The following is a 61,417-nucleotide window of genomic DNA, read 5'->3' on the forward strand; positions in this document are numbered from 1 at the left end:
ATTAAGGATTGTAATGGAGCGAACCGAGGAAACGCAAACCCCCGCAGTAAAGTTATGATAAATTATTCGTATATTATTTTCCTTCTTATTGTTGCGTAAAGACAGATCACAATCTAGAACATCAACCTTCCTTGTATAAAATAACGTAGGCAACGAATGAATTTCAATATTTTCCCTTGTTGTAGTGATCTAAAAGTTTATACAGGCCGAAAATAATATGAATCTTGAGTAAATAGACCCAATAATTCAACATCGTGTCTCTAGGGTTCATATTTTACACACTCAAGATTCGTAAAATGTTTCTATGCTGTGGGGGTTCTACAGCTTACTACAATGGATGCCATGTTTTCAGCTGTTCAAAGAATAAAATTGACCTAAATCAACATATCTTGACTGCATCATACTTAGATCGATACTTCGCTATTGATGTGCATAAATAACTAGTTTTACTCTTAAAAATAGACTTTTCATTGCTTTCAATTTGCATACAGTATTACATGTATTATCACCAGGGAAAGGATTTATATGTAAATACATATTTACTTATAAAGCTAATATAATTTATATTTTGCATTATCTTTATGTTTCACAATGTGTAGGGTTGAAAAATCCTACTTTTATTTTCCATATTTTTCCATATTTTAGAGTTTAGTACATATTTTCGTTAATTTCCATATATTTTCCATATTTCATATAAAACAGTCCATATTATATTAGGTTTAACAATAAAACAAAACAAAATTCCATTAACTTTTAAAAATACATTTCAACAATAGAGATTTAAACACATGTTCAGTAATCCCTTTAACATCAGAGTTATTTGAAAATTAGCAGTCCTATCAACAATGGGAAAGTAAGTTACAAAACTGTATTAATTTAATTTAAAATTTTTAACAGACTTCAGTTGTGCAGCTCAACAGTTAAATGCCAGTCAGAGTACACATAGGTTCAGTTTTGTAAATCATACTATAAAGACGGTAAATATGCCAAAAGTACGTCATTCAGTCAATTTAAAATCAAAACTAACAAGTTACATTTCAGAATTTAAAGAAGATGGTTTATCAACTGACAATAAAATATTATTTTGTAATTTGTGTCAGTGTGCAGTATCATCTACACAAAAGTTCCTGGTGCAACAACACATTACAACTAGTAAACATCAGGCCAACAAACAACTAAATTCCAAGCAGAGACAATTGTTTTTAACACAACCAACAACATCGAATGTAAGATCTGAGTTTAACATCGACCTGTGCCGTTCTCTCATCTCTGCTGATATTCCTCTCTACAAACTAAAGAATAAGGTCTTCAGGGAATTCCTTGAAAAATATACTCAACATACAATCCCGGATGAGTCAACACTTAGGAAGACGTATGCTCCATCCATCTACGATGAGACAATACAGAAGATAAGAGATGAAATTAAAGATAGTTCAATTTGGGTTTCCATTGATGAGACTCCCGACAAAGAAGGTAGACTTGTTGGTAATGTAGTTATCGGTTTGTTAAGTGAACAATATTCTGAACGAATTCTTTTACATTGTGATGTTCTAGAAAAGTGCAATAACAAAACTATAGTTAAACTGTTCAACGAAGCTATGGGTATCCTGTGGCCAAAGGGTATTATGTACGATAATGTGTTATTCTTTATTAGCGATGCTGCCCCTTATATGGTCAAAGCTGGACAAGCATTATCTGTTGTATATCCTAAATTGACTCATTTTACTTGTGTGGCGCATGCATTTCATCGTGTGGCAGAAGTGGTCAGAGACAATTTCCCTAAAGTAGATTTGTTGATTTCATCAGTGAAAAAAGTATTTCTCAAAGCTCCCAGTAGAGTTAACGTGTTGAAAGAAATGTACCCTGAAATTCCATTGCCACCAAAGCCAATTTTAACTAGATGGGGTACATGGCTAGAAGCAGTTGAATATTATGCCGAACATATAGACTCTATTAACAATGTTCTCCTTGCATTGGACTCTGAAGATGCAGTCTCAATTGATACTGCGAAAACAGTTACCTGTGACATAAGTGTGAAGAATGACTTAGCTCACATTCAGCATACATTTTCATGCATCATAAAAACGCTCAAAAGTCTCCAAAATAGGCACCTTTCACTATCTGAAAGTTTTGAAATTATAAATAGTACTGTGGAACAACTGAATCGTGGTAGAGGTAAAGTTGCAGATGCAGTAAGAGCTAAGGTGGACACTGTACTTTCAAAAAACCCTGGATATGAAGAACTACAAAAGGTTGTTGCTGTGATGAGTGGTGAATCAACAGTGAAGATTAACTTGGACTTATCCCCAGCAGACATTGTGAAATTGAATTATGTACCAGTTACTTCTTGTGACGTCGAACGCTCTTTTAGTCAGTATAAATCTATCCTCAGAGACAATAGAAGAAGATTCACTTTTCAGCACTTGAAAGAAATGTTTGTAACCTATTGTTATGGTAACAGACAATAAAAATTGTGTTTTGTTGAAACTACATTGGAAGATAAGGTACGTCCATTATATTTTTTGTTTAGTTTGATTAAAATGTACCAATATTTAACGTACATAGTCATTTTTTTATAATTTTAAGTCCATATTTAATTCCATATTTTGGTAAAAATCCATATTTAATTCCATATTTTGGTAAAAATAACTACATATATATTTACATATTTCATATATTTTTAGTCCATATAAATCCGTTCCCTGATTATCACATTTCTATATTGCTTTTCTTGTTTCATTGATCAAGAGATGAAGGCATTTTCAAGTTCCGTTGTCTTAATAGAAAATAGAATATGTTATACTACGCAAGGTAAAACTTTGAATATCTAAATACTAGTCTGCCTGCTCTACAAATGTAACTTGATATATTATATTCACTAACATTCTCAACAAATAGTTTTTTTTACAGAAATATTTGTTACCATATTATCACTTTATCACATTTTTCTAATTTATAAACTGAAAGGTGTACTTGAATTAAATACGACTTTTTCTGCACTACCTACGACCTACATCTTACTTACTTACTTACAAATAGCTTTTAAGGAACCCGCAGGTTCATTGCCGCCCTCACATAAGCCCACCATCGCGATCGGTCTCTATCCTGTGGTCGTGCCAGAGAATCAGTCCCATTCCGACCTACATCTATTGAAATAAAATATGAAACAATGTAAACAAAACTTTTAAATTGCTTGCGGTTTTTTCCGGCTGTAAAGCGAATGTCATGTAATCTATGGCGAATGCTCGACCTCATCTCACCAAATACCATCTCGCTATCACCAACCCCATTGACGCTAAATAACCGAGTAAGCCTAGTTGATACAGCGTCGTTAAATAACCCCCAAAGAAGATGAAAAAACCTCAAGTCAGTCGTGCTTGAATATCCCTCTCTCTCACACAACCAATCGTACATCAGTATAAGGATTCATGCATCCTTCATTAACATTATTATGAATGTGCTTTATTATAACAAGATACTCAGAGAAAAGGAATGTGTTCGTTCATTCATTCACAGTTCTCTGCCAAGGGCAGGTCTTTCACTGCAAACCCAGCATTCTCCAATCTTTGCTTTTTTGTCTTCCTCTTGGTCTTCACATAATATGATCCATGTATCTTAATACTGTCTACCATCTGATATCTTTTTCCGCCCCGAAGTTTTCTTCCGTTCACCATTTCTTCCAGTGAGGAATAAGTTATTGCTTTCAAATAAAAATGGTGATAGCAAAAGATAATTTATTTTCAATAAAAAAAGCAAATAGAAGCTGAGTTTTCGGTGTTACATTAATTTAGATTGTTTTATTGCTTAAATTTTCTATAAAATCTAGTGAAATGGCGAAAATAGGCGATGGGGAATTTGAAATTCCTCTAAAGATGAATTAATTAAGGTTATGGGCTTCATTTTATATATGTTCACATATTTATTATTTTGGTAAATGATCAGCACATCACCACGACTTCGTAGCAATGCCATATTGCATTTTTGATCCAGGGAATACAGTCGTATTTTACTAATACACTCATCCCTACCGCTACATAGTAACTCCGTATTTTATTTTCTCTGTACCATTTCGTTATTATTTTGTCCCTCATTCATTGGCGGGCTTAAGTCACGTGACCTGCAACTTCTCCTCCCTTACGCTTCAGTAGTAAATTGCCGAGCTCATAACTTATAACGAGACAGCGGATTTTCGGTCCCTCACAGCGACAAGACGTCATGTCCCTTGGCTTACGGAGGGAGCGTAGCATTGAGTACAATGACCTCCCTGCAATTTACGTACACTTAACGTTCAGTATCGGGACTGAAAATCCGTTGTCTGATTATGACATATTGTTTGCGTCGCGAGAAATCGATAGGTAAGCCAGCGAATAGGGATTATAAAGAATGGACACTTCGCGTCGGTACCTTTGATGTAGCCGGACTGATTTCAATGATCTTTAAGTCAGCTAGAGCGTGAGATTCTGCTTTTTCCCTAGAGTTGGCGCTGACATCGCACCAGCTAGCAGTCGACACAGCGGAAATATAACACATATAATTAATACATTTGGTACATTATATACTCAAATAAAATAAATTTGATCCATAAAATAATAAATCCGTCATTAACTGTAATGGCTAGACTCTAGAGTTCCTTTATAATGAGAGTTGAGACGTTGACCCCAACAACAATTAAAATGTGTAATGATTTGATAGCACTGAAAATGGAAAAACAAAACTCTTATGAGAAGTAAAACAATATACCTATATTATATTATATACAAATATTAAACGAATTTGATACATAATTTTATAATGTATTATATTATTTTACAATAAAATTTATTATATCTGAAATATAAAAATTATTATTACAACTAGTTCGTCACTGAGAAATAAGGAAAAGCTGTTAACTTGAATTTATTAGAAGCAAAGCGTTACTGGATTATGGAATAAGGTAGGCGATGTTTGAATTCTGTGTCTCAACTCTATTCTCAATTATCTTAGCCTATGCTCGATTACACTAACCTCTAGCGCTTGAAAGTGGAACTAAACGCTGGCGCACAGAGAAACAAAACACAGGAAAATTCGCTCAGTGTCCATTCTTTATAATCCCTATTCGCTGGGTAAGCATAGCATGGTTTCTGTTACAATGTTGATAACTTCAACATGAGGCCGAGGTCATGACTTCATGACGTATTCGGCCTAGTGATTACTCCGTCACTGCTTGTGGCGTAATAGTTAATTGTGAAATAGACCGTTAATACCTCTGTTAATTTGTGAAGGTATTTACAACAGGCATATAATATTATATGAAAAAGTGATGGTATAAATTCATTCCTAAAACGTACAGAGATGTAACACTTAACTATAAACATCTAGAAGATAACATACAGTAAGAGTCATAACGAGAAATAATATTGTGTACCAATTAGGGATTTTACTGCTAAACATTTTTTGTTGTGTTAATAAGGAACTACAAGAGCTGTTTTTGTTATGTAACTATTTAACATGCAGCATCTCAGGCAAATTCTTGTTTACAAAATAATATAAATTATATAGCCTAGATACAAACAAGGAATAATAAACAGATGGACGAAATATAGGCCTACAGAAGAGTTATATGAGAAAGAGAATCATCCAGACGACTTAGCTATAGAAGACGAAGCAGCCGTGTTTGAAGTCAAAAAAAGATTTTATATTTTAAGGGAAGAAGTTGAACTAGCGCTTAGGGAAATGAAGAATGGGAAAGCAACAGGAATTGATGGAATCCCAATGAATTAGTGAAATGCTTGGGTGAAGACGAGAAGTAAATTCTAGCATTATGCAACGAAATATATGAGAAAGGTGAATGGCCTGAAGATTTTACCGAGTGAGTGTTGCTTCCAATACCGAAGAAAAATAATGCCAAGAAATGTAACAAGTTCAGTACTATTAGCCTGATATCATACTCGGCGAAAATTCTCTTATGAATACTGAATTGACGTTTATATTCTAAGATGGAAAAACAGTTGTAAGAAGAGCAGTTTGGTTTCAGGAAGGGAAAAGGCAATTGAAGAGTACTGGGGAAAAACAAAGTCACAATTCTCATAAGGATGCTGTAATGATAATAATAATAATAATAATAATAATAATAATAATAATAATAATAATAATAATAATAATAATAATAATCCGTGGCGCCACATCCCTTGAAGAACCGAGATAGACCAGCCGGCTGATAGCCTCACGTTCACATGCTGAAGCAGAGGTGGACGATCATCTAACCAGAATGGAGGTATCGTGTGGTTAGCACGATGATCCTCCCAGCCGTGATGTAATCATCTAATTCAGTATATTACTGCAAAACTTTGGTGTTTTTCTTATCAAAACTGGTAAAGGAGAACGTTGTTACCTCTGTTTACACTCCGGCACTGCACATTAAATACTCTGGTAAGGGAAAGGATACCCAACCCTCTTTCACTCCTTTCATTTGAATGATGAGCTTTTTGCGTTCTGTTGGTATATTCGGAAGGGAAGTTTTGCCGATGTAGGCCTATGTTTTAGAACAACGAATTTTCATATATGACAAATTTGTTACGAAGAAATTGTGCAAAAAGTGCCCTTTTATATCTCCAGAGGCAACAGTTCCAGCATTTATTATAAAGTATACGAATAAATTACGTCTGTAATATTATAACGTGTAAGTCGCGAGATTTTACTGACGTGTTGAATTACCACTATACTTGTTTTTTTGAAAGATGGGACATGACAGTTAAGCGGCCGAGCTTGGAACTACAGTGCTATGTTGCCAATATGGACTACCATGCTGCTAGCTGATGGAAGCTAGCAATTGTCGTTAAGATGGCTGGCGTTAAAACATTCATTGACAATTGACACGAAGGCAAGAAAACAATACAAAAATCGACAGAGAATCAAACACTAAACGTACCAATCCTAACATTATGTGCACAATAAATGTCGCCAAGAGAGCTATTAAGCACTCACCATGTGGGAATGGTAAGTTTGGCAACTCAACCGTTGTTACCATAGCAACAGGCCTACCACGCTATGTGACATTCAGTTGTTTTTCCGATCGCAACGCTCCTGTCATGTCCCATCTTTCAAAAAAACAAGTATAAGTGGGCTGTTACTTGCCCATCCGCTTTTCTAACGGCGTCACAGTAAGCGAAATCTATTTCCAGGCGTACACCCGTTATTTAGATGGCAATGTATTAGGGTTTTCAGTCTTGTGATCTACCGAATGACTTCAAGTCTCCCTTTACGTATTACCTTGACGTGAACCGCATCCTCGGCCATAAATGAACTTGTCTCATAAACATGAAACATGTTTATAACATACTATAATAAGAGACATTAAATTATATACTCTTTTCGAGTTAAGCACGTTGTCGCATATTACATGATGGTGCTATCTTTGACTCGTGACAGGTGATGCAATATCACTGTAATAACATGAATACCACTTTCCACAAGGAAGTTTTTCGAGCATATAATTTACATAAATTAAATGTTCTAACGGATTTTCTGTCTTACAGAACGTTAGTTCTATCCACTTATCACAAAATATCAGCGTTTAAAATATAACTCTTGCTGTCTTGAACATATTGTGGAAGAAAGCCGGACATCACTGAAAATAAGAGAATAAATTGTTAGATGCTTCGAGAACTTGATAAAATATTCAAGTGATATTTTACTAACCTAGTTTAGAGATATATGAGTCAGAGTGCATGCGTAAGAGAATCTAGACATTGTTGTTTAGTCAACTGTCCGAAGACAGGTCTGAACCTCACAAGCGAGCCAAGAAGGCACCACTTATGAGGCAACTAGGCCAGGAGATAATAGGTAGGGTGGCCAGTTCCTTTCCCCCTGCATTGCATACATCGCCGACTAGCTACATATTACACTTATCAGACTTCAGATGCATGCAAATAATTTGTTCTTCCTCTGACACATATCGTCAAGTGAGATGTACTGCCTGATAATAGATGTACATATCAGCCAGAACCTCAATCAGAGGACAATCTAGGTAAATAGACCAAAAAGTTTGGAATGCAATATTTTACTTTGACAATCAAGTAGTCCTAAATAAAGTCCCACAGCTAATGAATTCTGATTTGTAGGACGAAAAAGGTCTTGCCTATTTCAACCATACCACATTTAATCATCAGATCACTTCACAGATTGCTTTTATTATTTTCTTTATTGCAGGGCGGGGGGGGGGGAGGAAATCACTGTAATGTTGTTTTCTGCCTTGTAATAAAAACAGAGTAATTTATAAAGCCATCTGTGAATTAATTTTATGATTATATATATAGCGAAGTGCTTTTGTGTGGAATGCAGCATTTCTTAAAACCTCGTATTTTGCTTTTTTAAATAGTATTATTACTTATGGTATATTCATTTGTGGGGAAATTGTCAGAAAATTGATCAAGTACTTCTTTTGCAAAAAAAAAAAAAAAAAAAGCAATACGCATTTTGACTGATTCTGATTTTGATGCTCACTGCAGACCTTTGCTTATTTCTGAAAGAATTTTAACTGTTGTGAATTTGTATAGGTACTTTCCATTGTTTGATTAAAATTAAGTCAAATTTAAACAGTTGTCATCCACATAGCGAGATTCATAATTATGGTACAAGACATAATTACAACCTTGTGACCCCTAGGATTAGATTAGCCAAGTCTAAACAATGGTTTACATCAATTGCATTGTGTATGTTTAATAAACTTGCTTATAGTGCACATAATGTTAATTGTAATAGATTTAGGTGTGTTATTCGTGACTGGCTAATCAAAAACCTTTTTTATGATATAAATGAATTTATGGAAACTAGTGCTGATATAGTATTTTAGTTTGTTTGTTTATCTTGTTTTTCTTTTGACTTTATCTATGTATCTGTGATACCACGACTGTTTTTTTTATCAATAAATCAATATAGGGGCAGAAACATGGACATTATGACGAAGTGAAGAGAAGCGAATAGAAGCATATGAAATGTGGATATGAAGGATGGAGCGTGTGAAGTAGACAGACAAAATAAGAAACGAAGCTGTGTTGAAAAGAGTGGATGAAGAAAAAAGGACGCTGAAACTCATCAGAAAGAGGAAAAGGAATTGGCTGGATCACTGGTTGAGAATAAACTGCCTACTGAAAGATGCACTGGAAGGAATGGTGAACGGGAGAAGAGTTCATGGCAGAAGAAGATATCAGATGATAGAGACATTAAGATATGAGCCGTTCAGAGCAAAAGTGGTGTAAGTCAAAAATGGGTAATGCGGGTTAAAGTAAACATTCTGTAAAATACAGCGCAAAGTAGCAATTAATATTCAATTTATTTAAACTATTAGTAGTCGGTGGATAACACGAAGGACATATTAACTGCTACTTTGCCCTATATTTTATAGAAGTTTTACTTTAAACCTCATCACCCAATTTTGACTTACACCACTTTTGCTCTGAACGGCTCATATATGGTTGTATGAGAAGACAAAGAGGAAGGCAGAAAATAGGAAAGATTGTAGAATGCTGGCTTTGCAGCGAAAGATCTGCCCTTGGGCAGAACACTATGGGTGAATATGGTATGGCTAAAATAAGCAATGATTTTTAGTCCAGCTACTTAGAATTGTAACCTTATGTATCAACTCTGAGTGTACAGGGAGTCTAGAAAGAGTGTGACTAAAAATCTTCTAAAGAAATCATGTAGGATATCTGGTCGAAATACACTTTAAAAAATTTGTGTACGGATAAATGTTGTAAATAAAATGTGGTCTACAAAATGTAGCTGCAAATGCATTCCGTAAAACACAAAAATAAATACGTTATAAAACAGAGCATACAATTTTACATTCATATTTGTGTGTACTTGAGTAAAGCTTTCCATTCGTCGATAGCGTTGTCGTTTTAAATCGAAAATTAACGAGATCATGGCCTGTACATGCCACACTATCAGTAACACCAGGACGAAAATACTTTCGCGCGCATTACGTATGGTAGTACCTTTGATGTCTTATCAGGCACGTAGAATCAGGATTTTTATTTTCGGCTTGAGTAAGTCTCTCTCAAGTAGTGCTGAATTTTTTTCTATGTAGGAAATAATTCATACTTCTTAAACAGGCGACTCCGTCAGTCAATATACAGAGTGTCTCTAAAGTGCTTCAACAAACTTTGGGAGATGACGGTCCTAGCATTTTTCAGGACTTTGTTTTTAGAGCAAAATACGACAGTGAAACCGGTTTGAAAATCCGACAATTGTGATCGTCATTCCCTCCTTTACGATATCTAAATACGCCATTGCACTTTATTATTATTATATTTTCGTATAATAGTAGTTACTTACTGTCCTCCAGCGATTTCGTTTAACATTCTTCTAACGAAGGGGTGGCATAATTCCCCATCCACTATATGAGAGTGAATCAACGCCCCAGTAAGCACAGCGAAAATGACGATGAACAAGAGTTTTGAGCGGGGTACGATGCCTTGTGCTAAGCCTCGTTTCATTAACTCTTGAACGCCAGCCGTCACCATCATCATCAAGATCGTCAGATTCGGGTGGAACCAGAAAGCAACCCCGGCGACGAATCCGGCGACCAAGGCGTGTGACTCAGAGTCACAAAGTCGATACCGGAACAGGAGACAACTGACAGCCTGTGGAACAAAACGGCTTAGCATGTTGGACCTCCACATCAAGTTACAGACTGCAAAGTTCACTTAATTTATCGTATCATCTCGCTTTAATATTAACATTTGCCGTTACTGTAGACCTGCATAATATGAAAATATTTTTGGCAAAATATGAAATATGTTTTAGCAAAGTATAAAAATATGACATGTACAGGTTGAACCAAAAGTAATGCCATTAATTTCAGAGGATTATTTTTTTAGATATTTGAAATTAAAATGTTTAATCCAATTTTGGTCGTTTTTGCTTTCTTTCCGAGATAAAAATTGTTTTATATGAAACATTCCATAGCGTGTTTTGGGAAAACAATTGATTTAATTCCCAATATGCTCACTCAACGTAGAGAGTAATGTATTATGATAATAAGTGATTGAATGTTTTAGTTTAGTCCTTCAAATATGCAAAAATTTGATCCGAACAAATGTAACTTTACGTTCTGAAAATGAATTTTAAAATGTTATATTTGTTCGGAACAAATTTATGTACATTTAAAGGACAAAACTAAAATTCTTTCTATAATTTATTATCATAATACACTGCTCTCTTAAATTGACTGAGCATATTGGGAATTAAATTAATGGCTTTCCCGAAACACGCTATGAAATGTTTCGTATAAAACAATATTTATCTCGGAAAGAAAGCAACAACGAGCAAAATTATATTAAACTTTTTTGTTTGAAATCTCTCAAAGAATAACACCCTGAAATTAATGATTTTACTTACTGTTCACTCTGTATATTTCAATGTTAAAACATTTTCGTTGCTAAACCATTTTGAGCAGGTTTACATCATTATTTATAAATACGTCTTTAGACATTAATAGTTCTGCTCCTATTCCATACGTTAGCAAATGAAATACAATAAATCCACACAATTAAACAGTTTTTCAGCATCATTAAACTCTTACCTGAATGAAAGAACTAGGTAACTCGGTTTTTTACGCTGAAAAAAAAAAAAACAAAAAAAAAGTTCTTACATTGGTAAAATGATGGCTCTGTATGTCAGAACTTTTCAAACAGCCCTAGTAGTGATCTAGAAAAAATAAACCTAACGGAAATCAAAGCACCTCCAGATAAGAATAAGTATTATTGCGACTCTGCTCACAGGAATATTCTAAGCTTAGCAAAATAAAACGTTTTTGTGGGTTAAACTCTAGATCAATTATATACCCAGATTGCTCGGCCTTATAGGCTTTGACGGTAACAACTTTTGTCAGGTTTACTATGCTGCAATCTAGTTGTTACATAAGGAGTCACGTCATAACTCCCATTGGAATTGCATTAGCGACTATATTGCAATCTCGTGTTTGTTTACGGCGGACGGGTGGCGATCCTGGCGGTTGTTCTCTTCAAAGTGCTACCGATTTTAACTTAGGGATGACCAATCTGTTATATATGTGATCAGGGGTTAAACGACTATGTAAGATGAAATTAAATTAACCTAGAAATTGTCTTTTACAAGTACAAGATCGAAAAAATAAAACAATTAACTTACATAACAATACTTACGTGATAAAGTGCAACATAACTACCAAAGAACACTCCCAGCGAGACATTTTTCAATGAGCAGAGCTGCTTGAACACGTCTGCTGGGCTCCGAAACACTTTTCTGAACATAGACTGTAAAGGCCTCAGCATTCCTACTGCTAATCCGAAAGCCAGGTACTTTCTAGCGTCCTGCAGTAAGAAGTCACATGGGTAAATTTTAATCTTTGACATAAGAGAAGAGAGGAAGAGAAGGCCTGATGGCCTTAACTCAACTAGAATAAATAAATAGATAAATAAATAGATAAATAAATAAATAAATGAGTAAATAAATAAATCGTATTTACAATAAATTATGTTTACTACAGCAGTGATAAATAATTTATTTAACGATGCTGTATCAACTATTAGGTTATATGGCGTTGGTAGAACTGGCGATAGCGAGATGATATTTGGCGATATGAGACCCAAGATTCCTTACAGGACTATCTGACATTCGTCTTGAAGTTATGGAAAACCTCATGAAAACTGAACTGGTAATCAGTCTAAGTCGGATTCGAACCTACGACGACCTTGTATAAACTAGAGACCATTAGGATTCGGAACAAGCTAGCTCGGCAGATTGTTATTCCTAATTAGACAATGTCGTACCTTTGCAGCGTGTTTCCAACAAGATTCTTCATGGTAACACTCTCTCTTGGTCTTGGTATTATCATTGCCGTCCTTTGGTTTCTGCACAGCCGGTGGGGAGAAAAACCTATCAGAATGTAACATTTATTTCATTTTATTCATCATTGTTACATATAAATTAAACACATATTGAGTCCTTTATATTTGATTTATTTATAAAAGTTGTTGTGTGTTGTTCTACTTATTATTTCTGCTTATATTTCTCCTTAACAATAGTAATTAGCTGCTGTTTTTGATACCTATTGCGTTTTCTGCCTTATTTCCTGTTTTATCAGTCAGAGACCTACGTTGTTTCCTGAGACAATGTATTATATTCGTCTGTAGTATTAATTAAGATATTGGTCTGAGAGGCATATCTGCAATGCGGGGGAATTTGTAGGTCGAGGAATAATAATTGGCCAGTAACTTCGCCTGATCAGGTTTTTTGACGTAAAAATACGTCTTTCTCCTCACTAGATATGGGGGAGGGGAGTGGTAACTTGGGAATCAACCGCCACTTAAAAATGCAACTCCCTCTCTGTCTTTCCATTGTGCTTGTTCTCATTGTCTTCCCCTTGTTCTCCTTGTATTCATCTTGTTCTCGCACCAACACGCAGTTCTACGTAAACATATGCAGAATAGTAAAGCTATCCAGAATTCTATTTTTTAAAGTACTGTAATTACACCACGTCTCTAAAAAAATGTTAATGTTTATATAGGTAGTGATTCAGTTAATTTTTTTTATTTCAGTAGCTTATTTTACGACGCTTTATCAACATCTTAGGTTATTTAGCGTCTGAATAAGGTGAAGATGGTAATGCCGGTGAAATGAGTCCGAGGTCCAGCACCGAAAGTTACCCAGCATTTGCTCATATTGGGTTGAGGGAAAACTCCGGAAAAACCTCAACCAGGTAACTTGCCCCGACCGAGAATCAAACCCTGATTTCGCGGCCAGACGCGCTAACCGTTACTCCACAGGTGTGGACGATTCAGTTTATCTTCATATGATTGTACACAGGATCTTGGAGGCAATATGTTTTAATTTTTTCAAAATAAGATAGATCATGGTATTTCCATGTTTAGCATGAATTTGTTTTCTTATTTATTATAAAAACGGCTACAAGATTCAACTTGGAGCATAGACGAAAGATTGCGGCATGGATGGAGTGTGTCAGTCCTCCACAGTGGTTCGCAAGAAAATATGAAGCCTAATTCAACAGTGATCCACCACATCGATTAACCATTTACTGCATTTATTACAAGTTTGTCGAAACCGGCTCAGTTGCTGACAATTACAAAGTAAGAAACGATCGACCACGTACAGACAGATCTCTTGAAAACAGAGTTGCTGTACAAGAGGCTTTCTTACGTAGTCCAAGCAAATCAACAAGACGATACTATTTCAGAATCCGGTCCCTTCAGATCAACTGTATGGAAAATCTTGAGAAAGGATCTTGGGATGCGGTCACATCATATGTAACGAAGATGAATTAGTAGAGGAGGACCAATGCAATGGCCAGCACGTTCGCCAGATCCCACTTCCTGCAATTTTTGTTTGTGGGGTATGCTGAAAAACCGCGTATATATAACCAAGCCACGTAATGTTGACGATTTGAGAGAGAGAATAACGAATGTAGGCCTAATTGCAGCAATTCCACAACAAATTGTGCATCCAAGATCTGCATACCATATGGGAAAGCTTTCTTACATGTGTTGAACACGATGGTGAACAAGAGGAGAAATCCTGAAGTTAGTGTACATAGGTGTAAATCACTAGACATATAAGTTGATATTTTTTTTTTAGAGACACGCTATATTATAATCTCTACTTTTATGTTCCTTCCGAAGAGTATAGTTTTACCAGATATCTATCATTACAGATGACTGCTTGATTGCGCACCATTGGCTTCGTCCCATTATTTTAAATTGTTCTGCTGTTACGTTCAATTTTCGGATTTTTATCTTGCTAAATTTTTCGTAATTCCTCTAAATGTAATAATATGAACGGAATGAGACAGATGGTCTTCAGGCTAGGAGCTCACTTAGACGTTATAGGCCCTAAGAACATTGAAAAAACACAAACTCGTGTACTTTTCAGCTTACTTCTCGTACTACTTTATTCAGTGCTCCGACCAAGGGTTCTGGAGAATTGCCCTTGGTTAAGATAGGTCCCCTCTTTTCCTACAATGGAGCCAAAATGTAGCTCCCTGACGTTGCATTCTTTGCAACTGTGACAGAGTACAAGCACCGAAAGCTCGCAACAGACATTATTTGAATGCATAGAAGAGCTGAACCATGGTATAAATACACATACCTGTGAGAATGTCTTATTGTTACTAGTTAAATATGCTGATTTGGATATGAATATTCATTCAAGTACGTTGTCAATCAGAAACATATTACACAGCTGAGTAATATAACCGGGAACATTCTTCAAATAGGAAATTACTACATGTCTATGATCACAGAACCACAATGATTTTGATTACGATGATTATTAATGGAAATGTGGTGGAATTACAACCTGTCTGAACATTGCATCATTCACAGGAGCATTTGTTGTATGTTGGGCCGCGACAACACAATCTCGAGATTTTCGAGTTGATGTGATATGATATGATATGATATGATATGATATGATATGATATGATATGATATGATATGATATGATATGATATATTTATTTATCAGTCAACTTTACAATTCACAGTTATGGTGGATCTTCACATTTCTGTTTTTCGATCCACCGTCCCTTTAATACATACAACTCTTTTCTATTAAACTATTCTTTGCCGAGTATTTCTTGATTACTTTCTAATGTTCTGTTATAACTGAATTGCTCTATGTCCTTCCCTCTCTATCCTCTTCTATTCTCTCCCTCCTACCTAGGCTGTCTCCCTCCATTTCTCGCTCACCTATTAAATATTGCATATTCCTTCCTTAATAATTTGCATTATTTATTTATTTTCTTCTCTACCCTCAAATCCTACCTACTCTTAATCATTATTTTCCAGCTATTTTCTCCTACATTACTTGCTGACTTTTCCGTTTACTCTATTTTACAACACTTACATCACTTTTTTTTCCTATCCTCTGTTTATTTATGTATTGATCCCTTTCTCTTCGCTTCACTCCTAAAGTTCTTATTTTATTATCTCTTTCCATATATTTATTTCTATAATACTCCTACAGTTATAGTACCCTTGATACTACTCCCAACCCATAACATTGAAAAACATGAAATATCTAATTCACTTAATTACACTTGCAATTTCTCTCTCATTCCACTTCTCATTTGTTCAGATTTTTTTTTCACTTTAATTCTCTTGTATTCACTGTGTGATAGTCTTATCTTATTACACTATTACACTATCTTCTTACACTTAACACTTTCTTCTCTGTTCCTTTTCTTACACTTTTGCCACTCCTAACTTTCTTGCACTCACTTTTTAGCACTCTTCTTCTTCGCTAATAACCTCTCCAAAGCCCTATCTATTCTGTCCTCACAATCACTAATACCTGGTAGTCGCTTCGTTCCTTCACCCGTTATCATGTCTTCTCTTGCATTTCCTCCATTAGTCTTGTCTATGCTCCTGACCTTAGACACTTCCAGCTTTTCCCTAATTCTTCGTCCGCAGTATTTTCGAGGTGACACTGAGCATGCGTAACAGATACCAACTTAAATACTTAAGGTATGACTCGACACTTGCAATGGACAAAAATAGTAAATTTTGTCATTTTTTTTAATTTGATGTCATTCTGTACTCTAATTCTTTAGGTTCACGATGGGGTTTGTTTCATGCAAATCTGATAAATCTGTTTTCGAAAAATAAGCGTTTTAGTGTAACGTTGCAGATTTAAAGAGTTCGAGTAGGCCAAAACTTCATCCCTTATTCCCTGGAATATTGATTTTATGATACATTGCTAAATTTAAACAATGATACCTGTAAAACTATTCAATCTATTTATGTGATTATTTTTTTAAATTAAACCTTATTTATCAGATTAGGTCATGAAAATATCAGAACATAATCTTAACTTTTTATAAAACTAATAAGTTAGTATTAATAATAACAATGCACAACCTTAACAATAAGTAATAAGTATAGTAATTGTTTACACTTGAAATAGTCTCACATGTGATATTTCACTACAGATCCTGCAGTAACCTACGTCCAGCAATTTAAAAAAAAAGGATGTATAGCGGTGTGATATTTTGGTATTAATGATATAACGCGAAATGTGTTAAAAACTTAATTTGATGCATGGGAAATGCACGTCTCTTAATGGAAGTCCAAAATGAAGTGAAATATACCCGCGAATTTTCGCGAAATTGATAGAAATACACGAAATTACTTAATAATTCTGATATTTTCAACAAAAACACATTTTAAAGAGAATTCTCACGAAAAATGACTCTTTCTTCTAATTGAAACGTCAAAATTCTTATCGTTATACATGAATATTTCTACTCAGTACACATTTGATCGTTCAGCATTACATTACATCTGGCAACGATGTACGCATAGTTTCAGGGACTACTTCTGCAAGTAGACAACGGTCATTTCTCTCTCCACAACAACTGTCTTCGTGAGATCAAGAAGATAGTGCCGTCACCACACCGACAATCCTATCCACCACCTCGACAATTCCATCCACCACTCCAACAATCCCATCCACCACCCCGACAATCCCATCCACCACCCGACAATCCCATCCACCACCCGAAAATCCCATCCACCACCTCGACAATCCCTTCCACCACCCGACAATCCCATCCACCAACCCGACAATCCCATCCACCAACCCGACAATCCCATCCACCACTCCGACAATCCCATCCACCACCCGACAATCCCATCCACCAACCCGACAATCCCATCCACCAACCCGACAACTATCACTACCGACAAAATTACAAAAACCACTACATTCAGCACAATCAAAATAATCATCATCACCATCACCACAACAACAACGTCACCACCATATCACCACTGAATTTGAAGCATTGATAGTTATTGCTCTTGTCAAGTACAGTAACTTACCAGTAAGTGATTCCCCTGGTTACTTCTCTGTTACAACGCATTAAGTACATTGCCGCAGCACTCAGGATCATGAAAGAAATGCACTTCTTTGGTTTGGTGAGCTCCAGCTTCCCTGCCCGTATCAGACAGCGGACAGAATATTCCATAACCTGGAATTTGTGTAGATACTAGCAACAACCTCATAGAACACCAAATGAAACTATCAAGTAATTAAATAATTAAAACGCTATCATTTGGTTCAGAGAGAATCCATTTTTGGTGCAAGAATAATTCGTTTAACATGTTTCTCAATTGTAATTTTATTTAAATAATTAAAATATGATCATTTTGGTCTAGGGAGCATATAGATCGTTGCAAAGATAATTCCTTTAACATGTTTATTGCTATTGTATTCAAATAATTAAAATACGATTATTTTGTTCCGGGGAGCGTAAATTTTTATGCAAGGATAGTTCCTTACTTGTATTGTATTGCATTGTATGATTATTTTGGTCCAGGAGAGTACCTTTTGGTGAAAGGATAATTCTTTCAACATGTTTCTTAATTGAATTGTATCCAGATAATTAAAATACGATCATTTAGTCCAGGGACAATTCGTTTTTGAAACAAGGATAATTTGTTTAACACGTTTCTAAATTAGACTTGAATATATTCTTTAATAAATCACTCTAAACCAATGCGAATATAGCGTGGATTGTGTACGAAGATAATTTTCTGTGTTGGCTCCATTATGAATTATTATTTACTTAAATAAAAACAAATGAAAACATCATTTTAAGAAATACACGAAGCAAATATGTCGGTAATTAAAAATGTGTATCTTATGGAATAATAATCAGGCTACTTAATATGTGCCGCTGTATATTTGAAAATTACTCAATAGGCCCATCTCGCTTTTATTTGATCATGAAATAAACGCATCGCAAATCAGCTATCAGTCGTGAGAATCGTGTGGGAGAATATCGAAGTTTCAATCAATCTTTACATAATCTGTACTAATAATAAATCTGTAGCCGAAATTTTTCTGGTAATTTTCGATTTTCCAAAAATAATTGGTCCTAACATATATAATTAACCACCCTGAAACCGAAAATCGCTTTTTTGACATTTTTGTTTGTATGTCTGTCTGTCTGTCTGTCTGTCTGTCTGTCTGTATGTTTGTTACCTTTTCACGCGATAATGGCTGAACGGATTTCGATGAAAATTGGAATATAAACTAAGTTCGTTGTAACTTAGATTTTAGGCTATATGGCATTCAAAATACATTATTTAAAAGGGTGGTTATAAGGGGGCCTGAATTAAATAAATCGAAATATCTCGCTTATTATTGATTTTTGTGAAAAATGTTATATAACAAAAGTTTCTTTACAAATAATTTGCAATAAGTTTTATTCCTTGAAAAAGTTTGATAGGACTGATATTTAATGAGATAAATGAGTTTTAAAATTAAAATAACTGCCATCTAAGGCCGTGTAATGAATAAAAAAACAAATGACTTCGTCTATAAGGGGCCTTGGACAGCAACAATCGAAAGCTATGAAAGATAGCCTACAGAGAATGTTTCTGTGGAGCACGTGGTGTGATTCCCAAGTTCTTTGAAAGCTTCAGGAAGACTTTTGAAATACCACAGACACTTACTGCTGACATCATAACTTCAGTTTTGAAACACTCTTGCCAAATTCTGAGTCGTCATATTCACTCTGTTTAATTTTTTTTTTTCTTCACTTTATAATTCATATATGTTTATTTTAATTTTCTTCTACAAAATTTATGTAAACATTTAATATTGTAAAATTCATGTAGGAGAGTATACTGAGTCCTTCTGGGCTACCTCCAATGGGAGGCAGTTATTATCTTATCTTATCTTATGAAGTAATATCGGAAGCTAAATTAACCGATTTGTATAATTAATTATTATTTCACCATTGGAAAGTGTAGTTTCTCTAGATGGACATAATGCTATAATGTTATTACAGTAACTTCTGATATAACATAATATAATATAATATAATATAATATAATATAATATAATATAATATAATATAATATAATATAATATAATATAATATAATATAATATAATATAATATAATATAATATAATATAATATAATATAATATAATATAATATAATATAATATGATATGATATAATATAATATAATATAATATAATATAATATAATATAATATAATATAATATAATATAATATTATATAATTTAAGTTATTTGAAGGGTTCACAACCATAGTGGGCCAAACGCCATTTACTGAATACGTAGAAAACAAGGGTTAAAATTAAGTTATTACCATAATTCAATGGAAACCTATAACAAGTAAAATAAAATATACACATTAAATCTAAATGATGTCAATCTTCATAAAACTATGGGTGCATGTAATAAAAATTAAGAAACAGGTTAAAGGAATTGTCATTGCACCAAATGAGTGTCTCTGGACCAAAATGATCGCATTTTAATTATTTGGATGCAATTTAAATTAAGTAACATATTAAACGATTTATCCTTTTATCAAACACGAATGTTCCCTGGATCAAACGTCCTATTTTAATTATGTAATTACTTTATATGTATTTCTAACGGGTGCAGCGGAGCGCACGGGTACGGCTAGTAGAGAATAAGAAATTGGAAGAAAAAGTTAAATCATAAGCATAAAATCGGGGTAAGTTATATAAGAGTGGTAAAAAGTAAAATAGCATTGTGTGTAAAAGTGAACCAATTGTTTAGGCGATAGCCTTGAAAACAGAAAAGCTGAAGGGCTGCCATGAACGGATTATGTGGAACTTGTATAAGTTTTGATGAGAATATAACTTATCATTGATACAGCTTCGTTAAATAACAACCGATTAAAAATATTCTACACTAATGACTGCAACTGGAGATGAATACTTACAAAAGTGAAGAATGCCAACGAGTATAACTCTCTCTTCTTCAATCCTATTTGGTAAAGTGGAATAAAGATCGCTAAAACAGCAGGTAAGAATACCACTGTGAAGTGGTGAAATTTTCCAAACAGTTTCCTGCGTGAAACACATAAGAAAATACAGTAAAAAATCACGACACAGGAACAATCACTGTAAACGGTACAATAAATTCAAACGAGAAAAGGATACTGGGCATGTTATCTTGAAGACTGTGAAAGTCGGTAAAATGAGTTTATTTGCGAACTATTTTCCTTCATTACAAATATAATAACAATTTTCTAAGAAAAATAATGAAGCGACTGTAGTATTTGTAGACAGAAAAGACTTTTGACGCAATGGATTGGAATAAACTTATGGCGATCTAGAAGAAAATTAATGTAGATTGAAAAGAGAGAATGCTATTCAGTAATCTTTATATGAAACGAGTCAAAGTAGGAGGATAGAAGAAGAAAATAAATGTCAAAGAGAAGTAGAATAGAAAGAGGAGTACGTCAAGGATGCCCTTTATCACCTACACCGTTCAACATCTACTTGGAGGATTTAGTGAAGAACTGGTTTCAGAAGAAGGGAGGCGTGATACTAGAAGGAAAAAGAATAAAATGCGTAAGATTTTCTGATGATATGACGTTGTTAGCAGAAGAGGAGACGATACTAAGGGATATATTATTGGAGATACAGAACAGCTATGAACAGGGTGTGGGAAGAAGATAAACGCAAACAAGACGAAGACCTTGGTTATCGGAAGAAAAATAAAGAAGGTAAACGTGCGAATTCGAAATGAGGCAGTAGAACAAGTGGACAGCTTCAAATACTGTAGAATCCCGATTATCCGTCAGTCTATTAACCGATTGATGGATTATCCGTCTGTCTTTCTCTTGCTTTTTTTTCTACAGAAATATGTGAAGTACTGTATATTGTATTAGCACGTTATTTTTCTAGAGAGCGTTATTGCAAGCCTTTTTCATTACACAATATGGTCTACTGTTCGAGTTGTCGTACTGTATAACTTCTACTTAAAATGTCTTCTACGAGTGCCAAAAGAAATATTGTTATGCTAAGTATCGAAAAAAAATAATTGAGTGGTTTGGAGAAAGAGAAACTGTAGCTCATCTCGCATCAGAATAGGAGATTGGAGTGTATAAAGTATGTAAATCTACAACACGAGACCTTCACTATTCATATATTTCCAAAGTCAGCCATTACAAGGAGTTTCCTTAGCCTTCAAAAACCCGTCGTTGACAACCAGATTTAAATCAGTCAACTTCTGATCCACTACCAAGCGTGTTAAATACAAGACTATGGAGAAAATTAGAAAAGTGTAAATATTATAATTTATGAAAATCTTTTATGGTACGGATTATCCGATTTTTTCGATTAACCGTTGAGCCCATCCCTTTCATTACCACGGATAATAGAGGTTCTACTGTACTTGGGGTGTACTATAAAACAGTAACATGAGCTTCTGCCAGGAAGTCGAAAGAAGATAGCAATGCCAAAGGAAACTTTGCGGACCTTTGGAAAAATAACTAAGGAAGAGACTAGTGAAGTGCTTTCTGTGGACTGTGGCATTGTATGGGACAGAAACATGGACATTACGATCAAGAGAATAGAAACGACTAGAAGCTTTTGAAATATGAAAGTGGAGAAGAATAGAGAATGTAAAATGTACAGACAGAATAAGGAATGAAGCTCCGCTAGAAGTGTGAGTGAAGAAAGAATAAAATGCTGAAACTGGAGAGGAAGAGAAGAAGGAATTGGTTGGGTCACAGGCTAAGAAGAAACTGTCTACTGAAGGATGCAGAAGAAAATATCAGATGCTAGACGACATTAAGATACATGGATCGTATGCGGAGACTAAGAGGAAGGTGGAAAAATAGAAAAGATTGAAGAATGCTGGGTTTGCAGTGAAAAACCTATCATTGAGTAGATAACTATGAAGAATTACGTAAATTAGCTGTTTGTTTGTCCCACCTACGATGATGTGAATTATGCTCAGGAAGAGTAGCCTTTTTTATTTGAATTTATGTAGCCTACATATGTTGGTTTAAATCAGACCCTGTATAATCCCTGTACAATTTGTTTAAAGCTGAGTCATGTGCAATGAAATACGAGAAAATAAAGACAAACATTAAGCATCCTTAAAATTTATATAAGAATTGTTTGTGTAAAAATTAAATTTAATTACTCAATTAAGTGCAGTACAAATTATTTGAGACATTTAACAAGTTAAATTTGTGTTATAAAACAAAGCGTCGTGATCATCGTTATACAACTGCTGGAAATGTATTTTGTTGCATAATATTAGCTGTTTCACAAGTATTAGCTTATCGCTACGCAAGCTAAAATTATCAATACAGCCCTCGACCTGTCGTAACAGGTGGACGTTATCGACTAGTGTGACTAGTTTCAGAAGAACTGGACGCAGTGTGTTGACATTTCCTTATTAATTAGTAGCGTTGTTAGGAAGTCCCTGCAAATAAATCATACAACCTATTTTAAAAATAAACTTCCACTAAAATGATCATATTTATTTTATTATTTTTAAAAACTAATATACAGGAGGAAAGGGCCATAAGTTGAGGGGTGATAGTATGGGCTATTCTAAAGGAAAGACTTTATATAAACACATGTCTTCTTCTCAATGGTTTCCGAGAAACAGCTATTTGAGTCACGCTTGAGTCACAGTCTAGTATGTACAGCCACGAAGCTCAATACGTAGGGGATATGCATCCATAGATAGTTGCTAACCACTAGGATCGCTACTATCGCTTCATTACAGACAATGCGAAATAGTACTGGCACAGTCTATTGTTCCTAGTACCCTCAATAACTCAAGCTTCGTGACTGTATATACTAGACTGTGCTTGACTCTCCTTTACTTCCACCGCAAAATCACTCACATTGATGCAGACGCAACCGAAGGAACAATTGGCCACTTGCATGTGCTCATGTGTCACCAGAATTGGTGGACTATGTTCCTTTGGCAACACGCTCTAGTATGTAGCCTATTTTCAAGACGGTGTCCATGCACATTACAGCCGACAATGAAATCTATAATGGGCGTTGGATCGGTTGTGGTGTTGTCATTTCTTGGCCATCAAGGTCACCTGACCTTACTCCATTATTAATTGCTTGTTGTGTTGGCTGAAGAGCGAAATCTACAAAGCGCAAAGTGGAAAGAAGGGAGCAATTGCTTGCCAACGTTTTAAATGCTTGTGATCACATTAAGGAATGTCCGAACCAGCTAAAATTAGCAATACTGCATGACTACACGAGCTGCAAAGTGCATGTTATGTAAAGAGAAATGGCTAACATACAGCTTATGATCTGTTAAGCTACTATCAACTGCACTGTTCCCGTTCCTCATGGTTTCGATTTGTTTTCTCCAAAATTGTTGAAATTAACACATACGTTTATATAATATTTTTTCTTCAGAATACGTGAAAACAATAATCTAATATTAATAAAAATTTACATAGTATAAGTTACTTGGTACAATTAAAAATAATGTAAATAGTAATAGCATAATTAAGTAGAAGAAATGTGAATCACTATAATGTAAGGATCATCAGTTTCTTCTTCTTGTTTAGTCAACTGTTCGAAGACAGATCTGAACCCCACAAATGATACCAACATAGCACTACTTATGAAGCAACTAGGCCAGGAGATAATGGGGTAGGGTGGCTAGTTCCTTTCCCCACTCCACTGCATACGTCGCCGACTAGCTACATATTCCACTAGTCAGACTTCAGATGTATACGGTACAAACAATATTGTCTTTCTCTACACATACCGTCAAGTGAGATGTACTGCCTGATAATAATAGATGTACATATCAGCCAAAACCTCAACTAGAGATAATCAGTATCTTAGAACTTCTTATTCTTTGTTGTTGTAGCGTCATTCTCCTGCGAGCTGTCTTATTGACATTTCTTGGCACGGCTAATTATACTAGTGAAGTAACTACTCAATCAGTACATCCACACTTTAAAAATTAAACCGATTAACACGATTCTTTTTTAGCGATTCAATCAGACATTACGAATCGTTCACGGTTTGTGCAGAAATCATCCCAGTCTATGATTCCAAGTATTCTTTTGAATTGTAAACGATTCTTCACGTTGCAATCGCGGGTAGAATAAAAGCATAATTATGGCTAATGTTGGGATTTTAAAGACAGATTGTGATATTGGGTGTTATTGGTACCGTAATTCAAATTCAATTCAGTATATATTATTGAATTAATAGTTCAGTACGCGTTTAGACATAAATTCAGATATACAGTGCGTTCGCTTCCCCCTGCGGCTGGGCGATGAACAGCAAGCACGCGGAGCAGCAATAATATAGCCTACCAACGTGCTGCCAACCGTGCTTAAGAATCACTCAACAGCTGTCCATTTTGCAGGCAGCTGACCTAATTGCGTTCTGTTTCAACAATCAGTTTGCTTTACTGAAAAGCTTAAAAAAAACGCCTGGAAAACAATATAGGAACAGAAATTTTGACAATTACTGAAGAAGAACTTCAGCGTGTGAATGGAAATTTTATCAGAAGATGTCAAGAATGCATCAATGCAGATGGACACCATTTTCAGCATCTTTTGTAACAAGGTTAGTACTCAAGTGATAACAATAAATGAGTAGGATTGATATACGTCGCTAACTAATGCTCCGCGCTTGGTGGCCTGCTGCAGGGGGAAGTGAACGCACTGTATATTCAGTTTATAACCAAATAACAAAAACGTTTGTAATGAGCATCGATAGTTTTGATTATTACTATCGACAGGACTATCGACAGTAGGAACAACAGTCGATAGTACTATCGATACTATCACAGTCTACTATATACAGTCACGAAGCTTGAGTTTTGAGGGTGCTAGAAACAATAGACTGTGACGGTACTATTTTGCATTGCCTGTAATGAGGCGATATTAGCGATCCTAGTGGTGAGCAACTATCTAATGTTTGCATATTTACTACGTATTGAGCTTCGCGACTGTATATACTAGACTGTGATACTATCGTAAGTGACTATCGCCCATCTCTATTGGGATGTGAGCCTGATGAAGACTTGTGATCGTTTATTTTTAACAATGTGTGTTAAATTAAATATGACGTTTACAGTAATCACACACAATTAATATACTTCATAGGTTATAATAAATGGCCGAGAAAGCACAATTAACACCATGTATCACAAAGACGCTAATTCTTTATAGGTCGAAAAAAATGTTTATAAAAGTTGGGTCAGGGGATTACAGCAAAAAAAAAAAGTATAGAAAATATAGAAAATTGGTATTAACAAACTTGGACTTGAGATTAATAAGTCACCAGAACACATTACACAAAAACGAAATCCACAAAATGAGGAAGCTCCACAGCGTTCTCGTCCGTTAGACGGAGAGTGAATTCTCCTCGGGTAGGAAAAAGCCTGTCTATATAAGGACCGTAGAGAGAAGATAATGAAGTTTAACTCGCTAGCAGAAAATGTGCAGTAATTAAATTAGTGGTAATATAAAATGATTGCACCTATCAATCATTCGTAATGCAAGCGAACATATCTATTCTATATTGTCTTACTCCGTATACAGTCTTAGAAAAAAGTTTTGTCGCACAGATACTTTGTTCCAGAAAGGAGGCAGTGCGCATGATCAGATGTACAACGAAACAAAACTAATTTCACTACCTCAACTAGTCCTTCTCTTGTGAATCAGGTCTCTCGTCCTCTGATCATGCGCACTACCTTCTTTCTGGAACAATGTATCAGTGCGACAAAACTTTTTTCTAAGACTGTACGGCCATGAGGAAAATTTTCGTATTTTTTATGTTTTATGAATGAAGATTACACGACCTAATTCTGAAATTCGGAATTATGACACCATCATATTACCGACTTACTTGAAAAAACAGCCGATGATCCCAGCGAGTGGCGCCATGCAAGACAAAACTAATACCATGCGCATGTAATTTTTTGCACTATTCTGCACATATTTCCTGTCAGCTTTCCGTGCATTGAATATCAACTGCAACTGGAACAAAATTTTTTTTTTATTTATTTATTTTATTTTCTCAACATACGGTGTAAGCCTATAAAGAGAAATAAATGTAACAGCCTACTATAAAAATCGATTTAGAAACTTTGACGGAAAATACACCTACATGCTTTCAGCAGCCCTCTTACTGAAAAAAAAAAATCGAGAGTCTGTACCGGAAGTAGTGTTCCTCAAAGGATGGAAAGCCTATGGTAGCGCTGTTCACACGATAACATTTGTAGATCCGCCATCGTAATTAGTAAAGAATGAGACATGACCCTAGTATTCTAGCGTAGGGAATGACAATTTAACGTGAATTGAAAATAGGAAGTAAAGCACGTCTTACACGATTGAAGTAATTATTTCTTGAAGTAATAATAACAGGAGGGTAAATTTGTTCGTTAAGGGGAAGAGCCTAGAGTAAATCTCTTTTCTGATATTATTTTAAGTAGAGTCTCTATTTTCCTAACAAAGTTTCATATCAATGTATGAAGCCTTTTAAATACAACACTTTCACTTTTGCTCTTTATGGTACAGCTACAGACATAAAAATAAAAAATACTGTATTATAAAGAAAATTATATATCTACTCTCAGGAGTATCAAAGAACCACAAATCTTGTCTTAAATGAAAGCTAAAAGACTGGGTAATCAATTTTGTTTGATGTTTTATAGAAACTTTTATTTTGCATTTTTATGAACAGAAAAAAATTGCACGTCTATTTTTAAATTATTCTGTAATTTGAAATTTGACAATTTCATCTTATAGAATTATTCATGCACTCAATTTTTTTTTTCATACGATACGTTATGACTCGACTATAACCCAAGGATGTAATTACATTTGTACCTTAATGTAGTAACGCTATATTAATGAATTACCCAAGTTTATTACCTTTTTTTTCTTGTTTATATGAATAATATTTCCTTTCAAAATATTAGACCCTTTTTTCTTAGCTAAAATTAGAAGATGCGTTATTGTTAAAATACCAGTTTCAAAGTCCTGGTTTTTCTTCAAAGTTATTGATTTTAGAGCCCACATTTATTAGACATTTTTCTTGTTTTTATGAATACTGCCTTTCAAAATAAAAAAAAAAAAAAAAACATTTTTTTCTTGTGTATGTGCTACATACAGATAAACGCAAGCACTGTACTTGCAAAACGTCGGGTGAATTAAATCTCAGAGCATGGTTGAAGAATCTCTAAACGTTAATTCACACTCCAATCACTGGAGGTACATACATAAACCTGGAATTTTATAACTAGACTCGGAACTTCATGCACTAAAAATCTTAAAAATATGGATGCAACTATGCAGTAAAAACTGTTGAAATAATGCGCTAAAATTGAAAAATATGCAGTGAAAAGTACACTTTATACGTTTGTTTAGTTTAATAATATGATATAAATGAATATAATTTAAAGTAGGCCCTAATAATTTTCATCAAGCCATAAACATTTTTATTAAATCTATTTTTTTCTCTAAATGTATTAATTATTAGATACATACTTGAATGGGTACATTTTTAACTTTCAACTTTCTTTTTAACTTTCTTTGCCTTTCACGTAATTATTATAACAGTAATTAACCAACGATTTCTACATACATACATACATACATACATACATACATACATACATACATACATACATACATACATACATACATACATACATACATACATACATACATGCATACACAAATACATATACATTTATTTATATACATAAAAAAGATACATTAAAAAACTATTACGAGTATATACATAAAACATTAGTTTTGTTTCTATGAAATCAGAGCGCACTAGCAGCATTGTCGTCGCAGAAATTTCATGACCTCAACAATATATTTTTGATTCTACGATGAAGCGTACTTTCGCCCTGGCTTCTGAAACATTACAAGGAAAAATGTCATTGCAGCGTCAAGACTAAAAGAATTGGGCCGTATTCATAGACATTCTTAGCGCGGGCTTCCGGTGGATGATCAGCGAACTAACGTTTTTCGTATTCATAAACCAGTGTTAGCATATGATATGATATGACATGAATCCTGTACAAGTAACCAGTCGATAGCCGGGGCTAGTTTAGCACGCTCGTAGCGCGGGCTAGCGAAATGTCTATGAATAGCACTCTTAAAGCCGGTAAGATGTCTGATTACTATTGGAGCGGAAGGAATAAGGGACAATTGTCGAGAAATCAAAGACTTGCCGATGGTTAATGAGGAAAGCGCTTCAATAATACAAAGTTTGTCTCATGTTAAAGTGGAAAACGTTCCAAATTATACATTTGGGAGAAATATACATTGTCGTCGCACCAATTTCGTGTCCTCAACAGTAATTAATTATTGGTTTTATTTCTCACATCATCATCATCATCATCATCATCATCCTTGCATGTATTGGGTCTAGTGGCCCGTTACGGTCTCTTGCCAACGCTTGAACGGTCTACCCAAGAATCTCTTGCCCATAGGATGGTAATTTAAAATTTGGCGTGGAATTCTAGAACGAGGCATTCTGATGACATGTGATCTCCAGTTTTGTCTTTATTTCTGTAGGTATTCCATAATCGGTTCAATCTGCAATTCTTTCATAATGTCAAAATTTCTAATGTGATCCATTCTTGTGTATCCCGCTTTACGACGGATAAATCTCATTACTGCCGCCGTTAATCTTTGTGAATCAATATTACGTGTCGTAATATTTCTCACATAATTCTCATGTTTCTTGGAAATTATTCTCATTTTTATCGCAGAGAAATTTTTGAACTTAGATAATAAGCTAGACAAAACAAGGAAATATGTTAATATATTATGCATTTAAATATGCAAAATAAAAATATATATGCATTTAAAAGATAAAACCCTCGAAATATACATTTATGTATGCAAAATAAAGTTGGCTTCATTCGATCGTAGAAACCATAATCGGCAAATATCCACTTTTGTTTTTTTCGATATGCCAAATCAATAAAAACAAGCAACTGCATGAAGTTCTGCAGTCTATTTATAACGAACTAAATACAGAATTTTCAAAACAAAAAATTGAAGAACGTTAGAATGGCAACACAATATCTACAACTCTAATTTTTCAACACATGTTCTGCAATATGGAGTTCAGAGACACTGTATTGTTTGCCTAGCAATCAAGCCTCCAAAGGTTGACCTATCTCACCATGTTATAACGATTCATTTCTTATTCATAATTTAAAATTACTTACCATAAATAACGACGCTGCAAATCGTACGGATCCAATTGTACATGATTTAGCTATTCCTAGCATCCCCACAAGACAATTCGGTGTCCAAGGATGGTAGAAATCATTGCAGTCGAAACCCGCTAACAGTTTATCCATGCTTACAAACTTACTATGAACTACCGCCATTTTATTCACCCAGTCAGAGCAAAGTTCACCACTCGACTGTCCTATACGCTATACGTGAAGACAGCCTTCGCTTTCCTACAATACATACGCTCACCTTGAGCGGATGTAGTGACCAAGTTAAATTGCTTGTTATCAGTTGACGTCGCTCTATTCCTATTGCCTTACGTGACATCAAAAGAAGTATTTCTTTACTCAGGTTTCTACGAATTTCAATAGTAGAAAATTAATTAAAAATTATCAACTGATTCAGTACCTACAATATAACCATAGGCGGAGAGAGAACAGTTTCCTTGGGGGGCGAGGGGGGAAGGCAAAGCAAAACTATAGAATCCCGATATAATGAGATTATGGGGGATATCATTTATCTCCTACTCCCGTTATAGCTTGACTCTGGTATTATCGCCGCGCTCTCATGGTTAACATCCGGCAGGTCTTTGAGCGGCCTCTTGCATAACATTCAGCAGGTCTTTGAAATTTAATTGCATTATTGTTTTCAATTTCTTATGTCGCCGCTCCAATCACTGGCCTCAATTTCAATATTGCAATATTGCTTCCATTATTAAATGACACCTACTTGTTAATGTTAATGTTATGTTTTATTTAACGACGCTCGCAACTGCAGAGGTTATATCAGCGTCGCCGGATGTGCCGGAATTTTGTCCCGCAGGAATTCTTTTACATGCCAGTAAATCTACTGACATGAGCCTGTCGCATTTAAGCACACTTAAATGCCATTGACCTGGCCCGGAATCGAACCCGCAACCTTGGGCATAGAAGGCCAGCGCTATACCAACTCGCCAACCAGGTCGACACCTACTTGTCTAATCCACGTGGACTAAAACCGAGGTTGCAATGTCTTGTGCTGAATACGAATATTAAGGCATCTGATTAAAAATTATTATTAAGGAGTTATTATTAAGAGTTAAGAATGTCAACGTACTCGTTATGAAATAATAATAATAATAATAATAATAATAATAATAATAATAATAATAATAATAATAATAATAATAATAGCCATTTAACAATATAACAAACTAGTGCTTATTCTTATCGAGGAAGTAGACGTGACAACGTGACGTTTAGAGTGAAACCTACAAAGCAACAATCGGTCGGCAAAATTATGTTTTAAAAGAACACCACACGTTATTGTATGATGCCGACATGTTAATCATGAGAGCGCGGCGATAATACAGTATATCGGAATATGATCACTTAATAAAGGTATTGTAAAATAAAGTAAAATTGTAACTGCCCCGAAGGCTTACACTGCAGCCTGAGGGTTATTGTGCTTACACTCCTATTCTGTGAATGACTGGGTAGCCGAACGGCCGCGCTCCTGCACAAGTACAGCACGCCGCACCGTGAACTTAACCCGAGCTATTGTATGGATGATGATATGTGAATTAATGATGGCGAAATGAGTCCGTGGTCCAACACCGAAAATTATCCGGCAATTATGCTTCAATTGGTTGAGGAAAAACCCCAACCAAATAACTTGTCCCAACCAGGATTTAAATCTTGGCCAGCTCGTTTCATGGCCAGACGTGCTAACCATTACTCCACAGCGGTGGACCAATTTCACATTTCCTTAACTGTTTATTTAAAGAAGCAAGATATCATATGAAATGTAAATTCTAATTATTTGATTTAATGTCGTCTTTAAGTTTACACATTATACCGGAATCACTTTTTTGTACTGCAGTATGTTATTCATATTTCTTCAAGTGGCTGCTTGAACACATCAGTGCAGGTTTTTACAAGAAACATTACAGTGCTTACATTCCTCAAATGAGGTGTAGAAATTCTTATACATTCATAAATTTAAAATAAATATACTGTATAGTCCAAACACATGGTCTGAAGATATTAATTCGTCAATTTAAGCACAGAAACTTAATCATAAACAAAAGCAAGAAAAATCTTTTGTATTCAATATTTTCTAACGTTAATATAAAAAAAGAGTTCGGCCAGGTTTGGGGGAGAGTGCCCCCCCCCCCATAACTCCGCCTATGAATATAAACTCTTGGTACATGAGGTTAACTTTTGAAACGGTACTGTTCAGTAAGTATTTATTTGTTAATGGTACCTACGTGTTCATCATTTATTTGTTGGATTTTCCCATATAAATCACTGATGTGTGGCATGTAGCAAGTATATAAGTATAGAGAAAACGTATTCACATTTCACTGCTTTTTAATATTTCCTGTTCCTTTTTATCGGTGTAAATCAAGCATATTTTTTCTTACTTATCAATATTATAAAATATCGGTGTGACAAAATCACCGATAAAAGTCATAGATATTTAATTGTCACAGATACTTGAAAATATCGTTTAAGCTCACCTCTATTAGAGATGGCCGATATTTCACAAACCGATATTTTGCCATAGGTATTTGGTTGTCATTTATAAACCTGTGACTGATGACGCGAAATATCTGTGATAAAATATCGCTCTCGAAATTTGCTCCGTAATAGTGTATTGAATATTCAATACTCTGTGACTGATATTTCTATCACTTGTGATCGAAGAGTAGGGTAAATTAGGGTCTGTTGGACAGTCGGGCATGTTGGACACTTTGTACTTTAACGTGTTACCTCTCCACTTGTGGGCACCACATTCTGCTAGAAGTCAATGACGGAAGTAGCCCCACTCGTGGCTACTTCCGTCATTGACTTCTAGCAGAATGTGGTGCCCACAAGTGGAGAGGTAACACGTTAAAGTACAAAGTGTCCAACATGCCCGACTGTCCAACAGACCCTAATTTACCCTATTATTCAGTACTCTTATCTCTTAGGACAGCGAGTCTGTAACGTTCTCACAACTTTCTCCTCTATGTCGTGGGTTTGCGCATGCGCATGATACAATAACAGCAATGGGGGGGGGTGATATTTGATTAAAGATTTTTTCGTATTGTTGGACATCCTTTGTAACTTATAATGCAATGACAGTATTTATTACAGAAACTACAGTCAATCACAATATGCAAAACTTTTTTGAGCACTATAACAATCAATACACTTAACTCCCAAATGGTTAAAGTTTGAGTGATGTTTTTTCCTTCAAGTCAAGTTGCTTAACATAATACCATATTGGTTTATCGTATCACTAAAACTTAATTAAAAAAAATACGAATAACTTATGTTACTGGTACTTGAAATATTGAACTACCGATATTACTGCGTCGTAGTATCGTGGTACAAGGCATCACACCTGGACTGGCGTTACGGAATGAAGGGTTCGAGCTCTCGCGGGGAAGGAAACTTCTCCTGAAACTTTCTCCAGTGTATGGGACCGGTGCCCTCTCAGCATTGTGATGAATTTGAGTAGCTACGATAAGTAGCTAAGTCTGGTTTCGAAAACCAGCTATACCGGCTGTGGGGATCATCGTGTTGATCACACGTTACATCCGTACTGGTTGGATGGTCGTTTATCTCTGCTGAACCATGTGGACGTGAGGCCAGTAGTCGGCTGATCGGCCTTGCCCTTTTTGGACTGTTGGGTCATGGATGGGACTATAATTTTATAAACAAATATATCAGCAATAGGACATTAATTTAATAATTCAATGTATCTATCGATATTCTACACAGTTGAAAGGCATTACATAATAAATTTCATAGCCTATTGACTGATATTATACAATATAAGAACTTTTAAGAACGGATTTTTAAGTGAATAACTCAAAAAATAATATCTTGTGAAGATTACATTGTGTGGCAAGTGTATATCACCTACATATATGCTAAAATAAGTATGTATATAAAAATTAAGTCTCTAGCTTTTAAAATATGAAACAAATGCAATTTCAGATAGTGCCCTCTTGAAAGAATTATACGCAAAATTAATCCCAGACGCGCAATTCAGTACCTATTTATTGACATTGAAGTTAGTATTAGAATAGTTGTATTTTATATCCATATCTACGTTAGTCATTTAATATTAATTTTTAAATGCGGAACATGAATAACATTTTGTAAATAGCTGAAAACATATTTTTATAAAAATATAAAATGTTATCCAATTAAGACGTTTATTTTTTCAATATGGGAAATATTTAAATACTAAATCAGTATCCAGTAAACATTTCACAAAGATAATTTTTGCTACTTTAAATTTTAACATTCTTCTATGATACCTTTAATAGCTATATTTGTATTATGTAAATCAGTGTGATATACTGTACGTGAAGGATATCGTACTTTTTTGCACGTTACAATCCTGTGAGAGTCAATGTAAGACTAATGTTAGTTGTGTTTAGGTATACAAAATGCTATTACTTTAAAATTATACAATATATTTCACGACTCTTCTTTAATTCTACCAAATCAGTCCCAATCTATTTCTTTCCGAATTCGACGTCAAATTTGAAGCAACTCTTCCCGCAGTCACAATCTAACGTGAACGATCCATTATATCTTCCTTCAAACATAGCAAATTGTTGCTTGTACTTGCTCACGTCCATGTTCTCACCCAATGGGACACAGAGCTTGGTCTGAAAAGAGATATCGGTGAAAACAGTTAATAAAACTTACATTTTGTATACTTATACGTTGTATGTGGGTAAAGCTTCCGCCTACCTTATTTAACGGGCATGTAGGATCGATTTTTGCCTTCTTCAACCTCTTTTGTATTTCGGGTTCTTGAGCTCTTTTGGATATTTCTTTACACAGGTCATGTTTTCCTTTGAAAGGAACAGGCAATCCTTTCTTTTGGACACTGTAAATCAGCTGGAAGTACATAATGTATTATTATTATTATTATTATTATTATTAATATTCCATGTATGGTGGGTCCCTATCACCACGGCATGGCGCGTCCTCAGGTTGCGGATAGAGGAGACGGCCTCCAGATATGGAGGGTAGCTGCGAATATATTGAATAAGCAGTCGTGGACAGCCGATAAGGGGTGGTCCTCCAGCTTGGGGGTTGGGCGAAGGGCTAACAACCCATCACCGTAAAAAACAGCTTGTTACGAATTCCTACAGCAAGCCTCGGAATAGGACTGATTCTCTGGCACGACCACAGCAAAGGAATAAGGTTTTGAGATTTGGCACTTGGAACGTAACTAGTCTTTATAGAACAGGAGGGGTAACATTAGTAGCAAAAGAACTAGCTAGATATAGAATAGACTTCGTAGGAGTACAAGAGGTTAGGTTAGATGGGAATGGCATATCACAAATAGGAGATTACTTGTTGTATTATGGGGAAGGAAACAATAATCACCAATTAGGAACAGGATTCTTTGTACATAAAAGAATAAAATCAGCAGTAAAAAAGGTCGAATTTATCACTGACAGGTTATCATATTTAGTACTTAAGGGTAGATGGTGCGACATCATAGTTATAAATGCTCACGCCCCTACAGAAGAGAAAGACGACTATATAAAGGATAGCTTCTATGAGGAATTGGAACATACTTTTGATCAGTTCCCTAGATATCATATGAAAATTTTATTGGGGGATTTCAACGCTAAAGTAGGACGGGAGGATATTTTTAGACCAACTATTGGAAAAGAGAGCCTACACGCAATTAGTAGTGACAATGGAGTTAGATTAGTCAACTTTGCCACATCGAAAAATTTAATTGTCAAAAGTACAACATTCCCCCATAAGGATATACATAAATATACTTGGACTTCTCCAGATGGATTGACACACAACCAAATAGATCACATCTTGATAGATAAACGGAGACATACTAGTGTAGTAGATATTCGAACTTTCAGGGGTGCAGACTGTAATTCTGACCATTATTTGGTGATTGGAGAATTAAGAGAAAGATTATCAGTAGCCAAGCGAGTAGAGCAACAAGTTAATATTAGTAAATTCAATATTTTGAAATTAAAGGACGAGGAAGCTAAGCAAAATTATCAGGTCGAAATTTCGAATAGGTTTGCCACTTTAGAAAGTTCCGACGAAGTTGAGAAGGAATTAGATGTTAATAGCGTGTGGGAAAATATCAGAGATAGTATCAAAATTGCAGCTGAGCAGAGCATAGGTTATTATGAAACTAAGAAAAAGAAACCGTGGTTTGATGAAGATTGTTGCATGGTAGTAGAAAGAAGGAAACAGGCAAAATTGAAATTCTTACAGGATCCAGTTGAGGAGAAGAGAGATAATTATTTCAATGAAAGACGGGAAGCAAGTCGTACACTTAGGAATAAAAAGAGAGGTTACTTGAAGGAAAAACTGAATGAGGTAGAAACAAATAGTAAGAATAAAAACATTCGAGATTTATATAAGGGTATAAAGGAATTTAAGAACGGATATCAGCCAAGGGTAAACGTGATCAAGGATGAGAATGGTGACTTGCTTGCAGACTCTCCATCAATCCTAAACAGATGGAAAAACTATTTTGCGCAACTACTAAATGTACATAGGCCAAATAGAAATGATCGGGACGAAATTGAAATACAAACTGCTGAGCCATTTATACCCGAACCCACGCTTTCAGAAGTCGAAATTGCGATAGAAAATCTGAAAAAGTACAAGTCTCCAGGTATCGATCAAATTCCAGCAGAATTAATACAAGAGGGTGGAAGTGCATTATATAGCGAAATTTATAAACTTGTACTTGCTATTTGGGAAAAGGAAATTGTACCAGAACAATGGAAGGAGTCCATAATTGTACCTATTTTTAAAAAGGGGGACAAAACCAACTGTGGTAACTTTCGAGGAATATCACTTTTGTTGACGTCGTACAAAATTTTGTCCAATATTCTTTTGAGGAGATTAACTCCGTACGTAGATGAAATTATTGGGGATCATCAGTGCGGTTTTCGGCGTAACAGATCGACTATTGATCAGATTTTTTGTATTCGGCAGATAATGGAGAAAAAATGGGAGTATAAGGGTACAGTACATCAGTTATTCATAGATTTAAAAAAGGCTTATGACTCGGTTAAGAGGGAAGTATTATATGATATTCTTATTGAATTTGGTATTCCCAAGAAACTAGTTCGATTAATTAAAATGTGTCTCAGTGAAACATACAGCAGAGTCCGTATAGGTCAGTTTCTATCTGATGCTTTTCCAATTCACTGCGGGCTAAAGCAGGGAGATGCACTATCACCTTTACTTTTTAACTTCGCTTTAGAATATGCCATTAGGAAAGTTCAGGATAACAGGCAGGGTTTGGAATTGAACGGGCTACATCAGCTTCTTGTCTATGCAGATGACGTGAATATGTTAGGAGAAAATACACAAACAGTTAGGGAAAACACGGAAATTTTACTTGAAGCAAGTAAAGCGATCGGTTTGGAAGTAAATCCCGAAAAGACAAAGTATATGATTATGTCTCGTGACGGGAGTATTGTACGAAATGGAAATATAAATATTGGAGATTTATCCTTCGAAGAGGTGGAAAAATTCAAATATCTTGGAGCAACAGTAACAAATATAAATGACACTCGGGAGGAAATTAAACGCAGAATAAATATGGGAAATGCGTGTTATTATTCGGTTGAGAAGCTCTTATCATCCAGTCTGCTGTCCAAAAATCTGAAAGTTAGAATTTATAAAACAGTTATATTACCGGTTGTTCTATATGGCTGTGAAACTTGGACTCTCACTCTGAGAGAGGAACATAGGTTAAGGGTGTTTGAGAATAAGGTGCTTAGGAAAATATTTGGGGCTAAGCGGGATGAAGTTACAGGAGAATGGAGAAAGTTACACAACGCAGAACTGCACGCATTGTATTCTTCACCTGACATAATTAGGAACTTGAAATCCAGACGTTTGAGATGGGCAGGGCATGTAGCACGTATGAGCGAATCCAGAAATGCATATAGAGTGTTAGTTGGGAGACCGGAGGGAAAAAGACCTTTAGGGAGGCCGAGACGTAGATGGGAGGATAATATTAAAATGGATTTGAGGGAGGTGGGGTATGATGATAGAGACTGGCTTAATCTTGCACAGGATAGGGACCGATGGCGGGCTTATGTGAGGACGGCAATGAACCTTCGGGTTCCTTAAAAGCCATTTGTAAGTAAGTAAGTTATTATTAATATTATTATTACAGTTGAATCGGATAAGTGACAGCAAGAAAGTAGTGCTAACATTTGAACATTTAAAAAGTAAATGGATATAAGAGAAAGATAGGAGAAAAAGTCAATGAAAATAAATAAAATAAATCATAAAATTATGGTAATGTATAAGAAAGAGTGAAATTGAGACGTTAGTGAATATTAGTTAGAAAAAAAGAGGGGTTGAAAGTAATAATTATATAATATTAGATATATTAGGATTACTGAACAAATAGAGAATAGCAAAGGGGAAATGTACTGTAGGATAAATATTGAAGGGAGGTTAGACCGAATAATAAAAAGGTACATAGTGTAAATTAGAGTTATTTGTGGAGACGTGTACTGCAGAGAATGTGTTAATGGTGGCACGAGAAATGTGAGGTACACCATTACATGCAAAAGAGTTCTGTGACGTAAATATATCTCATATATATATATACACACATACAGGATGTATCACGAGGTTTTCCCCCGGTTTATGGAGGTGATTCCTGGTGTTATTTGGAACAAAAAATGTAAATACAGTAATGGGGTGACATTCATAATTAAAGAGTTATATACAACAGATTTTCGAACCACGTCATGGTATAGCTATGTAGAGCTAGGCATGGTTGCGCGGGACTAAAGATGTGTGGGGGAAGGACTGTAACGATCAAACAGTAAGCAGTAGATAAGCGAAGCGAGTGGTACTTTCCCATAACAACAAGCACGTTGTTGATACTGCAGTCGTTGTTTACTGTTGTTATCTCCTGTGTATATTGCTACACACGCGGTTCACACCCGTGCGAATCTTTGCCTTCAGATGCAGGGAGGAAATTTTGAACATTTGCTTTAAATCTACTCTACATGCAAGAGACTGGTACAAAATAAAACACTTGTTTGTATTCCAACTATGATTTCCATTTTTGTCAATGACATCCTGAAATAAAAAGTTTTTTCTGCTTTTTTCAAATTGCCGTAACTCCTTAATTATGAATGTCACTCCATTACTGTATTTACATTTTTTGTTCCAAATAACACCAGGAATCACCTCAATAAACCGGGGGAAAACCTCGTGATACACCCTGTATAATAATTACGGTTCGGATAGAGTAGCTGTATCAAGATAGGCATCCTTGGACCATGCGTTTTGTTTATAAACATTAAGTAGGGCTGTACTGTCCATTCACTGATGTTTTAAGCTAGAGAGTGAGGAGGGCTCTTCCCAGCAGTTAATGTTTGTAAACAAAGGCACGGACCAAGGATGCCTATCCTGATACAGCTACTTTATCCGAACCGTTAATAATAATAATAATAATAATAATAATAATAATAATAATAATAATAATAATAATAATAATTCAATTCAGTTCGTAGTTAACTGTACAGTAGTAGAAATAATAGTATTAGGAATATCAGCAGTTGATAACACTAGGCTGCTGTATTTGTGCAGTAATGATAATTGTGACTTATGGATAACTCTAAGCATTATGCACTTCCCAAAGCACTTCAAGATATCGAAATTCGACTATATTACTACTAGTCAGCGATGTATGCATTGAAGAGGTAAAGGAACTAGCCACTCTACCCCATTACCTCCTAGCTTACTTGCCTCATGAGTGATACCTTATTGGCGTCACTCATGAGGTTCAAACCTGTCTTCGGACAGTTGACTGAACAAGAATTCCGAGACAACCTACGTCGCAACTTTTAACATCCTTTGGAATGTCGATGCATCCTTCTCCTGAAGCAACACAGTCTTTAGAAAGCACGGCCTTTACTTTTTCTATTTGGAATACATTTTTGCCTTTTTGACATTCTTCAAGTTTGTTGATTTTAGGTGCATAGCCACCCTGAAACAAAACGAAAGTGAATATTTTTAGTTTTTGCCATTACAGTGTAAATAAAACACAAATTGCTGATCTCGTTCGAAACGTATGGTGCCTATTCATTCAATTTTTTTAACTTTTCTCGTGGAATGCAACTCGAGAATTGGTCAGTATAATGAATTTTGGCCAATCAACCAACGTACGACATTCTCTGGTGTCCTCTGTTTATCCCAGTCATTTCCAATTGAACAACATATGACGTCGGAACGCGTTTCCCCTCGGAGCAGAGCTATGGAGCACGTGAGGGAGGGTAATGCTGTGTTCCGAAGATCGTACTGTATGTCTGTAAAACAAGCAGCTTCAACTCAAACATTTCGCACTCCCAGCAAAATACTGTCGTAAGTCGAGAATCACACATTACTTTCGTAAATTTTTTATTTATTTAAATTTAAATATACAGAATAAAGAATATAATTACAAACAAACAAGAGAAATAGCAATAAAATAATACAAACAATATAAAAAAGGAGATACAGTAGTATTAACAAAATTTGAAGTCCGAATGAGCAGCGCTCGTGTTTCCAACACTGATTTACTGGTTAGAGGTATGAAATTCTGTTAATAAAATACTATTCTCCAATCAGGAGATCAACCGTGAAAGGAATGTGCTTACTATTGCGTCATCTATTGGAGCGAAATAGATAGATAATATCTGCAGTGCTTGGGAAAAGTGACATAAGTCAGTTTTCACAAACCTTTTTTGATAATTTATTGACAACTTACACTGATTTATGTCGATTTGATTTTTTTCTATATGAATTATTGTAATGGGAGGAATACCTATGTACTTTTTTCCAAGCGAACAGATGTTCCGTAAGTTGTCAATAAATTATCAAAAAAGATTTGTGGAAACTGACTTGTGTCACTTTTCCCGAGCACTACAGATATTATCGTTATAATGTCAGTTTAAAAACCATACGCTCTCCTGCGTATGTTATTTCCTGTATGGAGGGATTAAAAGACCAGGAGATTAACAGTGATCTAATTTTGTAACTAGGGTGGTATATGTGTGTAGCAATGTCATTGTTTGTGCTGTGAGAGCTAGTCAATAGAGATACGAGTACCCACGTGTGTGACCTTATGACATCTTATGACATCAACATTCATTCACAGCATCACCCCGCTTCGTCTCATTCCGCAGAGACTTTCTCGTGGTTGGAGTACAGAGTAAATTGTCAAAGGTTTTGGTAAATGTTTATTAAAATATTTTTACAGCAGTATTTTACTAGGAAATAGCATACCTTTACAGATAAAAATTTTCAAGTTACGACACTATTTTACTGGAAGTACGATTTGTGACGTAAGAGCATTCTAAAGTCGACTGAGAAAATGAACAGAGACATAAGAGGACGATGACTGTTGTGTAGGGTAAAGAGATGATAATTTCCGAAATGTATGACACAATTATAGTATTTAAAACAAACGCGTACCCCCGGCTGAATACCACTGTTCTAGACGACTAAGATCTCCTGTGCACGGAAAACTATCTTGAGATCTGAAGACTGTCACCAGAGTATGGTAGACCAGAGGTTCTAATTGTATTTAATTTTGCGTCGTACACACTGTTCTTCACTTATTGGCTACATATGATTTAAAAAAAATAATGGCATGCTAATAAATTGCATTGTTCAAGCCATATCGTGTGTTTCTTTTAGTTGGTTACTTAAGGATACAGTATATGTACTTGAACGGCCACAAATATTATTAGAAAATGCAGGCACTAAATTTCTAAAATTTTGTAAGAAAATAAACTCAATTGGACAAAAATTACAAGTTACCACAATAAGACTTATTAGGACTTAAATATCTGATAAAAGTTTAAAAAAAGATTACTAATAATATTTTTCAAACCAGTTTTATCAGAGTATGAAAAAAACAAAAAAAAAAAATTCTGCAGTTACATCATTTGGTAACCATAACATTGTTATGGTCTCTCTGACATATTTAATATTTTTACTGCAACTAACAAACACTTATTTCTGAAAAGTAGACTACTCTCAGACATGTAGAGTTATTTATTTTAATACAATTAATTTTTTATTTGTATGTATGTATTTATTTACACTGCAAGTGGGCAAGCACCCGGTGGCAGTGGTATATACAATATTAACACTACACAATAAAATGATAAACAATACACAATAAAATTTACAATACATAATACAATTTACAACACATATACAATTTTATACACAATACAATAAGAATACACAATACAATTTAACACAATAATAATAAAACATAAAATAAAATACCTAATTTTACAACACAACCTACATAATTATGTATAGGTCCTACATAAGTTTCAATAGTCTTTCACTTTACTCTCATCTCATTCCCTGTAGTGGCACTATGACGCATTTCACTGACACTTTAGCACACATTTCACTGACACTCTGTAACACATTTCACTGACACTATAGAACACATTTCATTGCCGCTATAAATTATCACTGATCGGAACTGTTCACTGCACTGTAAAACCATAACTTCACTGACTCACCTCGCTTCACTGATACAACAGTTCAAATAAGTCAAATAATTGCATCCTTATGCATACTTATAAACAGAACTACATTTAAACTAAACATTTCTAGTCTACGGCCCTCTTACACGCTATTTTTAAATAATTTACAATTCAAACCAAGGAAGTAAACTCGTCAGGCTAGATAAATACATGTCACCTTAAAAAATTAAATGTTGAATGTCACCTTAATTTTAATTTGCACTTTATACACAACTTTTTAAGTTATTCTTGAATCTCCTTAAGGAAGGACAGCCCTCAAAGACCGCTGCAGGTAGGTCATTCCAATCATTTATAGTTCTATTTAAAAATGAGAATTTACCTACATCCGTTTTCTGTTTCCTACATTTGATTTTAAAATCATGATCGTTCCTACCATAGTACGTTGGCTTTTCTAACAGAGCCGTTATATCTACCCATGCTTTCTGACCTAGATGTGCTCTATACAATGATGTTATTCTACTTTTCCTACGTCTGTTTTCCAAAGTTTCCCATTTAAGTTCTTTTATCGTATCGTTTCCATCTTCTCTTTTACCTTTAACAAATTTAGCTGCCCTATACTGGATTCTTTCTAAGGAATTTATCTGATATATTCTATAGGGATCCCAACACGTAGTTCCGTATTCCATTAACGGTCGCACTAACGTTAGATATGCTATTTCCCTCGATTTAGGGCTAGCCTTTCTCAAGATTCTCATAATAAAGTGAAGTGCCCTCCATGCTTTGCCTGTAACATTATCAACATGCTCTCCCCAAGAAAGTTTGGAGTTTAAATACACTCCTAGGTATTTACAACATTGTTCTTGCGGAATTACAACACCACTGAATTCGTAATTAAGACTAGTTTCCTCTCGGGTTTTACAAAATGTTATAGATTTACTTTTAGAACCATTTATTTTCATCCTATGCTTTAACGCCCAGTTATAAATGTTATTCAAGTCTGTTTGAATAGCATCTACATCTGAATACATCTGAATGTCCTATATAAAATATATTACAATTTACATAATGTTTTGTAACCTAATTTTTCTATTTTCAAAGGAATGGGAATTATTACAGTCTACCTTTTCCATAAATTCATGTTAAATCAGTGTACAAAATTTCAGAATTATATCTCTAATGGTTGTGGAGTTATGCAATGTGTGACAATTTTCAAATATTGGAAAATTTAATTGAAAGTAAAAAGTGAATTGTTAAAAAAAATTATTAGTAACCTTTTTATAATTTTATCAGATATTCAAGTTCTAATAAGTCTTGTTGTAGTACCTTGTATTTTTAGTCCAATTGTGAGTTCATTTCCTTATAAAATTTTAGAAATTTAGAGCCTGCATTTTCTGATAATATTTGTGGTCGTTCACGTACATATACCCAACGCTGTATCAACTGCTTATCTTGTATTATTTTGATGTTTCTAAACATCATAATCATCATCATCATCATCATCATCATCATCATCATCATCATCATCCATGGCGCTACAATTCGTCTCCGAATCTGGGCCTCTTCAAGAACTCTCCTCCACCTGTTTCGATCCAACGCAATCATTCTCCAGTTCCTCATTCTTAATGATACAGCATCCCCATTCACTCCATCTATCCACCACAATCTTAGTCTTCCTCTTCCCCTCTGGCCACCCATTTGTAGTGCCATTATTTTCCTTGGAATTTCTTCTTCCTTCGTCCTCATTAGATGTCCTCCCCACCCCAATCTGGATATCTTGATATATTTACTGATATCAGGATTCTTAAAGTGTGTTGTACCTCTTCCTCCATATGCCATTCTCACATATTGGTCCATAAATCCATCTTAGTATCTTTATCTCAAAATAGAGGTGGTCATACTCAGTTGTTTTGCTAATAGTCCATGTTTAAGACGCGTATGTGAGAATTGGCCCTATCAGAGTTTTATAGATCTGTACCTTTATAGATCCAAAGTAGCATCTGTTCGCCGCTGTTATACGCTGTTTTATTTCCTCTGTGATATCATTATTCATCTATGGATCCCAGGTAAGTAAAGGACTCCATTTTTTCAGGTGTATTAGTATATCTTTTGTCTGAAGTCTTATATTTTGTCTTTTTTCCATTAACAGATAATCCCATTCTTTTTGCACTATCGGCCAAAGCAAGAAAAACTTCTGCCATCGCAGTATTCTAAACCTTGTAGCCGCTTGAAAAAAAAAACATGTTAAAATTAATCACTACTACATATTGTCAGACCCTGTATAAGCGACTGTTCAATTTTCTATGGATGTATTTTATTTTTTTTAGTTGGTAATATTAATGTAGAGGGAGATTAGCCTAAGTTTCGTCCCCAATACAGAAAGATATTACCTAAACGAACAAAAACTAAACTGGATGATTGTATTAAATGCGATTTGCAGTGGGAAATATATTTATGAACATAAAGATAGAAAAATTTGTGGCGGACGGAAATTTTAATTGGGTAAAACACTGCAGAAGACAAAATTGTAAACAAACAGTTAAACCTGTACAAAAGATATATATAAAACAAACGTATTTACACAACCTGAAGAAATTATTTCCAAAATTAAATCTTTCGAATAAAATTCCGCTTGGACAAGGACATGTCGTCTGGAATCTGTGTCAATGCTAACAGCGTAAACAACAATAAAGATAATTCTTCTGTAAATAATTATATTCTGAATAGATGATCACGACTATAAATACAGCTTAGCTGATCATATCGTGATGGGCAAAACCAAATGACACATGGAAAAAAAAGGTAGTGGAAAAACATATGTATTACAATACAATGCTATAAATCAACTGACAGTCGTGATAAAACAATTTTAATAAAGGTAAAGTCTGTGAATAGATCTACACGGAAATGATTAGAATGAGTTGAATAAAACAGGATATACATTCAAAAGGAGGGAACTGTTGCGGTCAGTGTCTGAAACAATCCTGATAACGCGTATTAATGAAGTTTCAACAGTCTTATTTTTTACATAATACATATTTTTATGTAAAAATAAGATATACGATGATAGTAGGTACATTATTTATGTGTATAATTACGAGAAAACCCAGAAAAAAATTGAATAATGAATGGTAACCTCTGGTGTAACTCAGGTGTAATTAATTAGTCTCACAAGTCAAGGCTATGCTCTGGGTGGGTTTGAATCCCGCTTTAACCGATCATTTTGTTGTTTTTTTTTTTGACGTGTACAATTACATATTTGTATTCGTCACGGTACGTCGCCAACCGCTCGGTAATGACGCCAAAAAAAGCGTCACATTAGAATCTCTTAGAACTTTTGAACTAATACACATAGCGAAACAAAAGATGTACCACCATGTAGACCAGCCGTGGCGAAAATGTCACTCGCGAGCACAATGTGGCTCTCTATGATAGCTATGCATTTCTCTTGCTTCCTACCTCCCCCAATCCCCACCCTCTCACTCATTCACTGGAATCAAACTCCGTTCCATTTGTATTTGTCTCTGATCTGCGAATGGCGTATCGTCGCAATATCTCTCTAGAAACCACGTACCTCTACAAAAACGAAAGTTTCAAGTAGGATGGGAGGACGCATTTTTTTGCTGCCAATATGATGAGAATATTACATGTATGATTTGTTCACAAGTAGGCTATAACGAGAAAAATGGTTGCAAACCATAAAACGGCATTATATTACATGTCACTCTTGAAACATTAAAAGGTTAAGTGTTATTGTTGTTGTTATTATTATTATTATTATGATTATTATTATTATTATTATTATTATTATTATTATTATTATTATTATTATTATTATTATTATTATGGTATGTCGATCCTTTTTCAGCAGATGTACGAATAATGCGGTTAGATCTTCAATTTAAACTCACCGATTTACAATGTGATGTTAAATGAAAGCTAGATGTAAGGATTCGACAAATGTTGAACTTTTAAAATCTTTGCCAAAAAATAAATATCCGAAGCTTTGTTCTTTCGCTTCCTCTGTTGAAGCCATGTTTGCTACAACTTACGTTTGTGAAAAATTATTTTCAACAATGAAAATAGTAAAAACCAAATTTAGATCACAACTGACAAGACTAATATTTTCGTGATCAACTACGACTGGCAGTCGGTGACATAATTCCTGATTTTGAAATTCTGTCACAGAGACATTCTGAAGACAGTTAATTTTAGGTTGTGATAATGTGTCCTATGTTTTCTTATTCATTTCTTTCTTCGTTTTACGTACTAAACATTAGTTTGTAATCTTATACTGTATAAAATTATATTTTAGTGCTTGACGTAAGGAAAATGAAAATCCGTTAATAAGATAGACAGTTGCTTCACTTCCCCTTCGGGTGTCCGCCTCCTTCCATAGGTGCTATGCATGTTGCAGGTTACACAGTGGCTCGGCGCACCATCACATTTTCGCCGCGGCTGCATTATACGAACGAAAATTGCTATTCAAGTCATACCTGGTGTCTAAACTAACCATTACATAGGTATATCCTGTGTCCTAAAAATGTTAACACTTAGGCCTACGTATGTATATGGGTAATGATTCAGTTTATGTTTATATGATTATACATAACCCTACAATGGTTCGCAGAAAAAAAAGCCTTCAACATTGAACCATAATTTAGATTAACCATTTACTGCATTTGACAATTTCTTCGAAACCGGCTGACAAGCAAACATTCTGATGGGAGCATATAAAAAGTTATTTTTTTTTCTTCCACCATGTTAATAATGTCAAAAGAAGTGCTTCTACAAATTTTGGCCACTCGACAGCAATTACGAGGCCGTTCAGAAAGTGATTTTCCCTGGGGCCGTTTACAGAAAAAAGCACAATTGCATGGAAAGATTTATTGAAACAGATACAGCAATTGTTACGCTATTTGTCAACATATCTCCCACCGGAACTGAGGCATTTGTCATACCATGGGATCAATGTTTGTATCCTTGTGTCGTAAAAGTCAGCCGCCTGGGATCGGAACCAGTATGTGACAGTCATCTGCACCTCTCTGTCGATCCCATGATATGACGAATGTCTCAATTCCGGTGGGGAATATGTTGAAAAGTAGCTCAACACTTGTTGTGTCTGTTCCAATAAATTTTATCAATGCAATTGTGTTTTCTTTCTGTTAACGGCACCTGGCGAACTTACTTTTTACGGCACTCGTAATTGCAGTCGAATGGCCAAAATTTCTACAAGCACTTCTTTTGACATTATCATGATGGAAGAAAAAAATTAACTTTTTTACCTGTCCCCATCAGAACGTTTGCTTGTAGTTGCTGACAAGAAAGCGAACAGCGGTCGACCACGTACAGGCCGTTCCCTATAGCTCTGTACAAGAGGCTTTCTTTAGTCCAAGCAAATGAACAAGATGAATCTGATCTCTCTATGGAAGATCTTGAGATGAGGTCATATCATATGCAGATTGTACAGACTATCTAAGACGAAGTCGCAGTTAATGCTTGTAACATTTTTTAAATGGAGAATTTGGATACTGACATTTACCGAAAAGTGACATTCAGTGACGAGGCAAGCTTTCATGTCAATGAACACGTGAACAGAGACAACTGTCGATTTTTGGTTGCCAGTATGACCCTACTCCATTACCTCCTGCCCTTGTTGCCTCATAAGAGGAACCTTATTGGATCAATTGTGAGGTTCAGACCTGTCTTTGGACAGTTGACTAAACAACAACAACAACAACAGTATGCTGAAAGACCGTGTATAAACAACCAGGCCACGTATTGTTGACGATGTCCGAGGGAGAATAACGGATGTAATTATTGCAGCAATTCCACAAGAAATGTGCATACAAGCTCTGCACACCACATGGGAAAAGTTCCTTACATGTGTTGAATATATTTTTGGACGCACGATTTATAACTAGCATTTATAAGAGAACAAAACAAAATACCACTATGTAGATTATTTATATGGGAACAAAACAAAATACCACTACGTAGATTATTTATATGGAAACAAAACAAAATACCACTATGTAGATTATTTATATGAGTCAAAACAAAATACTATTACGTAGATTATTTATATGGAAAAAAAAAACAAATACCACTACGTTGATTACTTATATGGGAACAAAACAAAATACCACTACGTAGATTATTTATATAGGAACAAAACAAAATACCACTACGTAGATTATCTATATGGGAACGAAACAAAATACCACTACGTAGATTATTTATATGGGAACGAAACAAAATACCACTACGTAGATTATTTATATGCAAACGAAACAAAATACCACTACGTAGATTATTTATATAGGAACGAAACAAAATACCACTACGTAGATTATTTATATGGGAACGAAACAAAATACCACTACGTAGATTATTTATATAGGAACAAAACAAAATACCACTACGTAGATTATTTATATGGGAACAAAACAAAATACCACTACGTAGATTATTAGTATGGGAACAAAATAAAATACCACTACGTAGATTATTTATATGGGAATAAAACAAAATACCACTACGTAGATTATTAGTATGGGAACAAAACAAAATACCACTATGTAGATTAAATATATGGGAATAAAACAAAATACCACTACGTAGATTATTAGTATGGGAATAAAACAAAATACCACTACGTAGATTATTTATATGGGAACAAAACAAAATACCACTACGTAGATTATTTATATGGGAATAAAACAAAATACTACTACGTAGATTATTAGTATGGGAATAAAACAAAATACCACTACGTAGATTATTTATATGGGAATAAAACAAAATACCACTACGTAGATTATTAGTATGGGAACAAAACATAATACCACTACGTATATTATTTATGTGGGAATAAAACAAAATACCACTACGTAGATTATTAATATAGGAACAAAACAAAATACCACTACGTAGATTATTTATATGGGAACAAAACAAAATATCAGTACGTTGATTACTTATATGGGAACAAAAGAAAATACCACTACGTAGGTGATTTATATGGGAACAAAACAAAATACCACTACGTAGATTACTTGTATGGGAACGAAACAAAATATCACTACGTAGATTACTTATATGGGAACAAAACAAAATACCGCTACGTAGATTATTTCTTGATCTTGTTGGAGATATCAGCACTAGGAATACTTACACATGCGTCTGAAATAATGAAGAGAAATCCAGACGCTAAAAGCATTACGAAGATTGTCTTTAGTATCGTTACAGGACGACTGTCGCGTTTCGCCATGGTCGTTTAATGTTGCCATTTCCGCCATAAACCTAATTTATATAAAGAACTCGATGAATAGTGGTCATTGTTTTGTTTTCACGTGAAACAACATGAAAGATGAAACTGATAAACGCGTTTTCTATAGGCGAAAATCTGAATCATTGAATTAGCATGAAGAAGAATAATGGGAAGGTCAGAGAGATAAATGGCACGAGCAGGAAGTACGACGTTTGGTTGTAAAACTGCATGATCATATAAGTTCTATAATTTCATTCTATTGAGTTCAGTTTTAACATCCGCCATCAAACAGATGGAAAGACATTTCAGAGAAGTTACACGTAACATCTTTTGAATCGCGATTGCTCTTGAAAGGACATAGAGGTTCTTATCGGACGGGGCATGGCGCAACCTTTTCTTTGTGCACCCGTGATGGAGTGAGTTGCGTACCGGAGTTTCCATCGACATTTCGAACGTTTATCACATTAATGTTTAAGCTCATGTGCTATGTGAATCTTTATTTGAACTTCAAGAATGGATTAATGTGAAAATAAATCACGGAAATCTAAATTTAAAAAGTCGTCCTATTTACCTATTTCAATTTATAAGAAAAAATGTGCAATCTCACGACAAGAGTACAACAAAAGGGCGTGCTCTAAGTTCTTTTGCAAGGTTATTTAGTACGACGCGACGTTGCCATAAGGTAAGGTTTTTGCAATTTTTTTTCCATTTCTCACTGTAGTTTGTATTGCTATTTTTTTCCCTGTATATATTTTGCGGAATTAGCCTATACGTAATAAGCGTTTTGCGATTTTGGGCTACGGTTTCATTCGTGAATCCGACGCTGAAAGGTGAGCCATCCTGATACAGCCAGGTCTCGTTTCGCGGACACGCGTCGCGATAATGTTTAACATGCACGCTACTTGGCAAAGTATTCGCAATGGAGGACAACACAAATAAGAACAGATATCAACAACAATAAACTTCAACCGTTCGCGAGAAGAAACCCAGTCAGTTATTGGATATAATAATGCGGTGAAATGTTGAATCTCATAAAACAAATATTCAAGCGCTTGCTCTACTATTGAATAATGGAAACTTATTTGACAAAAGAAAATCTAGCTATGTTATTACTGATATTGTAACATGTAACAAAACGAAAATTACCATAACCTACGAAAGAGACTGTACTATATTCTGCTGCTGGTAATGTCTAAAATCAAGAGTACATATAGATTCTGCATACATAGCGAAATAACGCAAGTTGAAACTAACTTCTCTCACAGTCAAAATTAGCTTATAACTTATACACTTTATTGACAATGTTGAGAAGCAAATATAGGGCTACGGTACGCACATCGTAAGCAGGTAAAAGATCTTTTAATTTGTTGTGTAAGTAAAGAAAGTTAATACTTACTCGAACACGTATTAGACTGCTAATATCCGATTCGGATCACAGGAAGTCTGAAGCACAACGTATCACGTCAGATGTTGAGCTCTCCAACTCCCAGGCTCAGAGTGCACGAAATCAGAATGTTGCCCAGTCAAGCCAAGCGTGTTTAAAAGTTATTACATTTTGTGACTGAGAACATACTGAGTGTTCAGTTCAAAGTGTGTCATGAGGTCGCTGTTGATGAGTCAGCGATTTGAAGCGAGTTTCAGCTTTTATGTCAGAGAAGTTGCCTATTAATCAAGGCGTTCAATCTGAACTTGAGAACGTGTACGGTATAACTTGAACGTCGTAGCAACAGATGGCGGTCTGTACCGTCTGTGTGCTACCATAACCTCTTTCGAACTGTGTTTTGCTCGGACAAGTCGTACGCAGGGTATTTGTTATCATCGGTTGCGTACGGCAACATTCCACAATACAAATTAAATGCTCCGTGTCCATGTTAACCGTCGAAGTTAATGTCAACAAATACGTAAGTAATCGTCTTAACCCTCTCCCCATATCTCACCTCAATACATGTTTCGAAACAGTTCACATTCCTGCCACTACCGGAGTTACCGTACGTATCGGTAAGTACTCTTCTGAATGAACGCCGTACTTGCTAGGCAACTTCTCTGGCAGATAAGTAATACGCCTCTGCGGAAGTGTAGGAAGATTGAATTTTCTAGGATCATCGACTAGCCACATGACGGCATACAGCGAGCCATGATACACTTTGAACTGAACACCCAGTAGATGGTGTACTTGTTCCTTTATCTACCTACAGTCAACAATAAGTATTGTGGAAATATCACGAGTCAATGGATCGATCGGATGTATGGATGGATAAATAAGTAAATAAATGTTATGTCTACAATTCTTGTAACGATATAAGGCAGTCATGTGAATTGATGCCCATAGGAGCAAGCGCGCGCTTTAGAGCTCAGGAGAGCCTGAGCGCTTTACAGCGGAAAGGATAGAGACAGACGAGCTATATTCAGGGATGGCCAGCACTGATTTAATAGATAAAGGGAGGAGAACTTATTAAAACTGTATCCATGATAATTTTTAGATCTGTCTGAAAAGTTTAAGTGCATTATAAGAATGAAAGTTTTAATTTTAATGCTTATTTTTCACAAGTTTGATTTTTTTATTCAAAAGAAATATTTTCTCAACTTTTTTTAATAGAAAAGTGAAATTTTCAGATATGGGCCTATTTATTTAGTAGCCTTACAGAATGTTTTCGTAAATCTAATAAACCGTAAATACATATTACTGAAGATAGTGTATTGAACATTTTGAAAATATTCGCATGGAAATTGTTTGTAAGGAAATGAATTAACAAAGCAACTACTGTTACATCATAAGCAAAAGATACGTGCCTATGTGTTGTAAAAATGTCAGCTCTATAGCTTCAGCATATTTCGAGAAAATAATTTAATATTGTGATGATAGGAAGTTGCTCACCAATACCACCTTAAAAGCATAATACGATAAGAGTTTTGTTATGGAATATTCTCCATTTCTTTATCATTCCATAGCATTACTCGAACGCCGGCTGACGACTCATAGAGGGTGCTGACCTAGGGACGACTGGGGTTGCCTGTTCGAAACCTGGGCACACAGAGAACCTTAGTGTGGTCAGCTGGTGTGGTTGGGAATGCGTCACCAGAGGGTCAGCGCAATAGATCTTAACAGGTCGCAGTGCTGGGCCATAGTGCCCCCCTCCGTTAAATTCAATTCAATTCAATTCAATTCAATTCAAAAACTAAAAATAGCCTGAGAAAACCTAACCTAAACCAAAAATCATGTAAATATAGGAGGCCTAAACTAAAAATAGTTGCAGAAAACCTAATCTAACCTAAACCAAACCAAAAATCATATAAACAAACTAAAAATAGGCTGAGAAAACTAAATCTAACATACACAAGAAGATCACATAAGTAAACTAAAAATAGCGAGAAAACTAAACCAAAAATGGAGTAAACAAACTAAAAGTAGCCTGAGAAAACCAAAAGTAATATAAACCAAACCTAACCTAAACTAAAAATCACAAAGACAAACTAACAATAGTCGAGAAAATCTCACTTAACCTAAACCAAACCAAAAATCACGAACTAAAATTCTTTTAAATGATATTTGATCAATTTTATTTTTTATTTATTTATTTTTTTTATTGTTACTAGCATTATATGGTACTAATTTTTGTTGTATTTATCTGATGCATGTAACCTATAAGATAAAACATTGTAATAAATATAAATAGATCATTTTCTTAATTAATAACAGTGTATATCTCCAATAAATGATTTCTTAGCATCGCCACAGATACACTTGATTGTACTTGTCACTATCTCTGTCACTAGGGAGTTCTTGAAATTTATATTTTCCCCGCCATTCATAAAATATTTTGATATTTTGATATGATACCTCTTGCATAAAAGAGGAGATCTATACCTGAAACTAGATTAATATATTTCAGTATTATGTGTATTTATCCTGGTAATAATGAACAGTTTGACTCGTAGACATTTTGTTTTTGCAGCATTAACTTCCCATGATTGTACGAGAAGATTAGAAGAGAATGGCACTTACGTAGACTTTCGGCTCCCCCCCCTACTACCATTAATGCACAACACAATGTCAATACGGCGGTTGCTGTCGTCTGCGATACAACGAACTTTTCTGTTGATTTTCGAGTTCGTCATTTTTTTTTTCCGGTTATTATATGCTTATTTAAGTTATGTTAACTCTCGCCAGTGGTTTTATATTTTCTTTTATCCGTTTTAGTATTTATTTTATTATTGTAAATATTTTTGTTTTATCACTATTATTATTATTATTATTATTATTATTATTATTATTATTATTATTATTATTATTAATATTGTTATTAATGAATTATTTTGTATTACAATCTTTTTATCATTTCTGCCACGATTATTTATTATTATTATTACTATTATTATTATTATTATTATTGTTACTATTATTTCTATCATCAGCATTATTATTTGATCCCTGTAAAATTTATGTAGACCACTGGACTGTACCCGAGCACGAGCATATGCTCATTTCGGGTATCTATTCATATGTATTCATTTCAAATGTAAATTGTAAATCAATTTGAAAAAATTTGAAAAAAAATATAACACAATGTTCTCTTAAATTGACTGAGTATATTAGAAATTAAATCAATGGCTTTCCCAAAACACGATAAGAAATGTTTCATACACAACTTTTATCTCGAAAACGAGGCAAGAACTGTCAAAATTATATTAAACTTTTTGTTCGAAATATCTCAAGGAATAACCCGATGAAATTAATGACATTACTTCCGATTCACTCTATATATTTACAGAAGTAATTGTTTTGGGAAGGTGTTACCGAATACATTTTGCATTGTATTGTTCGAACTACTTCAATGAGCCTTCTTTCTTTTTGTTTTGATACTGCAACCAGTATAAGGCCTGCATACTTATTTGTTTCAGCTTCAGACCAAGGCCAGTTACCAAATTGTTGTAAGCCTACTACCTTATACAACTTGGAAAGCATTCGTATATTTATTGTCTACATAAGCAGTACAGTTTTATCACTTTACAAAGTGTTACATATTTTCTAAAATATTTATCGGCAATTATAATAAATTAATAATAATCCAAAACCTGGTATTATACAATATATAAATGTACTATACATGAATTACTCATACAGAAGCATTTACACAAATTATATATTACACCTAACCCTTAAAATTGTTATATTCATATAAAAACATGTGCAATGAACATGGTAACATGCACCTTGTTAGAACTTCTCTTAGTAACTATTCTAATAATATTTAGTAATATAACAGTAACTCAACATAAAAGTCTTTACGTATTTTCTTCACTTTCTTCTAGAGATACTTTTTACTATATTTGTTATTATTGGCGGATCATATAGGATCAAAAGAAAGAGAACACGTTATTCAGTGGCTGACTGATGAGAAAGTTTTATATTAACGATGACGTCTCACATCATACTGGTAATCATTTTTAAGTTAAATTCAACATTTTTCGTTCTGCAAAGGAATTTTAAAACGTTACATTTGTTCGTATCAAATTTCTGCACATTTAATGGGCAATACTAAAATCCTTTCAATGATTTACTATCATAATACAATGCTGTCTTAAATTGACTGAGCATATTGGGAATTAAATCAATGGCTTTCCCAAAACAGGCAATGAAATGTTTTCTATGCACATTTTTTTTATCGAAAAGGAAACAAAAATGAGCAAAATTGTACTAAACTTTTTTGTTTGAAATATCTCAAAGAATAACCTCTTCAAATTAATGACATTACTTACGGTTATACGTACATACATACATACATACATACATACACACACATACATACATACATACATACATACATACATACATACATACAAAGCGGTACTCGACTGTCATTTACTCATATGAAGCCAGTTGTGTAGACCAATTTACCGACAGTGTTGATGAGATAAGATGATGCTGGAGATTTGCTAGAATGCCACAAGAGATTCGGAGCTGCCCGAGAAAGCCCCTGTGTTACCTGGATCAAGAGACTTGCCCAACACAAGTCATAAATTGGGGTACGCTGGGAATCGATCCCAGATCCACAGGATTATTAGTCCAGCGCTGTAGCCATTGGACCGCCGTGGTGGTGTTTTATATGTATTTGAAGTTCTATTTATTTTCTTGGAGTTAGCAAATTTGTTTAATTGAATTTAGATACAATTTTCTCAAAGCAGTTATGAAAATTTCAGCATTTTAAACGTTAAGTTGTGCACCTTCAATATTTGTATCTTCAGTATTTTCCCATTGGTTCTTTCTGTACTGCGAAAAACTGTGGTCCGTATCTACAATCTACTCCTCTCTCTATCTCACCAGATTTGAAGCTGTTTTCATGCCACCATCCAGCTTCTAAGCAGGGTTCAAACAGCTTAATTTTCTGTAAAATGTTGAAGTTAAATGTTGAGAAGATATAGCGTGCATATTTCTCAATGAAAACTTCTTTTGAAATGTTTACTTTCATTTTCTCAGAATTGCTGGAAGGGCTGTAGTACTACAGCTAGGGTTACCAGATGTCCCGATTTTCTGGAAATTTTCCCGCATTTTAAAGGTATTACCCATTCCTAAGCGGAAATGAAATTCACGCACAACGTGAAACAAATGCACCACGCACAGTTTTCTGACATGAGGGGTATTCTGTTTTAAGAGAATACTCTTCTACCACTTTAAGTTTATATTTTTATTTTTGTATGTTAATCTAAATGTTACTTAACAAAAATGTATTTTTGTTTTTTTTTTATATTAAATTGTCGCATTAACTAACACAATATTATAAATTGTAACAGTCTAACAGCACTCAATATCACCGAATCAGCAAATATTTTAGAGAAATATGGCGCTGTAGATGCGCGAAAGGTACGGCAAGTATTAAGAGAAAAAGCGTTTGAGAACTGGAGCCAGAAAAAACATAAAGGGAAAGGTGTGCTCTTATACAAACAATATACCCCGGCTAATAAGAGGATCCGGAATCACAAGGGTCTTTCCTGTAGTGAGTGGAGGGAAGCGATCAAGATGACTGCGAACGTGTCAACTGTGCGTAGTATACCTGGCAGGTCTTCGGGCAGTAACCTCTGTCGACGTTGCGACAGGGAGATTGAAACCCTTGCCCATATCCTGGGGGCCTGCCCACACGGTGAACTTCTACGAAATACGCAGCATCATACAGCAAGACCTATAACAGCAACTGCCTTAAGTAACAAAGGTTATTCAGTATATGAAGAAGTACATGGCATATTCAGTGAGGGCAGTAATCGGAGAATCGACATACGTAATTAAACCTCCCTCTCTTGAAGGTTACATCACGGATACTACTGTGAGATTCGAATCGCATGAACATCGGCCAGAAGAAGTACAAGAGAAAAAAAGGAATATATAGAAACCTTCAATCAATAATTTTTATAAGGACAAATACCATCTGGAATCCATCGTCATTACGGGACTAATGATAGGAGCCAGTGGGACCATACCCCGGTTCCTAGTCAACTTCTGCAAGTCTTTTGACCTGCATGAAGATATTTTAAGAGATCTAACAATTGCAACACTCAAATGAGCAATAGCTATTTTCAGGCATCATACATATAGGCCATGACTTTAATTCACATTTTCTTGACGTTACTTCGTATATTATTATATGTTTCAATCTATTTCAATTTATTATTTTTCACTGTAACAACAAAAATATGGTTCATTAATCCTCAAGGCATTTACTCCATATTTACTGTATCATGGTACTCTTTGTCAGTGGCAGTCTGTAGTGGTTACATAAAGAAATAAATAAATATAAAGATAAATATTCATTAAAATGTTGAAAATGTAATATTATTTAATTACTCTGTACATACATAAGCTACATAGTATTAATACATTATTATTAAATAGCTTGTTTACCAACTGCAGTAAAATGTCCCTCTTTGATAATTTTAAAATCTGGCAACCCTAACTACAGCCCTTATAGACGAACAGCCAATCTTTGTTAAATATAATTATTTTAAGTTCCCTTATAAATGTTATTACGTAATGGAAGTGAAAACCGATAGGTTTTCTTCCCTTTATAGTTACGGGAAATGTAACTATTGTTATAAAATTATTCATTATTTATTTGCTGTGTTGTTTGATGAAAAACATAAAAATGCCAAGTTAATACTACTGTGAATAATCGAAAGCTTATCTTGTAAAGTTATATTTTTTATGCAGTAATTCAATAAATTGCACTATGTATAGACTTTATAGAGTAATATTTTTGGAAATATATAAATACAGAATATATACATTAAAAAGAGAGGGAAATTAATATTTATCATTTTTGAAAGCATCATTTGTTAAGAATATAAATTATACAAAATAAATTCAACATATAACACCTACGAGATTGAAACGAACCTTTTGAGTGAATACTCGTATGTATCCGACAACATATTTTCCTTCTTAATTTTCTTAGTAGATATTAAGTAAAATAAACTGACATAGATAGCACTCATGTTTTATACATCTATCTACCGAAGTTGCTAGATACATGTGTACTGACATAGTTAACCTATTTAGTATTTTTACATAATTGCTGTAGGATCGAATAATAAATCGTATCTATATCACAACGTAACGCAATTGTTACTAATAATTATGTAAACACATCAATTTGTAACTGAAAACATTGATGAACTACAGTGATACTGTGTAGAGTGATGACTTTCAATAAATTACATAATAGTGGGATATTAAAAATATTAAGTCCATATAAATAATTTGATTGCTTGCTTTTACCATATGATATTAAAATACAGTGCGTGGCATAAGTCTCTCCGCAGCGAGGGCGATGCGCTAGCACATTCAGTTATACTCAGTTACATTGGCAACGAATTCCGCTTACAACCATAACGTCCAAACCAAGAGGAGTTTCTATTCCACTCCTCTTGATCTACACTCAGCTATACTACCTGCTCTCGGTCAAGGCCGCACCACTGCAACCTCGCCTTCTCTATCTTAGTGCTGCCAACTTAAGCGTTCACACGCGCCTCTGATTCACTACGGAGAGACTTTAGCCACGCAGTGAAGTATAGTTATTTGTTTTTGGTGATTGAATGGTGTGGGCTTTTTGCATTGCTAGTGATAAAATATAAAATACAGTTTCACAACGTTTCGAAGATTGGTTCTATCTTCGTCATCAGGTGAGAGGCTTCCTCTAGCAATGGAAAAAGTCCACTCCACTCAATCACCAAATATCAATCCACCATTGCTCTCCCAGTCGTTCAGTTCTCTTTTTAATAGTTATTTGTTTATGAATTGAAGACTGCATTTATTTTAAGAAGCATTCATTCAAGTTTACTATTTGTCATGATAGAGCCTCCGGTCTCCACTAAATGGACTTATGATAAAGTATTTATTTATTTTAATATTTCATATTTATATCTACTATAACTATAACAAAAATATAACAGACTTTTAATCCTACTGTACATTTATGGATGAAATCGTAAAGCTTGTTAATTGCACAGTGTTGTCCTAGCTTTCATAGATACTTGGAAAATAGTGCTAATAAAGAAAATAAAGTAACGTTCTATAGATCGCATATTAGTACTGAGAAAAATTGTATATATAGGATGTTTCAGAAATAGTTTGATAAACCTTGGGGCATGTTCCTCACACCAAAACAAGAAAAAAAGTTCATATAAACATATGTTCGAAAATCCTTAGTTTTTTTAGTTATCAATGAAAAAACATAATTAAACATCTGTTAATATTGTCAGCTTGGTAGCAAGTGTTGCAACTTTAATCATTTCAGAAACTCATACCAATGAAAGTTTAAGTTCAACGCGTTTCGAGGTACAATCCAACAACTTAACTTAAGTTTGTAACAGATAATAATATTAATTTTGTTAGATAATCGAATGATGTTATCGATACAAGCATGCTGATGCACGCATTGTATCCTAGATGGCTATGTGTTGCCAAGGAGTCCATGATCCGTCGAGTGACGCCTTGCAGCGTGTGTGGAAGCAAGAGGAGAACATTTTGAACATTTGTTATGAGTTTCTGAATGATTAACGTTGCAGCCAAGGTATAGAGATCTTACGCCTTTAGTCGTTGCCAACATTTTCTAGCTCTGAGTTAAAAAAAAACTCTCTTGAAGAAGAGAAAAGAAACAATGTCTGACACTCCATTCTTAAGGTTACGTTTCTGCTCTCTCATTCATTTTACGGTCGGTCATAGATCTAATTGGAATTTTAGGATAACATTGCGATGATAAGATGAAGGAGAAGTTTAACTATTCGTTGACACAATTGATATCCCTAGTATCCCATAAAGTGAAAGTTTTTCAAAACTCCGTCAGGGACGGGAAAACACAACGGAAATTCTGACGCGCGAATTAGTTTTGGTTTGTCCTTCGTAATACAAGTATCGCTATTGTATACGGTTGTGAACTTGTGATTGTGAGAACCGTTTGCGAGTGTTTATTTGAGAACAACGTATTGTGTGTGTAATATATCGAAAGAGGGAAGGATCGATTTCGTCTACAAGCAAATGAATTAATGTAAGTTAAGTGTCCGTTATATAACTTCTTATTAAAAATTCCCAGTTACGAATAAACAAATAAAACATAAATAAACAAATACTCATGCTCGAGGGCTTGAAAATTTGCCATTTCAGCCTAGAGCCTTTTTCAATCAATCAAGTTCCTAAAGTCGTATGATTTTTAATAATTTTTGTGTTAAGTGCGTAAGAATAATGTAATTTTTAGTTAAATTGAAAAACAAAATCTGTACAAAGTAATTAACAATAAATTTTTAGCTTCAGTATACTAATTGATAAATGAGTTCTAATCAGTCAATACTTAACATAAAAACACAATAAGATATGTTATAACAACATTTAAACACATTTAAAAACTTACCGGCATAGAAGAAGCCCTTCAGGTATTAAAGACTATTAACAATCCTAATTACATGAATGCTGCAGAAGAACTATATATTACCACCCATTCTAATAATAATGATGGCCCGCTCCTTAATGAACAATACCCAAATTCAAATAACCCGCTGTTTAAGATCATACGCAATTAACTTTCACCCATCCACTAGTCTTGCTAGGTATACAGTTTTCGTCATACGCTACCACTTAATGTAAAGCTCAGTCGTGTCGCCGCCCTCATGGATTCAAGACGCTTTTCCAACTTTTTGTAAGTAATGTTTTAGAAGATTTAAATAATACTTAAATGCTTCTAAATACTCTTTCATTCTATTCTCACAATTTACAGGATTTTTCCTGCTTTCCATAATCGGCCACACGACCGACCTGTTTGTAGCATCGTCAAATCTGTCTTGAAAACTGTACCTGCAATGACGGAAGAGTTTTGCCGTTCCCTTGAGTCACACACGCTTCTTTCAACATAGTGCTTCTACATACATCGTGGTGGCTTTTTGCTAAGTTCTATTCTCTGTTTTTAAGTTTTATTATAGTTTTAACTTCTGTTTTTAACTTTATATACCAAGTGTTCACTTATTATAACATGTTCTATTCGACCTACACGACCTGAAGATGCCAATCAAAATTGGCGAAAACGTTTGCTTTTAAATATTTTT

At 34.7% G+C, this 61,417-nt stretch overlaps 3 protein-coding genes across 3 annotated transcripts in view; all 3 read right to left on the reverse strand.

The window, feature by feature from the left end:
• LOC138711594 (uncharacterized) overlaps positions 1-62 on the reverse strand; it is a 15,221-nt gene extending 15,159 nt beyond the window's left edge. The window contains exon 1 of the mRNA XM_069842740.1: positions 1-62. This exon is cut by the window's left edge and continues 156 nt beyond it. The gene's annotated coding sequence lies outside the window, so the exon portion shown is untranslated.
• Positions 63-7,442: 7,380 nt separating this feature from the next.
• On the reverse strand, positions 7,443-30,267 carry LOC138711595 (transmembrane protein 135-like). Its single transcript, XM_069842741.1, has 8 exons — positions 30,041-30,267; positions 26,692-26,822; positions 20,766-20,892; positions 17,858-18,006; positions 12,792-12,897; positions 12,165-12,332; positions 10,315-10,622; positions 7,443-7,606 (listed from the first exon to the last, which is right to left on the reverse strand). The coding sequence occupies exons 1-8, from the start codon at positions 30,203-30,205 to the stop codon at positions 7,546-7,548; spliced, it is 1,215 nt and encodes a 404-aa protein (XP_069698842.1). The 5' UTR covers positions 30,206-30,267; the 3' UTR covers positions 7,443-7,545.
• A 3,948-nt stretch (positions 30,268-34,215) lies between these two features.
• Positions 34,216-49,905, reverse strand: LOC138712226 (uncharacterized). The gene is made up of 4 exons (XM_069843777.1): positions 49,742-49,905; positions 39,912-40,064; positions 34,787-34,936; positions 34,216-34,701 (listed from the first exon to the last, which is right to left on the reverse strand). The coding sequence occupies exons 1-4, from the start codon at positions 49,835-49,837 to the stop codon at positions 34,546-34,548; spliced, it is 555 nt and encodes a 184-aa protein (XP_069699878.1). The 5' UTR covers positions 49,838-49,905; the 3' UTR covers positions 34,216-34,545.
• Between the last annotated feature and the right edge of the window lie 11,512 nt (positions 49,906-61,417).

Source organism: Periplaneta americana, chromosome 13, assembly GCF_040183065.1.
Source record: "Periplaneta americana isolate PAMFEO1 chromosome 13, P.americana_PAMFEO1_priV1, whole genome shotgun sequence".
NCBI lineage: Eukaryota > Metazoa > Arthropoda > Insecta > Blattodea > Blattidae > Periplaneta > Periplaneta americana.

Excerpts from the sequence above, each read along its gene's own strand:
- LOC138712226 (XM_069843777.1), bottom strand. The coding sequence starts at position 49,837 with ATGGCGAAACGCGACAGTCGTCCTGTAACGATACTAAAGACAATCTTC. Across the intron at positions 34,937-39,911 it reads AGGATGTTAAAAGTTGCGAC|CTGATTTACAGTGTCCAAAA; the intron begins GTAGGTTGTCTC and ends ATGTACTTCCAG. Across the intron at positions 34,702-34,786 it reads CTACATGCCCGTTAAATAAG|ACCAAGCTCTGTGTCCCATT; the intron begins GTAGGCGGAAGC and ends ATCTCTTTTCAG.
- LOC138711595 (XM_069842741.1), bottom strand. The coding sequence starts at position 30,205 with ATGGCGGTAGTTCATAGTAAGTTTGTAAGCATGGATAAACTGTTAGCG. Across the intron at positions 26,823-30,040 it reads TTGCAGCGTCGTTATTTATG|TTGCAGTTGATATTCAATGC; the intron begins GTAAGTAATTTT and ends ATTTTGTTCCAG. Across the intron at positions 20,893-26,691 it reads ATCATCGGCTGTTTTTTCAA|GAAACTGTTTGGAAAATTTC; the intron begins GTAAGTCGGTAA and ends TGTTTCACGCAG.